The 72,089-nt window shown below is 41.6% G+C and overlaps 1 protein-coding gene across 1 annotated transcript; it reads left to right on the forward strand.

Moving 5' to 3' along the window:
- Positions 1 to 32,986: 32,986 nt before the first annotated feature.
- Positions 32,987 to 56,566, forward strand: Aadat (aminoadipate aminotransferase). The gene is made up of 13 exons (XM_075984558.1): positions 32,987 to 33,290; positions 34,202 to 34,370; positions 38,257 to 38,389; positions 41,403 to 41,477; positions 45,018 to 45,227; positions 46,904 to 46,969; positions 47,614 to 47,696; positions 48,148 to 48,244; positions 50,098 to 50,159; positions 51,386 to 51,450; positions 53,993 to 54,099; positions 55,313 to 55,414; positions 56,253 to 56,566. Exons 1-13 carry the CDS (start codon positions 33,224 to 33,226, stop codon positions 56,292 to 56,294), a joined length of 1,278 nt encoding a protein of 425 aa, XP_075840673.1. The 5' UTR covers positions 32,987 to 33,223; the 3' UTR covers positions 56,295 to 56,566.
- The last annotated feature ends 15,523 nt before the right edge of the window (positions 56,567 to 72,089 follow it).

Below are 72,089 nucleotides of genomic sequence, written 5' to 3' on the forward strand. Positions count from 1 at the left end.
GCATCTAATTGGTCTAAAAAAATACTGAATGGCCAATAGCTAGGCAGGAGAGCCATAGGCGGATCTGGTGGGGAGAAGGAATAAGTGGGGACAAGAAATCTAGACTTGAGAGAAGAAGAAGAAGAAGAAGAAGAAGAAGAAGAAGAAGAAGAAGAAGAAGAAGAAGAAGAAGAAGAAGAAGAAGAAGAAGAAGAAGAAGAAGAAGAAGAAGAAGAGAAGGAGGAGAGAATGAGGGAGAAAGGGAGGGGTCAGAAGTCAGGCGACCACCAGACAGACACAAGAAGCAGCAAAGGTAAGATAAACAGAAGGAAAGAAAGGTAAAAAATGTACATGAAGAGAAACAGGTTAATTTATAAGAGCTAGCAAAAACAAGCCTAAAGTAAGCTGAGTATTCATAACTAATAATAACTCTCCATGTCATAACTTGGGAGCTGGTTGGTGGACCAAAAGAAAGCCTATTATGGAGAATACCATTCCTGTTCATGTCAATGACTCTGAAACCTTGGGTCCCACTGGGAATCATATTGTTCCCCAAGCAAAGATGGTCACATAACAATTTAAGTAAGTATTGATATTCAAGCCTTGCATGATAAAATATTAACTACTTGGCATTCAAAGTTAGATAAGTTGCTCGGCTTCAAAACTCTTACTCCCACTCTGTGGGAACCCACATAAGTGGATCCATTCCACCTTGACCAAAGATCAGTGAATTCAAGCCTATTCCTGTTCCTTCAAGGATGTGACAGGAGGTTTGACCCAGGGAGTAGCTGCCTAAAGGATGCTTGGTTTAAGATGTAGTTTCTCCATGGCCTGCCTAAACAACAGAATGCTTAAGTCGGGATATAGTGGCTTGATGCTTCAGGCATTGATGCAGGTAATTGCTCTGTTTGTTCTTTTGCTTCCTCCCGCCCCCCTTTTGGATTGGGGTATATAAGCATATGGAAAATAAATGCAGACGAATTCATTATGCATTGGGTTGCCCTTCTCAGTTCTATTCTGTGTCTTTATTGCTTTTCTTTTGTATCTCTGTTCCTCCTGCCTAATATTTCTAATCTTCATGCCCCTACCCTGAAACGTGTGAACCATGTTAAGGCTAGACCATGACCGATGTCACCCCAACACTGCCCTACTGCAGACACTCACTGCTATGGGTATTCCTATGAAGCTAAAAACAGATAATGGTCCTGATATCACCAGCAAAATTTTCAAGAAATTCTGTTATGAATGACAAAGGGTCAAGCAGTTATAGAATGTATTTGTTCCACCCTAGAGGAAAATACTCCTGAGATAGTTTTGTTATTGCCTTATCTACTTTAAATTACAGGTATTAGATTCACAAAAATAACTCTTCGATGTGATTGGAACATTACTAGATATTGCATAGCTTCTGCTTTTACAATTGGACCATGATCAAATATCATGCACAAGATGCATAAGCAAGTCATCTCTCAATGTCACTGCCTTACAGGACAAAATTTTTCAGACATTTTTACTTAGTTGCCTAGACTCTCAGGACAAAAAATAACAGACAGGATCACTGAAGCCTCACAAGGTATAGCTTCTCATTCCTGGTGGCAAAGTTTCACACACGATGCTCTTGCATCTAGCATCACACAAATCATGTCTTTTCATGCTTCTCTTAGGATGTCGATGACTCCAAACAAGAACAAATGCACAAGAATGCTCAGGTCTATCTACTGTTTTCTTGCTTTAAACAATTTAAAAGGGAGCAATTTCAGAACACACCCAAAGGAATGACCCACGGTTAACGATTGTTTAGGGAACTATAGGAGAGCTTCCAGGAATAAAAGCAGAGGGCCTTTTACCTCAGGTACATTTTGTTCCCTCGATTGTTCCTGGACTTCCTGCCTCCTATGACAAACATTTGTATTCAATTATAAGATGTTTATTCTTGTTGAATGTCAGAATGTAGGTATAGAATCCATTCTAGTGAAAGGATATACTGAGTGTAGTCCCCAGTGTACCCTGAATTTGGATATGATCTTCCCAAAAAAATCTGTAGTACATGCCAGGAAATTGTGTTTAGACTGGTCAGTCCTGAGAATGTTCTGGAAAAGGAATTCTCTGTTAATATTTAGTGTGTGCTTACTAACGTTTATTTACATAGTTTTCTGATCATGTCCTTCTAATCATGTTATTCTGAACTTAAACAACTTTCCTGGGATCTTTCTTTGTCAAATGTGTGTAAAAAAAAGAAACATATATATATACTGAAACTGAAATAAAGTTGTCTACAACAGTAGATTGTCATCTGGCCCATTCTCTCAGGTCCTTGGATCCCAGGTCTTGAAGTCAGATCTACATAAGTCAACAAAAGTCAATACTTTTCTTTCCAAGATGTTCTGACTCTTATGACAACTTTCTCGCAAGCTTCTGGTTTTCTCTGTAATGAGAAAACTAAGTAACCCAAATGCCACAGTACAAACTACCTAAAGGATTCATTTACTAAGGAAAATGTTTATAAAATACATCAAGTATTCCAAGAATTAAGCAAAGCAGAAGAGTTCAGGAAAGGAATGAAAAGTGGCTGCCCTCAATGAGATTTCAGGATATGAGAGGAAACGGGCCTTAGATCAGGATGTCAGTCACTGTGGCAGACCTGCCCAGAGTAGTCAGACAAGGTGGTGCTCCTGGAATCCAAAGATTCGAGAGGTAGAGGCACAAGAATAAAACTTCAAGATCATCCTCAGTTGCATAGTTAGTTTCCAGTCCAGAATAGATTACATGAGACCCTCTCTCTAAAGAAAAGGGGAAAAGTTGTACACAAGATAAAAATTGGAAATGGTAGATTAAGACCAGAAAAGACATTCTTGAACAAGCTAAGTGAGGTAATTGAACTTTGGGATCAGTTACTATAAATTTTCCCTTTGTCTAATAAGTCACTTCACTGGGTTGCTTCCCTAAACATATTTCTTTTCCACCTCATATAATCATCTAAGCCTTCCTCTTACTCATTTCTACCATACCTACTCATGTGTAACAAACTGCCTCCATTCTACCGCAGGGTTTAGTAGCATTCCCTGCCAGCTCTGGTTTCAGGCTTGTCCCCATGCTATTGAGTGGCTGGCATCTGTAAATGCTGTAACACTATATAGGTTTCCCAATACCACAGCACAGAATCCAGCTGAGCCCAAACTGAAAGCCTCATCCATCTCCAGAGAAGCCCCACACAGAGCCATTCTTCAAGGCGTACTTTCCTGATGACATCACAAGCTATAAATGACAAGCGCTCCACCATCAGATCCGGTCACCCAGGCACAGGTATTATATGCACTTATGAACAAAATATGCACAGACAAGATCATAGTATAAAACTCTTGGAAATAAAAGAACTCCCATAACCTTCCAGTCAAACCTGGAAACCAACGTAGTATGTTGGTGAAGCTCTTTGTGACATTGACCACACACCCAACCGCTGTTGAGTCAGGCTCCTAATGTCCCATATGATTAAGACATTTTCTGATGGTTCAATCTGGTGCACTGCAATTTGGATTCAATCTATTCACATAGATTAATGTTTCATTCTCAATTACCATTTCTACTTTTGACTCCACACAAACTGACTGAGGAGGCATGAACAAAACACGAAGCACTCTTTTATTAATTTTCAGTAATATAATTCAAGGCACATACTTTTGCCTACAATGTTAAAAGCTTCTCTTTTTAATAACGTATTCCAGTGTTTAGTTCTTGTCTTATGCAACCAAGCAGTCTTCCCAGAGAAGGCTCAAATCCTCAGTCAAATACTGCCAGTCCACAAGACTTGGTCAGATCTTTTATAAAAATAAAGACACCTTAATTTATTCTTTCAAATGCATTGTAAAACTCTCCTAATCAGTACATTATGTTTTCTTCTGCTAAAGAAAATTAAATTGAGTTAACATATAAATACCTTCTGAGTAGTTTGGTTTATCATTATGGATAGAAGTCTCTTCTTGGCTTATTCCAGTTGACTATAATCATTGTTTTCAGTAATTTTCCCTGTCGTTGTTGACCACATCTAAATAGAAAGCCCTCTTCTAGTCTGAAGACCATGCTGCACCAATACTACTCCAGAGTTCTTTAAACCAGGCTTTGCTCCCTTACACCAGGCTACAGCAGTAACTCATCCAGGCCTACTTCTTTTTCTTTCTATGAACGTGCACTGGTCTAACTATCAGGCTCAGGGCTACACATATATTACAGTTGTTAGTAGAAAGTCAAGGGTAGCAAATGACCTGATATTTCAAAAACACAAGGGACTTTAAAAATTGTGTGTTCAGGGGGCTGGAGAGATGGCTCAGCGGTTAAGAGCACCGCCTGCTCTTCCAAAGGTCCGGAGTTCAATTCCCAGCAACCATATGGTGGCTCACAACCATCTGTAACAAGATCTGGCGCCCTCTTCTGGCTTGCGGGCATACATGGAAGCAGAATGTTGTATACATAATAAATAAATCTTTTAACAAAAAAAAAAATTGTGTGTTCAATACAATCTCAGTAGAGCCTCTCTTACTTCACTTGAAGATAACAGTCTTCTGTTTCTGTTTTCCCTTTCTGTCTTTCCACTAGATTTGATATAGGCATTGCTGTGTAGTCTGTTGTCTTTTTAACATATTGTTGTTTAACATTAACCCTATTAAGGTCTGTAATACTTTAGTAGGTGACTTATATTTTTAGATCTTTAATCCTTCTGCTTACTACCAGCAGGTTTTCCATCTGGTCCAGTTAGGCTGGCTTTGTAATGAGCTATCTTTATTCAAAAGTTACTCCTTGGGGTCCCAGTCCTCGGGGCGCCCGGGTGGGCTGCACTTCCTTTGTTCCTGTGGCCTGCCTGCACCAAGGAGGGTAGGCGCTTTGTTTGCGAGCTGCCCAACCAGCACGGAGGCCTGATCTCTCGGCCCCAGGAGAACCAGCATTGGGGTGAGTATCTGGCCTGCAGCGCCAGCCAGGGACGGGGATCTCGGGGGTCCCTTGGCCTCCTGTCTTTCTTGGGCTCTCTGCAGGACCTCTATTCCCTGGTTACTGCCTCTTTCTTCCTGGCCCACCCAGCTTCCGTCCAGAGCCCCCCCCCACTTCGCCCCCCCCCTCTTTTGCATCCAGGCGGGCTGCAGTTCCTTTGTTTCTGTGGCCTGCCTGCACCCAGCAGGGTAGGCGCTTTGTTGGCGAGCTGCCCAACCAGCACGGAGGCCTGATCTCTCGGCCCCAGGAGAACCAGCATTGGGGAGAACCAGCGTTGGGACGAGCCAGGGTTGGGCACGGAGACCTGATCCCTTGGTGCCAGGAGAGCCAACATTGGGGAGGCCGCGTTGGGTAGGCAAGGAGACCTGATCTGGTAAAAGAAGATCCATAAGGGAGTATTTGGAAGAAGAGATGGGCAGACGCCAAGGCAAGAATTCGCCCAACAAACTGAAAAGCAACATGAAGCCACCAGAAACCAGCGACCTCACAACGGAAGGACATGAACACCTTAATCAAGAAGGAGAAAAGATTGACTTCATGAAAGTGATTGACGCCCTTAAACAGCATGTAAAAAACGCCCTTATAGAAATGGATGAGAAATATAACAGAAAGTTTGAAGAATTGAATAAATCAGTGAATGATACCCCAGAAAACCAAGGAAAAACAATCAAACAGATAATGGAAACAGTTCAAGACTTGAAAACTGAAATAGAGGCAAAGAAGAAAACACAAACAGAGGGCCGGCTGGACATGGAAAATCTAGGTAAACGAATAGAGACTACAGAAACAAGCATAACCAGCAGAATACAAGAGATAGAAGAAAGACTCTCAGATTCTGAAGATACCATAGAGAAAATAAACACTATGATCAAAGAAAACAGCAAGTCCAACAAACTCTCATCACAAAACATTCAGGAAATATGGGACACAATAAAAAGACCAAACCTAAGAATAATAGGAGTAGAAGAAGGAGAAGAAGTGCAGCTCAATGGTCCAGAAAATATATTTAATAAAATTATAGAAGGAAACTTTCCCAACCTAAAGAAAGATATACCTATGAAGGTGCAAGAAGCATACAGAACAACGAATAGGCTGGATCAAAAAAAAACATCCCGTCGCCATATAATAATCAAAACACAAAGCATTCAGAATAAGGAAAAAATATTAAGAGCGGCAAAGGAAAAAGGCCAAATTACTTACAAAGGTAAACCTATCAGACTTACACCTGACTTTTCCATGGAAACCATGAAAGCCAGAAGGTCCTGGATAGATGTACTGCAGAAACTGAGAGACCATGGATGCAAGCCCAGATTACTATACCCAGCCAAGCTTTCGTTCACTATAAATGGAGAAAATAAGATTTTCCAGGATAAAAACAAATTCAAACAATATGCAGCCACAAATCCAGCCTTACAGAAAGTAATAGAAGGAAAATCACTAACCAAGGAGTCCAATAATGACCACAATAACTCAGGCATCTAGAGACCCTTCATCAACATAAACCAAAGAAGGGATACACACAAACTCTACGACTAAAAAAAAATGACCGGAGTTAACAACCACTGGTCATTAATATCACTTAATGTCAATGGTCTCAACTCACCTATAAAAAGGCACAGGCTAAGAGATTGGATAAGAAAACAGGATCCAACATTCTGCTGTTTACAAGAAACACACCTCAAACACAAAGAAAGGAACCTACTCAGAGTAAAGGGTTGGGAAAAGGCCTATCAAGCAAATGGACCTAAGAAACAAGCAGGTGTGGCCATACTAATCTCTAACAAAGTTGACTTCAAACTTAAATCAATCAGAAGAGATGGAGAGGGGCATTTTATATTCATAACAGGAACAGTTCATCAGGATGAAGTCTCAATCCTGAACATCTATGCCCCTAATATAAAAGCACCCACGTACATAAAAGAAACATTGCTAAAATTCAAGGCAGCCATCAAACCGCACACACTAATAGTAGGAGACTTCAACACTCCTCTCTCACCAATGGACAGGTCAATCAGACAGAAACCTAACAGAGAAATAAGACAATTAATGGAGGTAATGAAACAAATGGACTTAACAGACATCTATAGAACATTCCACCCAAATAGGAAAGAATACACCTTCTTCTCTGCAGCTCATGGAACCTTCTCGAAAATCGACCACATAGTCGGTAACAAAGCAAACATCCACAGTTACAAAAAAGTATTACTAACCACCTGTGTCTTATCAGATCACCATGGATTAAAGTTAGAATTCAACAACAAGGCTACCCCCGGAAAGCCCACAAAGTCATGGAAACTGAACAGCCAACTACTGAACCATACCTGGATTAAGGAAGAAATAAAGAAAGAAATTAAAGTCTTCCTGGAATTCAATGAAAATAAAGAAACAACATACTCAAACTTATGGGACACTATGAAAGCAGTCCTGAGAGGAAAGTTCATAGCACTAAGTGCCCACTTAAAGAAAACAGAGAAAGCTCACATTGGAGACTTAACAGCCCACCTGAAAGCTCTAGAAAAAAAAGAAGCAGACTCACCTAGGAGGAGTAGGAGACTGGAAATAATCAAACTGAGGGCTGAAATCAATAAAATAGAAACACAGAGAACAATCCAAAGAATCAATGAAACAAAAAGCTGGTTCCTGGAGAAAATCAACAAGATTGACAAACCCCTATCCAAACTAATCAAACGGCAGAGAGAGAATTTGCAAATTAATAAGATCAGAAATGAAAAAGGGGACATAACCACAGACACAGAGGAAATTCAGAGAATCATTAGATCTTACTACGAAAGCCTATATGCCACAAAACTGGAAAATGTAAAGGAAATGGATACTTTCTTAGATAAATATCATTTACCAAAGCTAAATCAGGACCAGGTGAACAATCTAAATAGACCTGTTAGTCGCGAAGAATTAGAAGAGGTTATCAAAAACCTCCCTACCAAAAAAAGCCCAGGACCAGATGGTTTCAATGCGGAATTCTACCAGAACTTCCAAGAAGACCTAATACCTATACTCCTTAATGTATTTCACAATATAGAAACAGAAGGGTCATTACCAAATTCCTTTTATGAAGCTACAGTTACTCTGATACCAAAACCACACAAAGACTCAACCAGGAAAGAGAATTACAGGCCAATCTCACTCATGAATATCGATGCAAAAATCCTCAACAAAATACTGGCAAACCGAATCCAAGAACACATCCGAAAAATTATCCACTATGATCAAGTAGGCTTCATTCCTGAGATGCAGGGCTGGTTCAACATACGAAAATCTATCAATGTAATCCAGCATATAAATAAACTGAAAGAAAAAAACCATATGATCATTTCATTAGATGCTGAAAAAGCATTCGACAAAATTCAACACCCATTTATGTTAAAAGTCTTGGAGAGATTAGGGATACAAGGGTCATACCTAAATATAATAAAAGCTATATACAGCAAGCCGACAGCTAACATCAAATTAAACGGAGAGAAACTCAAAGCCATCCTGCTTAACTCAGGAACACGACAAGGCTGTCCACTTTCGCCATACCTCTTCAATATAGTGCTGGAAGTTCTAGCAATAGCAATAAGACAGCATAATGGGATCAAGGGGATTCGAATTGGAAAGGAAGAAGTTAAACTTTCGTTATTCGCAGATGATATGATAGTGTACATAAGCGACCCCCAAAACTCCACCAAAGAACTTTTACAGCTGATAAACAGCTTTAGTAATGTGGCAGGATACAAGATCAACTCCAAAAAATCAGTCGCCCTCTTATACACAAAAGATATGGAAGCAGAGAGGGAAATCAGAGAAGCTTCTCCATTCACGATAGCCACAAACAGCATAAAATATCTTGGAGTAAATCTAACCAAGGAAGTGAAAGATCTATTTGACAAGAACTTTAAGGCATTGAAGAAAGAAATTGATGAGGATACCAAAAAATGGATGGACATCCCTTGCTCTTGGATTGGGAGGATCAACATAGTAAAAATGGCAATTCTACCAAAGGCAATTTATAGATTCAATGCAATCCCCATCAAGATCCCATCAAAATTCTTCACAGATCTGGAGAGGACAATAATCAACTTTATATGGAAAAACAAAAAACTCAGGATAGCCAAAACAATCCTATACAATAAAGGATCTTCTGGAGGCATTACCATCCCTGACTTCAAACTCTATTACAGAGCTACAGTAATGAAAACAGGGTGGTACTGGCATAAAAACAGAGAAGTCGACCAATGGAATCGAATAGAAGACCCGGATTTTACCCCACAAACCTATGAACACCTCATTTTCGATAAAGGAGCTAAAAGTATACAATGGAAGAAAGAAAGCATCTTCAACAAATGGTGCTGGCACAACTGGATGTCAACCTGTAGAAGAATGAAAATAGACCCATATCTATCACCGTGCACAAAACTCAAGTCCAAATGGATTAAAGACCTCATTATCAGCCCGAAAACACTGAACCTGATAGAAGAGAAAGTGGGAAATACCCTACAACAGATGGGCACAGGTGATCGCTTCTTAGGTATAACCCCAGAAGCACAGACATTAAGGGCAACATTGAATAAATGGGACCTACTAAAACTGAGAAGCTTCTGTAAAGCAAAGGACACTGTCACTAAGACACAAAGGCAACCTACTGACTGGGAGAAGATCTTCACCAACCCCGCAACAGACAAAGGTCTGATCTCCAAAATATATAGAGAACTCAAGAAACTAGACTTTAAAAAGCTAATTAACCCAATTAAAAAATGGGGCACTGAGCTGAACAGAGAATTCTCAACAGAAGAACTTCAAATGGCCAAAAGATACTTAAGGTCGTGCTCAATTTCCTTAGCAATCAGGGAAATGCAAATCAAAACAACTTTGAGATACCATCTTACACCTGTCAGAATGGCTAAAGTCAAAACACCAAGGATAGCCTTTGCTGGAGAGGCTGTGGAGGAAGGGGTACCCTCATCCATTGCTGGTGGGAATGCAATCTTGTGCAACCACTGTGGAAGTCAGTGTTTCGGTTTCTCAGGAAATTCGGGATCAACCTACCCCTGGACCCAGCAATACCACTCTTGGGAATTTACCCAAGAGATGCTCTATCACATGTCAAAAGCATTTGTTCAACTATGTTCATAGCAGTATTATTTGTAATAGCCAGAACCTGGAAACAACCTAGATGCCCTTCAATGGAAGAATGGATGAAGAAAGTATGGACTATATACACACTAGAGTACTACGCTGCGGTAAAAAACAATGACTTCTCGAATTTTGCATGCAAATGGATGGAAATAGAAAACACTATCCTGAGTGAGGTTTCCCAGACCCAAAAAGAAGAACATGGGATGTACTCACTCATAATTGGTTTCTAGCCATAAATAGGGGTCACAGAATCTACAATTGGCGAACCTAAAGAACCTAAGTAAGAAGGTGAACACAAGGAAAAACATATCGTTATCCTCTTGGATAAGGGAAGTAGACAAAATTGCCGGGGAGAAACGTGGGATCTTGGGGGTGGGGTGGGAAGGGGGTAAGGGGAGATGGGGAGAGAAAAGGTAGAAGGGAAGGAGGGGGGACTTGGGGAAATAGGAGGATCGGGATAAAGGAAGGTTGGATAGGGGAGCACGGAACCACAATTCTTAGTTAAGGGACCCACTTTAGGGTGGGCAGGAGAATTGACCCAAGAGGGGCTCCCAGGTGCCCAAGCTGAGGTCCCCAGTTAGTTCCTTGGGCAGCTGAGGATAGGGAACCTGAAATGACCCTATCCTATAGCAATACTGACGAATATCTTGCATATCATCCTAGAACTTTCATCTTGCGATGGATGGAGATAGAGACAGAGACCCACACTGGAGCACTGGACTGAGCTCCCAAGGTCCCAATGAGGAGCAGAAGGAGGGAGAACATGAGCAAAGAAGTCGGGACCACGAGGGGTGCACCCTCCCACTGAGACAGTGGAGCTGATCTACTGGGAGCTCACCAAGGCCAGCTGGACTATTACCAAAAAAAGCATGGGATAAAACTGAACTCTCTGATCATGACGAACAATGAGGGCTGATGAGACGCCAAGGACAATGGCATGCAGTTTTGATCCTACGCAATCTGCTGGCTTGGTGGGAGCCTAGCCAGTTTGGATGTTCACCTTCCTAGATATGGACGGAGGGGGGAGGACCTAGGACTTACCACAGGGCAGGGAACCCTGACTGCTCTTTTGACTGGAGAGAGAGGGGGAGAGGAGTGGGGGGAAGGGGAGAGGGGTGGGAGGAGGGGGAGAAGAGTGGGAGGAGGGGGAGAAGAGTGGGAGGAGGGGGAGGGAAAGGAGAGGCTGGGAGGAGGTGGAAATTTGTTTTTTTTTTCTTTATTCTTTTATCAATAAAAAAAAAATTGAAAAAAAAAAAGTTACTCCTTGGTAGACTCACAACGAGAGCCTGCCAAACAAGTGTTGCTTGCCACAGTCATCAGCTTATTTTTGCTGTGAATAATACTGAAAAGTGAATGCAGACTTGGTTGCTCAAGGTGCAGAGGATAAGCATTCAGCTCTAAGCAGGACATCTATATCTCCCCTTCAAGGCTCAGGAAAGTATAGAAGAGTGAATGAAAAGAACATAAAAGTCAGATGAGGGGGAGTAAAGTAAAATTCTATCTTCTGAGAAATCACAAATGCGTAGCTCTGTCCACTGGGATTGCACAAGACTGAGCATGTCAACATTTAGTTACAAACAGGTGAAGAGCTCACTAAGACTCTACCTTTCTCTGAGGAAATTTAGCTGCTGGTGGATGCTGGGTGGAGGGGAGTCACTGGTTTCAGGGATGTAGCCTCTGGTTAGTGTCCCATGCTCCAGGAGATAGCTCCACACACATGTGGTCTTCACTAAATTCAATGGGTCACAAAACAACAAAATTACAGGAAAGCAGAGTGAGATCTGTAAGGAGAGAGAGCTGAGTGACAGGAATGGGACGGAAATAAGTGAGGGTGAGGTAAGGCTAATCAGAAGGACTGTAGGAGGGGTGCACAGGCATTAATAGATAAAATTGTCGCAGGATACATCATACTTTTTTTAAAGGAGTATGCAATTCATTTCTATATTTGGGAAATTATCATCATATGTACAAAATTACCCACAAATCATTATATATTCATGCATATATATGGGTACTAAAAGCTTCTTTCTAGATTATAGAATTAATTTCATGCAAAAAACTTACCCATTATTTCTTCCATCTTCATTTCAAGAACAAGACTAAATATTTATAAGATATAAAAAAAGGCAAAGCTGAGTTCAAAAAAATAATAATTTTGGAATTTATGGAACCGGAATCTACAAGGCATGAAAACATACCTGTGGTTCTAAGCAGCAACCTCTGTCATTTCAACTCCTGTAAGACATAGGAAGAAGCCAAGACTCGAAATGACCATGGAAAAGGACTAGAAGTCTGCAACTGAGATTCTTTTCCTGTGAAGAAAGGTTTTGATAAGTGGCTAGGACCACCTCCCCAGGATAGAGGCCTCTTGCCAAAACTGGGTAAAAAATAAACCCAGTCTCAACAGATGCATCTGCAAAACAACTCCTGCACCTAAGGTTCAGGGAACATTGCAGAAAGATTGTAAGAGTCAGAAGACCGAGGAGTCTGCTGTGAGCTGTGTCTTCTGGAAGTGTCAGAAGCTACACCCACAAAGTCTCGCCAACAGGACTAACTAAATATAAGCTAAACAAGGATAATGTCAATAGACATGCCTAAATGGCCTGGAAAAGCATGTGGGGCCTCAACCCTACACAAAAGATCATTGGGCAACTGTGGAAAGCTAGGAGCAGAATAGGTGCTCTTCTCCAGAGAAGAGCACACCAATTGGTTATCTAATACTGTCTTAGTCAGTGTTTTATTGCTTGGAAGAGACACCATTGACCATGGCAACTCTTACAAAGGAAAGTAATCAATTGTGGTTAACTTACACCTTCAGAGGTTTAGTCCATTGTCATCATAGCAGAAGTACTGTGGCCTGCAGGCAGGCATGCACAGTGCTGAAGACGTAGCGTGAGAGTTCTCCATCCAGATCTGCAGTCAGCAGGAAGAGAGAGACACTGGGCTTGTCCTGAGCATTTGAAACCCCGGCCCTGCTTCGCTGACACACTCTACAAGGACACACCTACTCTAACAAGGTCACACCTTCTAATCCTTGTCAAACAGAACCTCTCTCTAATAACCAAGCACTCAAATACATGAACCTATAAGGGCCATCCATAGAAATAGCATTATACTACTGAGAATGTTACAGTTAGGAATATATATGCATACGTATATATGCATGCTATAGCAATTGATGATAAAGAGGGTCATGAATTGGATTTGAAGGAGCATAGAGAGACATGTATGGGAGGTTTTGGAGGGGAAAAAGGAAAAAAACAATTATTGTACATATAATAATCTCAAAAATAAAATACAAAGAATTAAGCGGACTGCATCACAGTGCAGGCTGGGCACTGGCAGTAGAAAGCACCTGTTGCATGCTGGGAGAAAAGGCTTACAGACACTTGACAGCATCTCTTATGTGTCCCTAGGAAGTCAGAAAGGAAGGAAGAGTGACAGGAGAAAAGACCCAAAGCTCCCCATCTAAAATGTCAAAGACACAGGGAAATCAACCGCCATGGAGTAGGAGGTAAAGAAATTCCACTGCGGTGCACACTAAGGAAAATAGAAATTATAAAGCAACAAGAGAAGGACTTTTAGAAGATTCTATTTAAAATATCAAAGAACTGTGAAGAAATATTTACTTTTAAACTTTTATTTTATGCATAGGAGCATTTCACTTGCAGGTTTGTTTGTGCGCCACTTGCATGCCTGGTGCCCACAGAGGTCAGGAGAGGGTGTTGGATCCCCTGGAATAGGAGTTACGGGTGGCTGGGAGCTACCACGTGGATTCTAGGAAATGAACCCAGGTCCTCTACAATAGAAACAAGAGCTCTTAGCCTCTGAGCCATCTCTCCAGCTGCAAGTATCTACTTTATAAAGTCAAATAATACAGCACAGATGTGAAAGAGTCATGAATATGGAAAAGACCCAGTAAGTCTCCAGAAATAAAAATAAAGCTGTCTCCAGAATTTTTAGCTCACGAAAAATGGAGTGAACAATTAGAAATGATTGAATACGAAATGAATAATGTAAAAATAGAGCCACAGAATCCACCAGACAGAGAGTAGTGCGATAAATAAAGAAAGCATGAGACTTGTTGAAAGAAATGAGTAGTAAATTGAGAAGCTTCAGAACACATAAAACATAAAAATATGCACCGTGTGTACCATTCGAATGCAGGATGGACCGCAACCTTTCCACCATGGACTGCCAGTCTGCCATGTCTGCGTGTGATAAGAGTCAGCGTTCCCTATGGTGAAAACCAGTTCATGCATGTCTGGTTGCTGAAGTCTGTCCAAAACCTAACCTCACTACCTGAGGCTTTATAACAAGGCCATTGTCTGTGTAGCCCACTGACCTCCCACCTCCATTACCAGTGTAGACCATGCATTATGAGCCAAATTAAACTTCTTTATTTTACCCACACCTGGGATAGTTTGGTCAGGGTAGTGAGAAATTAGTAATGGGGACGGTGAAGGGTTCCATTTTGATCTTTGTTTTTAAATTTATTGGTAATATCATGAAACCACTTCAACCAATTGCTCTCATGACTTGGGGGTGATTCTGCAGATTGAACCCAGAGCTTCAAGTCATGTATTATAAATTGATGCTCTATCATTGAACTGTAGCCCCAGCGTGCTTATGCTACGTGAGTGCTCTGTCTCTGAAGTACACCCCTAGTTCAGCTTATGCTAGGTAAGCACCCTGTCACTGAGCTACACCCCTAGTTCTAGCTATGCTGTGTGGGTGCTCTATCACAGAATTCTACCCCCAGCACTACCTATACAAGGTAAATGCTAAAACCTAAACTAGGCTATACCCCTAGCACCACCCTAACTTCTTAAAACTTCTTTGGGAGCGATCTACTTTTCAGAAGCACTGAACACAGGGGGAAAATGTCACTGATGCTGAAAACCACAAGGAAATAGTTCTCTCTCGTGATTCTCTGTTACAAGTCTTTATTTCTTTTCTTAGTCTGAGACAGAACTCACCCCATCAGTATCTCTCTGTGAAGGCAGATTTGGGGGAGGGGCCCACTTTGGGCTCCATTTGTGTTAACCAGACATTGGTTGATCCCCTAATTAAACTAAATCATTAGGTAGAACATCTCCTCCCTTGGAGGCAATGCATGTTAATTGCATGTTAATATAGTTCAGACGACACCTGTCCCCAGAACTCCATGTATCAGAACCAAGTTGGTGCTATTGGGAGGTAGCAAGGCCTTCAAGAGGTATAACTTCATCAGATGTCATTAAGTCTTTGGAGTCAGAACCTGAAGTGGGTAGCTGAGCCCTAACCCCATTCTCTCTGTTCTTCTCTCTGGATTGAGGTGAGTGGCTTTTCTCAGCTCCACACTCCTGCCATAGTGTCAGCATTACAGAAAGCAGAGGATGACTCTATCATGGACTAAAACCCACAGTGACCTGAAATAAACCTTGTCTATAAGGCTATTGTCTCAAGTGTTTATTAGGGTAACAAAAAGCAGATTAACACCGGTGTGAATCATACTTTGTGGTCAAAGTTGTTTGAGTTCAGTGCAATTCTGAAGCTTTGTGGGTTAATTATAATGATCCAAGAGCAAAGTCAGTTAGAGTGAAATGGTCCAGGGTCAATGCCTACTTAAGATTCTGGAATAGTTTTGTTCCTGGAGCTACCTGGCTCTTATCATTCAACAGAATTGCTTGTTCGTGATCCTCTATGTACTTCCTATGGGTCCCCTTTCTGTTCCTGGTAGAGATGTGTCTGAATGAAAGTAAAAACCCCCAATGATGCTCCACTTCAGTGGGATTCCCTACTTTTCATTTTAGGTGACAGAAATAGGAGAGGAATCCAGACATGACCTGGGGGTTTTCCATTTGCTATAGAGATCCATTCTTTCTTGTTTTCCCATTCCGTCCAAGGTCATGATCGTCATCACTTGGCCTTAACAGCCTCTCTTGCGCTGTGACTTCCAAGTGGACATAGTCAATAATTTGCCCCAGGAAAAAATGAAGGACAAGGAGTATGAGATTCAGTGTGTGGTCCTTGCATTTCCTCTCTGCTGGCAGCTCCAATTCTAGGTCACAGCCCCTGCCAAGCAGTTCTTGACACACACACACACACACACACACACACACACACACACCCTTCCCATTTCAGTAGACCTACTGGGGTGCAGTCTGGAGTACTGAGCCTTCTTAGTAATTCCTGTGCTCTCAAGCCAGGCTTTTATGGATATTGCTGCTATTTGAATGCTTCATCTTCTTCCCCCCAGAATCTCACCTGATAGAGCAAAGATCTCTCCATCTACTGTCTGTCAGAATGTACTTCTGTTACAATTACTGCACTGTTTCAACAACTGTGAGAAGGTTCAAAAGGGCATATGCAGATAAAGGTTATCCAAGGAGTGGTAAGACCCAGACAGCTTCTGCCATTTCCTTATTTGGGCCAGTTGTATAGTCTCTGCAGGGTAAAGGCCCACGCCAACCCCTGGTGTTGCTTAGCACTTATGCCAGTTTCGTGATGGAATTCTCTTCTCTTTACAAAGGATAGAGGGGTGGTGGTGAAGCCAGCATCTAACTAGACTTTAGCCTCTGAGAAGGCCCAGTGAGAGCTGTTGTTACACGCAACACCAATGCATAGTGCAGGCACAGGTGACAGGCAGGAATTGATGCTATCTATTAAAAAATGGTTTGAGACACACTTCATTCTTCTTTGTTTTGCTTTTTCTCTTTATAACACATTATTTAATATTACGAGCAATGATAGGGTATTGATACAAGCATTGCTAATGATAGCAATGTTAATGTCATAAACAGCAAAACAGTTTATGGCCCATTCCAGGTTTTATTTGTTTGGTTGGTTTGGGTTTTTTTGTTTGTTTGTTTTCTTCTTGTTGTTTTAATCTGATGCTCATATCTTTCCTGACACCGCAGGCCTTGCACCTGAGCCATTTCCCCAACTCCGTAGTCAGAAATGATGTGCCAATTTGTCAACAAGGGTAGCAGCCAAGTCATCAAGAGAGTGTCAGTGTGTGGACGTGTTCCAAGCCTTTGGACAGAGGCCATAATACATGGTAGCTTGCATTTAGTCAGTCCTATTCTCTCATATGGATGTGTCACCCTCTACGTGGTGATTCTTAGGAGTCGAAAGACATGAATTTCTATCCTACTGTGGGACTTTTCCAGAGGAGATGTGAAAAACACCTCTGTTAACATCAGACAGGTTAAAGAAACCATTCCATCCAAGTCTAGCTTGAAGAACCAATGGGCTTATGGGGATTGCTTGCAGGAAATCAGGTGAATGTTATTCTCAGAAGCATGGGTGGCTCGAGGGCAGCTGCATCACCAAATGGTTCATCCGAGCAGAAATAATGAATCACAAAAGCTGTATCCTTGGAAACCATCCATAGACAGCCCCATAAGACAGCTTCCTGTTCTCAACCATTGCTTACCTCCTGAATAATAACTCTGAGTCTTCTATTTTCAGACCTTCCTGGTCCTTGTATTTATCTTTATTTTCCAGAGTCCTAAGACCTTTTGTCCTCCCTTCAGGAAGGAATGTTGTCATGTCCAGGAAATAGAGGATACATCCCAAGTAAGAGAGACACAGTGTTCTTAGAGACTAAAGCAGTATGCACGGTTCCTTTAGCACAAAGGCAAAAGCCTATGGCATAGTGGTCCATGTTCACGTATAATAAAAGTGTGACCCTTTCAAGTCTGAGATCATCTGCAACAGCACTGAACTTCTCATGTTCAATACCGATGACTGAGTCCTCAGGGTCCCTCACTGTGTGTTATCTGCTATGAATATTTACATAGCACTTCATGTCACTGATAGAGATCATCTCCACTTTCCTTTCTTTTATGCTAGGTGAAGGCTAACATAGCCTTGCACCAAGAAAGTTGCCGTCCAGTTTTCAAATCAAGAGTCTGCTTTTGGCCGGACCTAACTCTGGAGTGGACCGAGCATGAAACTCTTTAGGCTCCCACATCCATCCAATTGGATGTTTAAACTCTATGGTTTATTAGATCTATGGCCTGTGTCAAGCTATTTCACTTTTCGGACTTCCACATGACACTAAAGTTCAAAACATCCTAGAACAGAGCTGAAAGAACAGGGGGAGTAGAGCTCAGGAAAACATGCTGGGCAGAGCCAAACAGTGCGACTCTCAGGAGTAATGGGTGTTGATGCAATCCCCATCAAAATCCCATCAAAATTCTTCACAGATCCGGAAAAGACAATAATCAACTTTATATGGAAAAACAAAAACCCAGGATAGCCAAAACAATCTTACACAATAAAGGATCGTCTGGAGGCATTACCATCCCTGACTTCAAACTCTATTACAGAGCTACAGTATTGAAAACAGCTTGGTATTGGCATAAAAACAGATAAATCGACCAATGGAATCGAATAGAAGACCCTGACTTTAACCCACAAACTTATGGACACCTGATTTTTGATAAAGAAGCTAAAAGTATACAATGGAAAAAAGAGAGCATCTTCAACAAATGGTGCTGCCAAACTAGATGTCAATCTGTAGAAGAATGAAAATAGACCCATATCTATCGCCATGCACAAAACTCAAGTCCAAATGGATTAAAGACCACAACAATATCAATCTGAATCTGAACACACTGATAGAAGAGAAAGTGGGAAGTACCCTACATCAGATGGGCACAGGAGATCGCTTCCTATGTGTAACCCCAACAGCTCAGGCATTAAGGGCAACATTGAATAAATGGGACCTACTAAAACTGAGAAGCTTCTGTAAAGCAAAGGACACTGTCACCAAGACAAAAAGGCAACCTACTGACTGGGAGAAGATCTTCACCAACCCCACAACAGACAAAGGTCTGATCTCCAAAATATATAGAGAACTCAGGAAACTAGACTTTAAAATGCTAATTAACCCAATTAAAAATGGGGCACTGAACTGAACAGAGAATTCTCAGCAGAGGAAGTTCAAATGGCCAAAAGACACTTAAGGTCATGCTCAACCTCCTTAGCGATCAGGGAAATGCAAATCAAAACAACTTTGAGATATCATCTTACACCTGTCAGAATGGCTAAAATCAAAAACACCAATGATAGCCTTTGCTGGAGAGGTTGTGGAGAAAGGGGTACCCTCATCCATTGCTGGTGGGAATGCAAACTTGTGCAACCACTTTGGAAAGCAGCGTGGCGGTTTCTCAGGAAATTCGGGATCAACCTACCCCTGGACCCAGCAATACCACTCTTGGGAATATACCCAAGAGATGTCCTATCATACAACAAAAGTATATGCTCAACTATGGTCATAGCAGCATTGTTTGTAATAGCCAGAACCTGGAAACAACCTAGATGCCCTTCAATGGAAAAATGGATAAAGAAAGTATGGAATATATACATATTAGAGTACTACTCAGCAGTAAAAAACAATGACTTCTTGAATTTTGCATGCAAATGAATGGAAATAGAAAACACTATCCTGAGTGAGGTAAGCCAGACCCAAAAAGAAGAACATGGGATGTACTCACTCATATTTGTTTTCTAGCCATAAATAAAGGACATTGAGCCTATAATTCGTGATCCTAGAGAAGCTAAATAAGAAGGTGAACCCAAAGAAAAACATATAGGCATCCTCCTGAATATTAACCTTCATCAGACGATGAAAGGAAACAGAGACAGAGACCCACATTGAAGCACCAGACTGAAATCTCAAGGTCCAAATCAGGAGCAGAAGGAGAGAGAGCACGAGCAAGGAACTCAGGACCGTGAGGGGTGCACCCACACACTGAGACAATGGGGATGTTCTACTGGGAACTCACCAAGGCCAGCTGGCCTGGGTCTGAAAAAGCCTGGGATAAAACCGGACTCGCTGAACATAGCGGACAATGAGGACTATTGAGAACTCAAGAACAATTGCAATGGGTTTTTGATCCTACTGCACGTACTGGCTTTGTGGGAGCCTAGGCAGTTTGGATTTTCACCTTACTAGACCTGGATGGAGGTGGGTAGTCCTTGAACTTCCCACAGGGCAGGGAACCCTGATTGCTCTTCGAGCTGACGAGGGAGGGGGACTTGATTGGGGGAGGGGGAGGGAAATGGAAGGTGGTGGCGGGGAGAAGGCAGAAATCTTTAATAAATAAATAAATAAATTTTCCAACATTGATGGATTGGACTAATAATAGTAGCTGAACAAATACATAATTCCTTCCCATATCAATACAAGTAAAAAGCCAATTAAAAAGTGAATCAGATCTCTCATATTATTATTGCTAGACTTAAAAATATACAATTAAAGAAAAAGAGGCCATAAGTTTGGGAGAGAACTGGGATGGGGGCATGAGTGGAGCTAGGGGGAGAAAAGAAATTAAGAAATAATAAAAATGTTTGTAAACTATTCATAATAATAACACAAAGGCAAAAAATAAAAATTATAAGTAACAAAAAAGACCTTATCATAGCTTATCTTATTTATCAACTTGGCTGATTTAGTATCCCCGAGAAAATGTAGCTTGGAGTGTTTCTATGATGATGCTTTCAGAAAGGTTTAACTAAGCATTGAAGATCCACTGGTCACTGAAGATCCACCATGGATAGAGGTGACATCATCCAATGTCCTGAGTACAAGATTAGCTAAAAATAAAAAGACAAGCTGACTTTGGATGCGAATTGACCAGTCATCTTATGCTCTTGCTGCCATGAGTCTTCCCCCATGATAGACTCAAGTGTAGTCAACCTTGTGACACTTTGATATGATACGGTCATCTACAAAATTGACTCTCAAGAACAGCAGTAGAAAGCATGGTCCTTATGATGGGATTAGTGCCAACATTTCACTTAGGGGTACAAAATAAAAATCATCTACCCATAATTCGATTTCCCCATATGAATGCAATGAGACATCTAAGAACCAAGAGAAGTGAGAGTATTAGAAAGAAGAGCTGATACTGCACCTGAGAATGAGAAAACTGGTTAAATGCAGCATCTGGTAGATGAAGTATAGGGTCCCATGGCCTAGATGTGCCTGGAAGTTGGAGAACCCATGTGGTTAAGAGTTAAAAGTGAGAGAGCTGGAGGGATGGAAACTGTGAGCAGAAACTAAATGTTTATGCTAGGATGTTAGAAATAGCGGGCTTCTACATGGCACTAAAGTTCAAAATATCCTAGAATAGAGCTGAAGGAACGGGGGAGTAGAGCTCAGGAAAACATGCTGGGCAGAGCCAAACAGCATGGATCTCAGGAGTAACGGGTGTTGAGAGGAAGCGTAGGAGAAATGAGATGAGGGTAGTGTGCGGAATGAGCCCAGCCTCACATTCCAATAGTACGGTAATGTGGGGCAGGGTAGGAAAGACGAGAAACCAGAAAGGAAGCTCGTCTGTTGTAGGCAGCCAGACTTCAGTAAAGCCAAGGTTTGGAAGAGAAGCATAAAGATCTGAAAGAGTTGATGATGACATGAGGTGACTTCAGAAGCTGGAGAGACAGAAAGGAGAGTACTTCATCAAAAGAGACCTGCTATCAAGTAGAAACCTCTTTTACAATGTAAAGTCTCAGATTTTCTGTTACAGCAATAGAAAACAGACTAAAACAATACACCTTCACAATGAAACAATCCCAGTACACTATAGGGACTCTTTTATCTTTTTTCATGGAAACAGCCCAGGTACCAAGTGAGAGGTGTGGAGCTAAGTGAGAGGTGAGGACTGCCTAGGAGTGCCTGTCACAACACAAAGCATTCTGACCTCTATCTAAGGCTATCTTCCCTGACCACCTGCCTTTCCTTTAAGCTTTGCAAACAGACCTCATTTCCACTCATGTTCAGCCCACTGTAATTCTCCTTCTGGACCAGGCCCTCCATGAAAGCATCAGACATCTAGGTCAAGTTTAGCAGTAACTTTACATCTCTAGATTCGAGTTTCTCTATTGTATCTGGGTTGAACACTATATAAACTTCACATCTAGACTGATCTTCCCTTATCTATGTTCTTTCTCTTTTTTATCTGTCCTATCACTTACACTAATCTCCTTCCATCTTACTACCAGTGCCTCCATTTCATTTGCTAGCCTTCTTCTTCTTCTTCTTCTTCTTCTTCTTCTTCTTCTTCTTCTTCTTCTTCTTCTTCTTCTTCTTCTTCTTCTTCTTCTTCATCTCCTCCTCCTCCTCCTTCTCTCTTCTCTCTCTCTCTCTCTCTCTCTCTCTCTCTCTCTCTCTCTCTCTCTCAGCTAATTCTATCACTTCTACTAAATTCAGGTATTCTAAAACATTTAATGTGAGGCTGGACTCATTCCACACACTGCCCCCATCTCATTTCTCCTACACTTCCTCTCAACACCCATTACTCCTGAGAGTCGCACTGTTTGGCTCTGCCCAGCATGTTTTCCTGAGCTCTACTCCCTCTGTTCCTTCAGCTCTGTTCTAGGATATTTTGAACTTTAGTGTCATGTAGAAGCCCGCTATTTCTAACATCCTAGCATAGGCATTTAGTCTGGGTCAGACTCTGCATGCCTTCAGAATTCAATGGTAGGAATACACTGCTTCATGCTTTCAAAGGACATCTTTCTCCATATTCAACCCAATGTTCAACTATTAGCAAGAAAAAAATGTGATCTCTAATGACATGGGCTTTGCTATTTTTGCAGAAGGATTGAGCAAGGTACTCGTCTAAGGGTACAACAGAGTGTCATTAACAGTCATTTTATTGATATGTTGTTCCTTTAGCAAAATAGCAGTAGGTTTTCCTCTAGCCCATGACCTAACTAGTCTCAGGTTATTCACTGTCTACTTTAGCCATCATGTATGGGTGACATGTCATGGAAAGAACCTTAAATCCAATCAGAAGTGATTGCTTATGTCCATAACGTTGGTGACACTGCTGCATCGGTATATCTTGATATATTGATCACTATATCAAGATATGTTGATCAATATATCTGTTGTAGGTTGCTGTGTTTGTAACTAGATGATATTGAAGATTAATTTTCTCTTCCTATAGTAGGCAGGATACTTTCTAGCATCAAAATGCTATTCAGTAGGAGTGAAGATTCTTGTTGGTCACCAGCTTGGCTACCCCATTTTTGATGATGTGAGAAAGTCTTGTCTTCAGTTTGGGGCCATACCAGCAGGATGTGCAGGGTATTGTCAATAGCCTTGACAATAATAGCCTGTGATGTTTGGGGGTTAGGAACTCAACAAGATGGAACCCATTACTAATATTATAGGTTTTATTTCATGGCATATAAGGTCTAGTTTGGGCATTGTCTTCCACAGTATAGCGGGCTCCATCTATATTACACACGCACACATGCACACTTGGAAACTTCTATAGCATTAGGTTTCCATGTAGTTATACTAAAACAAACCCATTCAAGTCTTCTATTTTTTTATTGCATTTATGTATTTATTTTGTAGATGTGGGATGGGAGATATGCTTGGCACCCAGGTGGAAGTCAGAAGTCAACTTGTGGGAATTTGTTTTGTCGCTCCACCATGTACATCCTAGGATGGAGCTCAGACTGGCAGGCTTGGCAGCAAGACCTTTTAACCCACTGAGCCATTACCATCCCCTCAGAGCTATGCTTTATATTTAAGTTTCAATTGAGAGTATCCATTTTCACAGAAATAAAATATGGAAAATTCAACCACCAGTTGTAACTCTGCTCCTATGAGGATAAAAGATTAAGTTTATACAATGTATTAAAAATGAAGCTCTCACTCATGGCCTGATGTTCTTTCTACTCACAATACAATGTCTTCATTCACCACTAACACCTCCTTGTATTAGCCAAGCCAGTCCTTCAAGGTAAGCATTAACATGCGGTTTTATAGATTACATATTGCAAATTACAAATTGCATAAGCTTTTACACATGTGTTCTGGCCATGCCCCATTGAGCTGCAGTGTTCACTTCTGGAAATGGGGAGCAGCAAGGATTCAAAGGCGGTAAGACAAGCAAGGAAAATGGTGTCACCACGCCTCAGTCTATGTGAAGCCCCAAGGCACCATTTCCTTTTGTTCTCCTTCAATCTAGATTTTTGATCACAAATGCTTGCTGGTGGCTGGGAAGAGATGTTCATCTTTAGGGATACCCATGGCCATGTTTCTTCTCTCCTCCTTTCTGCCACTCTACTGTTACTTTCCAAAACTGTCAAGAAGGTTAAGTGTTGCTAGACCCTAATGTCTTCCTCAAAGGAAGGGTGTGAACATCAATGAACACAGATGCCAGGAGTCAGGTAGAAGGTGAAGAGCAGACTTGTTTATTTAACAAGGGGAAAAATTTATATACTCTCCTAGCTCCCAGGCATTCTAATCCATTGGCAGTTAACATCATGTGGTTGCCCCTCATTGGCTAGACACAGTCAGGAGCTCTCATAGTGCCTGTTGCTTAGTCATTATTCATTGGCTAGGCATAATCAGGACTTGACAGACTCCATGTTTGCTACTTTTCACCTGGAAGGCCTTAGCTTCCTATATATCCACCTTTTTATGTATTACATAGGGTGCTCAGCAGGAGCCAGAGTTCTTTGCTCAGGCCTGTTGTCCCTGCCTCAGGAGGACTCAGAAACTGGACTGTGCCTGTCTTAGGTTGGTCTGCCAAAAAGATCTTACCCATCATTGACTATCAGCCCTCAAAGAGCTTTCATTCCTAGAGATCTGCCAGGTAGGGGAACTAGGGAGTATTCTTTTTAACTACAAATAGCCAGGTATACATAACCTCCCATGGAGGACTGTGAGAAGGATAATAGAACTTCAGGTCTTAAGGGAGGTGTGGAGAGTGCAAAAAGAATCTGCCCATGAGGATTACTAGTGGCAGGAGGTTTGGCTTTTGAGATGAATAGTACTGGGGTTTCATTTGATTTCTAGAGACAAACTGCAGGGTATCTCTCAGCCCTGAATTCTCCATTTGCATGTGATCTAAAACTTGCTCTCTGCTATCCTTGATGTCATGAATAGTGATAAGGCAGACCAAGTGATTGTCTTTTTCCTCTCTTCTGAGGCACTATTATTGTTTGGCTCAAACTTTGTACCATTTGAAAAAATACAAGATTGATGATGAAATTCCTCAGTGGAAGCTTTGTGCCGCCATTTGGTTGGTCAACTTGGTGATTAATCTGATGCTTCACTGCTCTGAGGAAATTTGTAATGCTTTGGGGTTGAAGTTAGGCAATATGAACATTGTCATTGTCCCATTTATGAAAACCCTTGCTTTGGGCCTTGGGATACATGTGAGATTTGGCTGGTTTTAAAGCATCAGAGGAGCCAAACCAAAATTACACTGGAGCTGGGCTATCAGCAGTCAGTGCTGTCGCACTGTTATTTATCAGAAGTGAAATACAAAATCACTCTCATTGGGTGAACAGAACATGTACCACCACAGATGCAGATCATTGTACTGGTTTTCCCCAGGTGGGAAGATTTTCTGCCTCACAGCTCTGCACACCAAAGTCTGGAAGCAACATCTGAAGAACTCAGTGGAACTAGGACTATGCAGAGCTTTTATATCAAGGGTCACAGCAAAAGAAATGATAGCATATGAGCAGGAACAAGTCAGTGAGGCTAGGTTGTTTTTATACACTTTGTTGTTTTCTTTCTTGTAAGTAAAGTCTACTTTCTGGTCTCTTGTAGAACTGTGAGAAACAGCAGCAGGATGTGTCCTGAGATGCTCTTCTCCATGGTCCTGTTAGGGTGTTTGCAATGTGTTGCTGGCTCAAAGGTAGTCACTGCAAGTGCCATGCTTACTTTTTCCCTGAGCTGCTGCTGTACCATGCTTTGTACTTACATTTTAAGGAAATTGAAGAACCTTGGAATGATGCTTGTATTTTGTATTTTCTGGACTGGAACATCATCATGGTCCAGAGCTTTCCCTGAAATCTAACAGCTCATTGGAAGGCCAGCAGGTGAAAAAAAAATTGAAAGTCAGCTAAGGAGAGGATTTTGTTGTTGTTATTGTTGTTTTGTTTTGTTTTAATACTGAGTGGATTTCAATAAGTCTTGGAATAAAGAACTATACATGACTGGTTTCTATGTAGACATGAGAAGGAAACTGGGCTTCAATTAAATATGAGTGTTCTGATACCCTATTCATAGGGACAAATCTTTAGTGAGTAAATAAAATACACATCTATATTCTTATAGCATTATATCAGGGGATGATGACAGTATTTACATAGTGGTATATAATGTGAGAAACAATATGGAGTTCATATGCAAAGAAACCCCCATGAAATTTCTAACTTATAATTTTTATCACTTATTATTAAATTATACTAGGCTGGAAAAATGATTTTTCAGAGTAAAGATGCCTGCTACCAAACCTGATGAGCAGAATTATTCCATTTCTGGGACACATATGGTAGAAGGTGAGAACTAACTCCCAAGAGTCGCCCTCTTACCTCCACATGCATACTGTGGCACTCGTGTGCATCCTCTCTCACTCTTTCTCCTTCTCTCTCCCTCTGTCTCTATCTCTCTCACACACACTATGTAGGAAGGGGGAGAAGAAGGACAGTGACTTACCTTATGGATTATCAAAAATTTAAAAGATGTCTGCTTCTTTGGCTAGACAAAGCCAGTGTCAGGGTTGATACTGAATGATTAGAAGGACATTTTATTATTTGTAACCAAAACTTATTCACATTGTTACTGTTCAGCTCTTACATCACCAACCCTTCTTAGCTCAATATGCTCCTATTATCTCCACATAAAATCTTTGTCAGGGCTGGTGAGGTGGCTCAGCAGGTAACGAGATCTGCTAGCAAGTCCAGAAACCTGAGTTCAGTCCCCTGGACACACATGGTGGAAGAGAGAACAAATGTAGACAAGTTGTCTTCTGACCTCCAGCTACTTTGTGGCAGATATGTGCATGCACACACACACACACACACACACACACACACACACACCATGAGAGAGGCAGACAGACAGACAGACAGACTGAAGGTAAACAAAACCCTTAGTGTTTTTTGAAGGACTAAAAGAAATTTGTGGTTGTAATGCTACAATAAACTTGAAATTGCTCAGAATATGAAGGAACATAAAATATATGGCATAGTTTCATGATATAAACAAAGACTGTAAATACTGTGATTAGGTGAGCCAGACATTTAAATTAGCTCACAAGGATTTTAAAATACCTAACTTAAACACACTGTTGCGACACACCGGGAAAACAAGTGAACGAGAGGATGGTCCCAATGGGAAAATGGAGACTTTTGTAAAGGAACAGGAAGGTACAGAAGCAAAAATATATTATATGAAATTTAAAAGACAGGCTTGCTGCTGAAACTTTCTTTCTGAGAAGTCCTATTCTGTTTTCTCTTTGATCTCACTGGAAACTCATTTTAGCTATATACATACTCAATCCTGGAGAGCTCTGAGGCCTGAATCTACCACTAATGTCAAGTACAATCTCTGTGACTTGATCCATACCTGACCCTCATTCCACTGTTCTGCCCAATGTTCTTGCCTGCTATCATCTACCCCTTATTCCCTTCCATGATGGTTATCAACTAAATGTATTCTCTGCTTCCGAATCTTACTGCCATTCATGTGGACTGGACTTAATAACCCATTTCCAGTGGACAAAATGCAGCAGAAGTGAGGACATGTAGCTGCTGAAAGTTGCCATATTGAGGCCTCCTCTTTAAAGGAAAATAGGACATTTGTGCCCTGGAGACATTCATACAGCCCTGCAGAAAGACATACAGGAAAAGCATCAAGGCTCCCTATCTACACCAACAAGAGGTCCTGGGCCAATAACCATGTGTTATCGGTAAAACTAGCAAACCAAAATGTAGATATGCTATAATCTTAACTCCTATTACCTCCAAATGCACTCTTACCTGAAGATAGGCTTTCATGCTTGGGTGACAAGGAAAGCAACATTAAGGTAAGCCATATCCCAATACAATTAGTGTCCAGGTAAGGACAAGAAGTTCTGGTACACACACCAGAGTTGTAGTCAATCATTAGTCAACAAAAACAAAAGTTCAAAAGCCAGCCACCAGAACATAGAAGACAGATAATCTTCATAATCTTTTTTTTTCAGAGAGAGCAACTTTAATTTGTACCTTCATCTTGTACTTTTAACTTTCCCAAACTGTGAAACAATAAGTATATGCTATCCTGTTCAGCCTAATTTGTTACAATTATGATGGGGCGTGGTCGATTGATAAATAACCAGACCCACTCAATTTAAAAGATTTTAATAATTGAGGGAAAACTTACACGACCAAAGATCCTGCGAATGCCAGAAGCGCAGGAAACCAAAGAGGAAGCGGAGAACGCACTGGCAAGATTTATCTGTATTTATTGGCTGAGCCTCCCCATCACAATTGCTGTAAACTAATACATCACTTAAACAAGCCTCTTTGGAAGCAGCTCTTCCAGGCCCACTCAGTCTTTCCTGGGAGCCAGCACACACCATTATCTTGACTGCCACTTCGTGGGATGAACTACAGCAGGAGCCGCCAGCTGAAATGTTCCTGAATTCTGGCCCCAAGGTAATCGTGAGAGAAATATTTGGTGTTTGGACCAAAACTGAAGAGACATTAAGGGGACGTTTATTCATAGTTAGAGTACTGTTTGTGAGCCCCATTTGCACCAAAAGAAGGAAGACAAAGATTTTTTTGTTCATGTAGGGAGAAGAAATTTCTTACAAACTGCTAAGACACAAAAAGTCAATGATCTTGGAGACTTGAGATAAATATGCTGGGACCAGCCTGTTGGTGGAGACACCATTGCGGGATAAAGTTTCATCTGTCCTGACCGTTTTTTTTTCCTATATTAATACAGTCTTAAACCACCAGTGTGCAAAGCCTGTACATAATGGGATTCACCTTCTTGTGCAATTGTAGAAACTCCTGGAGACAGTACTTAGAATACACAAGCAAATGCGAGTTCCCCTTTATAACATCCTGACCCTGACAAACACAGTTCCATATTAGTATCAACAGTTCTGAAGCTCTGGCCCCACTCTAACTATGTTTGGAATCAGGATTTTAAAGAGGTCAACTAAGGTCCTGAGGTTAGGCCTGATCCCAAGTAACTAGTATCCTTAAAGAGGAGAAAGAGACACCAGGCCATATGAATACACAGAGAAATGAAAGACAACCACACACTGTAGAGAATTCCCTCTAAAGAAACCAGGCCAGCTGCACCTTGCCCTTGGCCTGACAGCCTCCCTACTGTGAGAAAATTACTTTACACTGTGTGAGCTGCTCCAGAGTATTTGATCACGGACTTCCTAGCAGACTCATTCAATTGTTATATTTGGAAATGACTTGTCAAAAATAGGTAATATAATTTTGAGATATTGGATTATCCTCTGTATGCTGTGACTATGTTTTATTAGCATTGGTTAATAAAGAAGATGTCTTGACCTGTGGCAGGGCAGAATGGAGCTAAGCGGAAAAACTAAACTGAATGCAGGGGGAAGGAAGGTAGAGCCCAAGAGACACAATGCCAGAACCTTGCTGGTAGGCCACAGCCTCATGATGATGCTGATTAATAGAAATGGGTTAATTTAAAAGATAAGAAGATAAGATCTAGCTAGAAAGACATCTAAGCTGTTGACCAAACAGCGTTGTAATTAGTATAGTTTCTGTGTGATTATTCAGGTCTGAGCAGTAGTGAAGCAAACAAGCAGTCTCTGATTCCAAAATGGAGCCCAATGTTTGGCAATGTATATCTACATAAAGCCTAAGAAAGCTTTAAGAAAGGGGGTGGTGTCTAGACCCACAACAAGAGAAGTCAATTGAAATTTTTTGGTAATCATATTTTTTTTCAGATTGGCGGTTTGCTGGTGGTGAGCAGAGGCTCAGCTCTTTTAAGATATGGCTTCCTAATTCATTATTAGCAGCAAAAACTGTACAGTTTCTTTTTAAAAACGGCTTCCTGGTTCATGTTGGTGGCATGAATGTTTCTGGTTCTTTCAGGAAGTCCTGTAAGAGCACTTGAATGGGGTTTGTATGCAGCATGTTGCTTGGTGGCAGCATGGGACAACTGCTTCTGAGAGCTGGAATGGTAAAAGTGGCTCCCAGAAAGGGCAGTAAACTGACCTCTGCCATATTAGAAAGCTGAGCAGAGCAGAACTAACGCCCAGAGTGGCTGCTCTGGTCCTAGCCCAGCCTGCTTAACAGTTTACAACAGTGATCAAAAAAGGATTATAGATACACAATAAAGACATATTCTCAGGCAGAAATAAGCCTCTGAACAGGTCATAGTGTGTTTTAAAAATGTACGCACGCTTAAGAAAAAAAGAAAATGGGTATAGTCAGTTTTAGAAAGAGTTTTAAAAAATAAAACAAAGTCTTTACAGTCATAGATTAAAGGAGTTAAGATAATAAAATAAACATTAAGAAGTAGTAGAGTAAGAAAAAAATAAGCCACGTAAAGATGGACTATACACAGAGAGTCTGGATTATGCATATTATTGTGTTTTCTTTGAATTTTTGACTGCAGAGAGACATTTGATTCGGGGGACTGCTAAACTAAACCAACATATATCTTTTAAAGGTATCTTGACTTCAAAATTTGCATCTAAAGATATATTACTTTGGAAAAGAGGTTCTGCTTTTGTTTCCAAAGAAGATGAGAACCTATGGATTACCTCCAGGATAATGTGGTTTGAATGAACAATGCCCCACACACACCAGAAAGGTCTCCATGAACCCTAAAAATACCATGCCCAACAAATAGCAGGAAGCAGTTTGGAGAAAACAACACCCAAATTCCCAAAATGATTGTCTATAAATGTTTGTTTTCATTGAAAAGAGACATAAGTGTTTAATGGTCATAGTCATTTTCTAAAAAATAACTAAGTAAATAAATGAATAAATAAACAAATAAATAAATAAGAGGGATATGAAATACAGATAAATACTTTGCATTGGTATGAATTTTGGTTTATTGATACAAATGTAAGGTCAATTTTGTTGTACATATGTTTCTACTCTTGTCTAAGGTATTATGTTTACACAGCTCATTTAAAAATGTAATACATAATTGAAAATTACAGATTATAGTCATTTCTAATAGTCAAGCTTATAGTCATGCTAAGTTTTCTAGATATACGGAGATATATTTCAGTTAGATAGATAATCTTCAACACTTCAAAAATCTACAGAATACGGCATTTAAAAACTTTTCTTGACAATGAGACATGTCTGCTTTTTGCTTCAAGAGGATGATGGACCTCAAAGAGGCTCCTTATGGAGTTTGCTAGCCATTTGAGCAAGAAACTGCTCTTGCCTGTATTGCCTGATTGTATGCTGCATGAACTGAACATGCAGGACCAAAAGAAAAGTGACTGCTGAACTTTCCAAAAGATGGGATGGTCCATTAGGGTTCCTGTTTCATGAATAAAGTCTGCCAGATATTCTGCAGGACACAGAAGAAAGTGACTGACATACTGCCAATATAGGCAGAACAGCCTATCAAGTTTCCTGCTTCATAGCAAAGTCTACTGGATACTATAGCCCTGTAGGCTGAATATGGATGCCCCAACAGTACAGAAGAACTTTGGGTGACTGTCCAGGCAGTGAGATGTCTCCGTCAATTCTAAAGTTTTGGAAGTTGCTTATAATGCACTTCCTGTCAACTTAGGTAATATGTATTTCTGGGGGTCATTGTTGGAACTGAAGGCAGATAGTTATAGTTTTCCTAAGTTATATAGAAAAAGATGAACTAAATATGAAACTTTAGACTCATAAATACTATAACTGCAATTCTTATTTGATACCTGTTTTGTTATATGTAATTTTATTATGGTAACGTTAAAACTTTCTTTTTTATTCAAACAGAAAAAGGGGGAAATGATGTCTGATTCCCCTCTATATGCTGTGAATATGTTTTATTACCGTTGGTTAATGAAGAATCTGCTTTGGACTATGGCAAGGCAGAATAGACTAGGTAGGAAAACAAAACTGATTGCAGGGTGAAAGAAAGCAGAGTCAGAGAGATGCCATGTAGCTGATGGAGAAAGACACTGGAATCTTACTGGTAGGCCACAGCCTCATGGTGATACATAGACTAATAGAAATGGGTTAATTTAAGATATAAGAGCTAGCTAGAAAGCTGCCTAAGCCCTTGGCCAAATAGTGTTGTAATTAATATAGTTTCTGTGCGATTATTTGGGTCTGAGTAGTCTCTGATTACACCTTTGTTTATTATCCTTTGTTCATAAATAGACCCATTTTTCATCTCACCAGCCAAAACTATCTCAACAACTTAGCCTCAAAGTATGCAAATTAGATAAATGAGAAACAAGTATCCAAACACAGTTGTGTTTCTTGATTTTGTTTTGCTGTGCTTTATGGTGCTGAGGACTGAACCCAGAATTTTGCACATGCTTGGCAGGTTCTCTACCACTGTTCTGTATCTCCAGTCTCAAATGTGGTTCTTAAACACTGAGACTTCAGAATGCATCTTCGAATTTGTGGTCCAACTCTCCCCGCTCATTCTACGGGATTCATACATTGGAGAAAATAGTGGAATTAATCTGAGTACCCTTGAAGTCCTGTCAGAGAATGCCAAGAGTTTTATTAAAGAAATAAGAATTTCGCTCACCCTTGGTACTGAACTACCAGGCTGAGCGCCTCTTACAGCACCGGCTGCAGTGGCACAAAGCCACCACCAGAGGGCACGGAAAGACCAGGATCCTGAGATCAGGTCCGGTTCCAGGGGCTCATTTCAAAGATCAGGCAGGACAAAACCTTACTCAAAGGCGATTTTGTGTTACAAGACTCTGAGCTGCAAGATCAAAAGTCAATGCTGCCTTTGTATGGATCCGGGCACTAATCCCGGTTGCGATCGTGCATCACTGCGGTGTCTGGCCTTTCTCGCCCCTACACGCCCATTTTGGCCGGTGGACTGCTTTAGGGCCACGCCCTGCGGTTGGCTGCCATAGGCCAGTACGAGGGGCGGGAGAGGGCATGGCCTACTGCAATCTTCCGGCGTCGGTCGCGGTGCCTATCCCCTCTGCAGACGGACTTTGTCCCTGCTGTCTCCTGGCCCGGGCCTATTTAAAGAGCGGACACCGAAGACAGCCGGCAGCCGGGCAGATTGGGTAGCGTTCTGCAGCATTCCGCAGGGCCAGCTAACTGTACTTCCCCGGTGAGCTGGGAGGTCATTCTAAGCAATCGTTTTTCCGAATCCTGCGCCACGCGACCAACAGACATGAATTACTCACGGTTCCTCACGGCAACCAGCATTGCCAGAAAGCCTTCTCCCATCAGAGCCACAGGTGAAAAACATAGGCAGCGCCTCCCCTTGTCTCCAAGAGTGTTTTCTTTTGCACGGTGCACTGTTGTGGTGGTCACCGCTAGGTTGCACTCATTCATTCAAGGATGAAGACAATCTGTGATCTTGAAGGAGGAATAGATACGATGTTCACTAAGAACTTGGGCTGAGGCTAAGTAAGGCAGTGAGTACTTTCGCTGGGGTGTTGGAGACGCTGAACCAAAAGAACAAGCTCAGCTGTTTGCCCTGGGGCACATCTCTGCAGGGAAGACAGAGGTGCACGGGTGTGGAGTGAGGGGCCTGGGAAGTGGAAGCCAGAGGTGGAGCTGGGAAGCACACAGCTGGGTATTGGGATAAGCAGAGAAAGGCCTTCTGCTGCTGTGTCCCTTTGCTTGATTCCAGAACTCTCTCCTGTTTTCCTGACCATCCCCATTCTTCTATCCCTCCACAAGTGAGGAAGCCGAGAAAAAGTAATTTTGTGTTTATTTTAGACTAACATTCGGTCTCTGCACAGTGGCCATTATGTCAGAGTAGCAGAGTAGCTCTTCTCTCAGTCCTGGAGGTTGGGAAGTCCCCAACATCAGGTACCCAAAGAGTGAAATACCAAATGATTGATGAGGCTTCTTGCTGCAGCTCAGCCTCTTTCATAAGAACACCAATTCCGTTTCTGAGGTCAGAGCTACCGTGATCTAAACCCATCTTTAACATGTCACATCGAGTACTAGATTCAAATTCAGAAACTGGTCAGAGACATCCACATTCAGGCCATGGCATGATTATATTATAATATAATATAACGGCACATTATATCACGAGATGTTGTAAAGCATGATCGTTGACTATAACGCATACGGAATTGTCTGTTTATACATGCTTCAGTAGACATATTTTCTTCTCTTTTTGTGTTTATCATAGTTGATATAATGAGCAAGGCACCGAAAACCTTGATCTCTCTGGCTCCTGGATCTCCGAACCCCAAAATGTTCCCCTTTAAGGAGGCTAGTTTCACTGTGGAAAGCGGAAACACCATCCGATTTGAAGAAGAGACAATCAGAAGAGCCCTTCAGTACTCTCCAAGCTACGGGTAAGCTATCAATAATAGATGATACATTCTACTGGCTCCTTTCCATATCCCCCTGGTAAAGTGACCTAGTCCTTTTGTTAATGAGGAGTACAATGACTTGGACAATTTGGAGAAGAAATTTTCAAATGGTAAAAGCAAAATCAGTACTAAATGCTTCACACTTCCCAGTGACTGGTTTTCAACTTTAAATGACTGGGAAAGCCAGAGAAAGAAAAATCTAGAAAAATGTACTATTTGATCTGAGTATGATACTAAAAAGAATGCTAGATGAAGTCATGGAGTGGGAAAAGAGAGAAAATGGATAAAACAGTCCTTGGTCAATAATGATGTTTTTTTTAAAGAATCAAATGAGAATTTTATTTTTTTGTATTAAAATAGATTACTTTCTCAAATAACATATCCTGCTTATAGTTTCCCCTCCAGCCACTCCTCCCAGTTCCTCACCACATCCCCTCCCTTCCTGTCCATTTCTGTCTCATTGGAAAACAAAAGGATTCTAAGCAATAATAACCAAACACAACAAAATAAAATGTATAAGATGAGTCAAAAATTTTCATATCTATGTTTGGACACAGCAATGTAACAGGGAGTGTCCCAAGAGCAGGCACAAGAGTCAGAGACCAGTTTGTTCTCATAATCAGAAGTCCCATAAAAAAAATTGTAAGCTAATGGCTGTAATGTGTAGGCAGAGGACCTGGTGCAGACCCATGCAGGTCCTGCTTGCTGCTTCAGTCTCTGTGAGCTCATATGCGCCTTGTTTGGTTGATTCTGAGGGCCCTGTTCTCTTGATGTCCTCCCTCTCCTCTGACTCTTCCGATCTTTCCACCTCCTCTTCCGCAGGATTTCCTGAGCTCTTGTGGGAGGGATTTGATGAAGACCTCATTTTTAATTGTATTATTTGGGGTTTTGATATCTAGTTTCTTCAGTTACTTATATATTTTGGATATTAGTCCTGTATTGGATGTGGAGTTGGTAAAATCTTTTCCCATTCTGTCGGCTGCCACTTTAGCCAATTGACGGTATCCTTTGCCTTACCTAAGCTTTTCAGTTTCTTGAGGTCCCATTTATTCATTGTTGATCTTAGTGCCTGTTCAGAAAGTTTTCAAATCCATGCTGTTAGTCTGTGTCTTTTTATTGGGCAGTTGAGACCACTGATATTGAGAGATAGCAAAGGCCAATTATTGTTGATTTCTGTGGGGTTGTTTTTCTTGATGCTTTTATTGATGGTGGTGGTGGAGGAGAAGGAGGAGGAGATGGTGTGTGTATCTGTGTGTGTTTCCCTTCTTTTGGTTTTGCTGGTGTGAGAGTATTTGTTTCCTGTGTCTTCATGGGTATAGTTAACCTCCTTAGGATGAAGTTTTCCTTCTAGAACTTTCTATAATGGCTGGATTTGTAGATAGATATTGTTTAAATTTGACTTTATCATGGAATATCTTACTTTTCCTTTCTTTGGTTATTGAAAGTTTTGCTAAGTATATTAGTCTGGCTGGCCTCTGTGGTCTCTTAGGGTCTGTTGCACATCTGTCCAGACCTTTCTGACTTTTAGTCTCCATTGAGAAGTTGGGTGTAATTCTAAAAAATGTGTTTTGTGCATTTCTTGGTCTTTTTCCCTTGCAGCTTTAAATATTGTTTCTTTGTTCTTTATCTTTATTGTTTTGATTACTATATGGCAAGGGGATTTTCTATTCCGGTCCAATCTATTTGGTGTTTTGAACCTTTATAGGCATCACTTTCATTAGGTTAAATTTTTTTTTCTAGGATTTTGTGAAAAAGTATTTTCTGGGCCTTTGAGCTGGGTTTTTTCTCCTTACTTTATTCGTGTTATTCCTAGTTTTGGTTCTCTCTCTCTCTCTTCCTCTCTTTCTTCCATTCTTCTTTGGGGGAGTGATTTTTCTAGAAAAGGTGTCTTTGTGTAGTTCTGGCTGTCCTGGATCTAGCTCTGTGGACCAGACTGGCCTATAACTCAGAGACCCACCTGCCTGTGCCTCCCAGGTATTTGGATTAAAAGGGTACACCACCAACATCCAACCAGGTTTGGTTTTTGCATAGTATCTCTGATTTTCTGGATGCTTTATGTTGGGATTTTTTTTCAGATTTAACATTTTTGACCAATGTGTACATTTTTTTCAATCATATCTTCAATGCCTGAGATTCTCTCTCCCATCTTTTGCATTCTGTTAGTGAAGCTTGCCTCTGAAGTTCATGTTCTAATTCTTCAATTTTTCATTCTGGATTTCCCTCAGTTTGTGCTAGGTTTTTATAGTTTTTCTGGTTTGGTTTTTTTGTTTGTTTTTTTGTTGTTTCTATTTCGTTTTCTGGTCTTAAACAGTTTTATTCCTTTTCCTCATAGTGTTTGTTTGTTTTTTCTTGAAATGCTTTAAGGGATTTGTTAATTTCCTCCTTCAGGAACCCTAGCATCTTCATATAAGTCTTAAGGCCTTTTTCTTGTGCTTTGGCTGTGATGAACATTGCTTGCTGTGGTAGGATAGCTGGTGGAGACATATTGCCCGAGTTATTGATTGTGTTCTTATGCTAATGTCTAGGTGTTGTAGGAGGAGAGCCGGGCCACCTGGCTAGCTTAGCCCCAAAATAACCACACAGAAATTCTATTAATAAAAACCACTGCTTGGCCCATTAGCTCTAACTTTTTATTGGCTAATTCTTACATCTTAATTTAACCCATTTCTATTAATCTGTGTATCACCACGTGGCAATGGCTTATCAGGTAAAAATTCCCAGCGTCTGACTCTAGTGGATCCATGGCATCTCTCCGACCCTGTTTTCTTCCTCCCAGAATTCAGTTGTGTCTTCTCTGCCTACCTAAGTTCTGCCCTATCAGACCAAAGCAGTTTTCTTTATTCATTAACCAGTACAAGCAACACACAGAAAGAAGGACCTCCTACACAATCTAGGCTTCTGGGTTTGGGATGCTTATAGGCCTACGTGCAGATTTCTGGGTTTGTCTTTGTTGGGTGGGTGTTTCGTTTCTTGGTTTCTTCTTCCTCTATGGATTTTCAAAAACTGTGATGGCTGCCGGTGCTGCAGGCTGGAATGCAGTGATGAGTGCGGAAAGGGTGGTCAATAAATAGTCTGTGAGGCCCACAGGAGACGTAGGCCGAGGGGAAGGGAGGCTGCAGCTGGTGATCTGCTGCAGAACTAGGGAAGAGACTCAAGCATTGAGTCTGGGGGAAGGGAACAGATAGAGCAGAAGAGGTCTGTGGACAGCCTACCTGGTTTTCTGGCAGGCATTATGATGTCTCCTTTTAAACACAAATGCATGGCTTCCAAAAGTTCAAATGTCTAAGTGCCAGAAAGCAAACTGAACCCTATGCCTTAAGACTTCTTTTAGCTGGTCTTCTTCCAATGATAAAGGTTAATTTATTAATTCTTTATGTAATATTTTATTAAATGTAGAGTGGAATATGCATCAATCTCAAAGCCAGCCTGGGTTATATACACAATCAGAGCAAACAAAGAATCCTGTGTTTGAAGAGTTTGTTGAAATCGTGCAATTAATGTGAACATGAATTGGGCAAACATCTAGATAGCATACAGTAATCTTCCTAGCGTCACAAAGACTCTACTCTGTAATGAATGTCCTGGGGGAACAGGCTTCGATATAAGTAGAATGTAGAATCAAGCTTGATTCATGGAGTAAACGGCTGGCTTTATGTGAATTTCTGGCTGATTGAATTTATGTGAATCACTTAATGTCTCGTGCTATTGTACCATTTTTTAAGTGAGAATATTGAAACTGCTGAAAGGCGTTTGAGGGATTTTTAAATTGAATGTATAATGAGTTTGATATTAAGTCACTATTTCTTCTCTGCCTACTAGTTGTACGATTATTATGACCATAAATTTTAAAATGCATTGTATGCCTTAGAATTCCAGAACTTCTGTCCTGGCTAAAGGAGTTGCAAATAAAATTGCATAATCCTCCCACTGTCCACTACCCATCCAATCAAGGACAGATGGATCTCTGCATCACCTCCGGCTGCCAGGACGGCCTCTGTAAGGTAAGAATGGAAGGAGAAGGAAGGTTTTGTGAAGAATCAAGCACACTCCTAAATGTGGTCATCTCCCACACATTTTAAGTGGATCATATTTTGTGGGCTAAGTGTAAGCCTTTTTCTCTGGGATAATATGCAGAAAATTCAAAGTTAAAGACAGGATGAGGATCGGAGGGGGTGAAGGCAAGGGGGACATTCCACAAAAGTCAGGTACAAATGGTTTTTGGTTAATTAATAGATATGAGAAATCAAGCAACCAGTTCTTTTTGTGTTTAGAAAAAGAAACAGAATTAGCTACTGTGTAGATGTTTGCCAGAGGAGAAACATCTGTGATTCTATGGACTGAGAGTTAGGAGTTGTCTCAAAGAAATGACCTCCTTCACAAAGCACATTGTGACCTTCCCTGGGGAAAGAGACAGAAAATCATTTCTTCATTGTCTGTTACAACTCCAGTCATATCAAAAAAGGAATTTAGTATAAGTGACTTTATTATGGAGATCACAGCAAGAATCTGGTTTAATTTTTGTTCCATGTGTTCCATAGTAGCTGATCTATGCTTATATTTAAATCCGTCATATGTTTTTAAACAAATTAACCTCATTCTATCAGGCTAGGTTAAGAATAGATTTTTTTATTTCTCTTAAAGCTATTTTATTTTTTAATTTATTCTTTGAGAATTTTCTAAATGACCGCAATGAAAAACGGTCATATTCACCCCATATTTCCTTCCTCGAATTCTCTTAAACCCACAAACACATCTTCCTTCCAAATTCACATTCTCCTCTTTTCTTAATAACTGGCTAAGTCCAATTAATGCTCTCATCACGCATGGGTGCAGAGCCATCCACTGGTGTGCGGGCAACCAACCAACAGCCGAATACACCAGAAGGACAATCTTCTTTCCCAGCAGCCATCAACCTCCTCTAGCTCCTCAGCTGGGGTGAGCCCTTGAGAGTCCCCCACTTCTAATCTCCATCCTGTAATCAGTGCCAAAGGGGAGCAGCTGCCTTTCAGCAGATCCATTTGGGGGTTGTAGGCCTCCTCCTTCCTTGTGTGGTCAAGACACCTGTCAGTCACTCGGCTGGTCTGCTTGGTGATAGGATGGATGCCTTGTGAAGGCCAGGTCCATTAGGAGGAGAATGTTTTCTATCAGATGTCAAAAGTTCAGAACGGTAAAAACAAATGAAGCATCAAGTCAGATTGGAGAACGAAAGTTAAGTCCTCTGGCCCAGTTGAAAATGGCCCTCTGGTTTATTGTGATATATTTATTGGCTTTTAAACTGCCAGGAGGAAAGACTTGAGGCAGAGACTGGGGTAGAGCAGAAGGTAGGTAGGGGGTTGTTGTTCTGTGTCTCATGCACAGTCGAGTTGTGTTAGACCCGACACAAACTGTGGTCTGCAGTGAATGACATCAGGAGTCTTCACACAATCCACATCGCCAAACCTTGTCACACCTAACTGCTAAGCACTGCTTGGCAGCACTGCCCGCTCCGTCCTTTGGGGACGCTCCAGCTCTCTCCGCCTACACTCTCCTCGGTCAGACTTATGTAGCCTCCTTTCCGCTGCCCTCCTTGCCTTAGCTCTGATTCCCCGGAGTCACACCTCAGTCCTTGAGTGTATCTGCGTACCGCGTCTGGGTGCCTTTGTTCACACACGTGTGATGGAGCGCATGCCCACCACTTCCACGCACTTTCCAAATGCATTTGTCCATTGTCTGCCTAACACTGTAGCAGAATGTTTAAGGCGGGAAAAACAAAACTAAACTCAACAACTCCTCTTGACCAGGTACAGGCACCTCTTTGGTCCTGTGTTTAAGTGATTGGCACTAAAAATCTCAAAGTCTTCCTCTTTAGTCCCTCACGGCCCACAAGCATGCCCCATTGGTTTTTATTCCTTAAAGACCTCTCAGGCCTTCCCTGCCTTGCCACCTCTCTAGCTGAGACTACCTGCCTACCCCTAGGGTCATATCAATAATTCCCAACAGCCCTCCAAACTTCCCAGCTGTTTGCCCATCTTCTCGTACTATTTTAGACTGTAGTCAGAACAATCTTGCGAAACTGCATTTCTGAAAAATGTGGCTCATCCTAGTCTCTTCTCCCTTCTAAAGTCCTTAATCACCTTCTACGGCCTGAATGATTAAGTGGTGTAGTCGCTGTTTGCCCATCTCTCTCTCTCTCTCTCTCTCTCTCTCTCTCTCTCTCTCTCTCTCTCTCTCCCCCTCCCTTCCTCCCTCTCTCTCCCCCTCCCTCCCTCCCTCTCTCTCCCCCTCCCTCCCTCCCTCCCCCCCCTCTCTCCCCTCTCCTCTTTATATTTCACTTTAAGTCCCAGAAGTCTCCTGGTTTTTGGTTTATTAAAAGATATCAGTTGTCACTTATCCCTATATATACTAGGACATCACTTCACCGAAGTCTTACCAAAGTTCTCTGAATGCCAAAGTCCTGCAATGAGATGTCCATGATGTTGGGCACCTGATCCTAAAGGCACTTGCCATGGATTTGGCCCCTCTATTGAGATGATTATCTGATTAGTGTCTATGTCTAGCTCTCCTAGAGGATCAGGATCCATGAGAGTAGAAACCTGGCCATTTTGCCAAGGATTTTATCTCCAGTACTCTTCTCTGGTCTGATTCATAATCAACATCTAACGTGTTTTCCAAAAAGCAATAAAAGAAGGAGATGAATTTTAGGAGCCAGACAAGTTGTGTTCTTTTTCATTTTGTCCTACAACAGAATGCAACAAGCTGCTGGACAGCAAAACCCAGACCGTTAGCTACGTTGACAAATAAAGTTTTATTGGCACTCAGATACTCTCACTTACTTACACACTGTCTGCGGGTGCTCTCTCCCTATGGAGGACAGATGAGCAGCTGCGACAGAAACACTATGGCTCACACAATGGTTATCGCCTAACCCTTAAGGAAAAATTTCCAACTCCCCTCTAGATCCTGGGAGCACAAAAGAAAAGATGTTCTAAGAACAGGAGCTGTTCTATCCGAGCTAACCCCTGCTTCTTTTGTCAGGCATTTGAAATGCTCATCAACCCCGGAGACACTATCCTCGTAAACGAACCTTTGTTTCCTGGAACCCTTTATGCTGTGAGTACATATTTTACAAAACAGCAAGTCTCTTCAGCCCTTTGGAACGCCTGTCATTTCAAAGACCTTCTTAAGAGACAAGTTCTTCTATTAAGCTTTGCAGCAAGGCTCAGTAGTGTCGTGTGTTTAAAACTGGTGTGGTTTATTAGCTTCTGCAGTCATTTGGTCCCTAATCTGTTTCTCACAGTAAAGTTCACTTTCATTACAATTTAACAGGATGCTTGATTTTGTGTGACAGCCGAATTCTGAGTGCGTGATATGCTATTAATCACATTAACATCAAAACACTAAGATCAAAGCTGCTGTTTTAAAAAGAAAAAGAAAATTGCGTCTTTTAAAAAGGCAGTTTAGAGGGCTGGGGAGATGTTTCATAGATTAGAATATTGGCTCACGTAAGGAGAGGACAAGAGTTCAGTTGCCCAGAATCCAAGTCAGTTCTGGTGGGAGCGAAGTCTATCTGTAATTCCAGACTCAGAAGGCAGAGCCTGCGAATCCCCAGAGCAAACTGGCCTATCTAGACTAGCTATGGATTCTGATTTGATTGAGAAACCCTGGAGTAATGAATAAGGTTGAACACTGATAGAGGGTGATTCGCCTAACATCAACCTTGGGTCTATACATGCACAGAACCACGCACACACACGCACAACACAGGAAGGTAGATCAATTTTTAAAAGGGGCACTCTGTACTAAATTGATTTTAAAGAGTCTTTGGTTTCAGTGAAGTTGTCTGGAATCCCGTGAACATTTTTAGTGATTCACTCTCAGTAGCAATGAACTACAAAGGAGTGGAGGAAGAGTGTGTTCCAGTTCCTGACACCAAGCAGAAATGATCGATTTATGTTACAGGAAACAAGTTATATCTATAGCTCCTGGATATGTTTTGAAACATTCAGGAGAGGAGTTATGGGGAAGACAAAGTGGGATTGAGAGGTAGGTCTAGAAAGAAAGTTTAAGTAAACGGAATTATTTTGACTAACTTTATTTAATTTGATCTGGGCATTTGGGGTTGTATTATTAAGTTAACTTGAGCTGTGGCTGAGTTTCAGGCAAAGGTGGTGTGATTATATGTGAGTGTGCTCTGAAGCCATTTGTACTTCCTGGAACTTAATGACTTCAGATACTGTGTTGCACGAGGAGAGATGCTACCTTCCTATTTGTAGACTTACCATATACTTTGGTGTTTGAAATATTTCTGTAAAGTGTACTTTCCTTTCCAAACCAGATTGAATTATGTGCTGTTTTTTTTTTCTTTGAATCCACAGCAGCATGAGGTTATAAACAGACAAAATATCTGTCCACTATAAATTATAGTTAACATTTTCATCTGTGACCCAGAGGCTCCTAAAAGGTGCATGCAACACATTGAGCATGCCCTATTTCTTCTTTAGAGAACTAAGGAGTATGTACTAAAATTATACTGTATAAAAACTGTGTCCAATTCTCAATATTTTATATCAAATGTGACTTAATTTACAAAAACTTGCTTTTCCATCGCCAAGAGTTTGAGTTCAACCATGTTACATGTCAGCTTACTACAAGTCTACACCAGTATGGTCTAGTTGGGAGTTTCTTCTCCAGTGTTAAGACAGTAGGACTGCAGCATGCAGGAATAGGTATATTATATGTCTCACCGCTGACTGTTAGGTTGGTTGGGGAAATCCCACTCTAGGATGGCTGTGTTCACAAAGTGGATCAGAGGAAGTACAGCTGGAACCAGGAGAGAATTCAGAATTGTCCCGTGATAAGACAGATGGTTCTAGGAACTGTGGCAGTTTTCCCTGTCGTAGAAGCATGGGAATTCTCTTCATCATATAAAATAATTAGATCTACTTGTCCACACTGTTAGGGTGGTAAAACTGAACATTGAAAATAGATTCTTTTCTCATACAATATATCTTGATTATGGTTTCTCCCCTCCTCCTCCTCCCAGCTTCTCCCCCATCTCCCCTCCCAATCCACTCCCTTTCTGTCTCCCATTAGAAAAGAAAAGAATTCTAAGAGGTAATTAACCAAACATGACAAAATAATACATAATAAGATGATGCAAAAACTTTGATATCAAAGTTGGACACAGCAACTTAACAGACAAGTACCAAGAGCACGCACAAGAGTCAGAGACCCACTCATTCCCAGTCAGGAATCCCATAAAAATACTGACCTAATAGCTATACTATACACTCAGAGGAACTGGTGTAGACCCATGGAACTCCTGTGCTTGCTGCTTCAGTCTCTGGAAGCTCATATGTGCCTTGCTTAGTTGATTCATAGGCCTGTGTTCTGCTGTCCACTCCCACTGGCTCTTACTGTCTTTCCACCTCATCTTTCACAGGATTCTCTGAACTCTGAGTGGAGGGATTTGATGGAGACCTCCAATGTAGACTCTCTCTCTCTCTACACATAATGCCTGGCTGTGGGTCTCACATCTGTGAAGGACACTATTTCCACTCATAGTAAGAACCTCCTAACCATTAATCTTACCAATCTGCCCAGAGGAATGTAATGGCTAGTGTTGGTTGTCAGCCAGATTGGCCTGAGAACTAACTTTCTCTCCCCCCCCCCTCTCTCTCTGCCTCCCATAGGTCTTCCCCTCTCTCCCCATACTCCCTACCCCTGCCCCTACCTCTACCCCTTTTCCTCAACCTCTCTCTCTTTTCGGAACCACCACCATGTGAGGCTGTTCTGCTCCTCTATGCTCTCCCTGCCACAATGGACGGAAATCCCTGAAACCATGAGCCCATATAAACTTGCCCTTCAGGACTGGAGAGATGGCTCAGTGGTTAAGAGCTTTGCCTGCTCTTCCAAAGGTCCTGAGTTCAATTCCCAGCAACCACATGGTGGCTCACAGCCATCTGTAATGAGACTTGGTGCCCTCTTCTGGCCTGCACTGTATACATAATAAATAAATCCTTTTAAAAAATAAAAATAACCTGTCCTTCCTTAGATATTTCTGCTCATACACTTGGTCACAGCACCGCGGCACGCATGTGGTGTCCCCCATAATTGCCCATGGGTAGCGGTAAACCAGTCCTCTCTCTTATAAGATGATTCAGCCAGAAGAGGCAAGTCGAGCACTGCCAGCTTCCGAGCTGTATTTCTCTCCCACCACACACCCCCTCAAGGCTATGCAGCTTGCTCCCTGGCATCTTTCCTTCCAAGATCCAACCTCACAGAAGCACCTTCTGTTTGGCACGTTGCCAGTCATGGAGCAAATGGGAAAACACATAGACGAGCAAGAGCTGGTGTTTTACAGTGGCGGCTCACCTTCTGTGAACCAGAGGAAGACACACATGACCAAGCTTAACACAGGCAAGGCTAAGAAGTGCGAGCCTTCCCGTGGGAATGAATAGGCAGCAGCTGTTGCTGACCTCAGAGGCACAATAGGATTACAATATACAGCTCAAACCTCTGGAGCTCGGAGCTAAGTACAGTTCACATGCTTATGGGCATGAACGGCACAGTTCTTGATGCGTTTACAAAATGGTGCTTGCGTTTTTTGTAATCTTGCTGCATTCTTGGGTTTTCTTTTGTCCTCCGCAGATGAAACCATTGGGTGGCAACATTATTAACGTCCCCAGTGATGAGCATGGGATTATTCCAGAGGGTCTCAGAAAAATACTTTCCCGATGGAAACCAGAAGATGCCAAGGACCCCATGAAAAAGACTCCAAAATTTCTTTATACTGTCCCAAATGGCAACAACCCTACAGGCTACTCGTTGACGAGTGCCCGCAAGAAGGAAATCTATGAGGTATTTCCGAGAGGGTGGCAAGTGTGTGGTCAGGCTTCTTCTTTGTCTTTGGGGGGGTGCTGATTTTTCTATTGCCCTCTTGTTTCCAAGATACCTTCTAATAAAAGGGACTCCTCCATCTATGCCAAGGTTCGGACCAAATTAACACACAATAGATGGCCACAGCTCTTGTCTCTGAATTTCCTTTCATTTAGTTTGGATTTTAATACGAGAAAAGTGGCCTTCTTGACCACCTGTGATGAGGACACATTTGGTTTATATTACTGGATGCTTGTGTTTCCCCTCTATTTTAGACTTGTTCTGTCTCCTTGCTACTCATCATCACTTTGGGCAAAAAAAAAAAAAAAATTAAAAAACCAATAGGGGACTCTTCTTTCTAAAATCTCTGTAGGTGCCTATGCTTCCCTGTACTTTTGCCATTTTTTTAAATATCAAGCATGAAAAGAGCTGTACATAAATCTGAAAAAATAAGATAAGCCTTTTGTAAGGCTTCTGCTGTTCCTGAGTCCCTAACCTTCCCTACAACTTTCTCCACCACTTCTCCTAGCTCCACTTCCTAAGCCACCGTCCCTCCTCACTGTGACAGCATGATATCATCACTCACGCTGTTGCATTTGATTCCTCCTGTTTACCTGGTCTCTGTTTGCAGGGCAACCAGTCCTAGGCCCTGAGTTATAGTAAACAAAGAGCCAGCCTTGTGACTTTCGAAATTCTAAAAGTTAAAAAATTCCATTATAAGTTTGTAAAGCTGTGTGATGCCATTACTCCGTTCTCTCTTTTTCCCTCCCTCTCCTTCCCTCTCTTTCTCTCTTAGCTTCTCCCCAAATGCCAAAGCCATATTCTCCTTTTCTGTTATTAATTCCCCCGTTTTGTTCACCCCATGATCCCTCCTTTCACTCATCCCTCAGTCTAGAATCCTTCTTCCCCAATATTTTCATAACTAATTGATCATCTTGATCATCTTGAGTTTTGTGACCTTGTCCGGAAGAGCTCCCCAGAAGTTTGACCCCAGAAATCTTCTGTCTTGGGGTGAATATGGCTATGATGAACACCATGACCAAAACAACTTGGGGAGGGAGGGGTTTGTTTGGCTTACACCTCCATATCACAGCTCTTCATCAAAGGGAGTCAGGACAGGAACTCAAACAGGGCAGGAGCCCAGAGGCAGGATCTGACACAGAGGCCATGAACGGGTGCTGCTTCCTGACTTGCTCCTCATGACTTGCTCAGCCTGCTTTCTTATGAAATAAAGAACCACCATTCTAGGGATGAAACCCTCCACAGTGAGCTGGGTCCTCCCTCATCAATCACTAACTAAGAAAATGCCTTGCAGCTGTATCTTATGAAGGCGTTTTCTCACTTGAAGTTCCCTCCTTTAGGATAGCTCTATCTTGTGTGAAGTTGACCTGAGACCAGCCAGCATGCTGTCCTATCACTCTGCCTCAGATGTGACCTCCTTTAATCCTTATTCATTATCCAACTGGCTTATGCACATCTTGCCTTGCATGAGAAAAAGTGCCTTTAGCAGCTCACTTATCCCCAGCCTCAATGTCTGGGATAACAGGAACTGAATAGATGAAATCATGAACGGATGAGTAAGAACAAAGAATGGTGATTCCAGTAATTTTCATTTTAGACAGTTCTTAAAAAATAAATATATTGTTTTAACCTTTTAGCTTGCAAGACAATATGATTTTCTCATAATAGAAGATGATCCATACTACTTTCTCCAGTTCAACAAGGTATGTAGACTTACGAAAGATCATTGTGGTAAGTTATTAGCTGCATTGGACGTGAACCTGACTTGAGTCAATGAACATGAATAGTTAGTGCGCTTTCTATGGTTTTGCAATCTTCCAGTTTTGTCAGTTTTCTTTTTTGTATCAATGCTTATTCTAGAAATTAGCTGCCTTTGGAATAGTAGCTAGTTCTCTGAGAGATCCATTTAAACAAGCAGAGCCAAGTAGGCTAGTGGTGCCGAACTCCAGATCCTATTTCATATTAACCTCTGACATAGCATAGGTTTCATCTTGTATTTCACCTTCAGTCTGGTAATGGTGGCTGATTAGAATGATAGCTAAGGGAGAATGAGGTGGTATTCAAGCTGAAGGGGGAGACAGAGGACCTTTTGGACGTTCCTCCAAATCCATAGTAATGACATCTTGAGCCAATAAGGAAACCTTTGTGAGTGTACTTCACAGAGGAACCCTGAGATCAGACAGACACCAGTATAAGAACACATACATTGCAGATCTTAGGGCCTAGAGCAAGGTAAGACATGGCTGCTGTATGTGTCCAGGCTATTGCTGTTTGCCTGCTCCATTACAAAGCAACCTTGCAGTGATCAGAGCTTGCATGCCAACAGTGGTTTTCTTCCTATTTTCAGCCCTGGGTACCAACCTTTCTCTCCATGGATGTGGATGGGCGTGTGATCAGAGCAGACAGCTTCTCAAAGATCATCTCCTCTGGGTAAGGCTTGCATCTCTAACATGAAGTTCACCTCAAATCTTTTAGTTCAAGAACCTCTTATTTAGAAGGCTTGTATTCCACTAGACTGAAACTCATTAATAGGCATGTGATTATTTTACTTGAGTATTATTTTTACAATGAGTATTATAATTTCCAGTATTCAGAGATGCTTGGCTAGTAGTATAAGCTGTAGGAAGGTGATCGAGCACTGTTTGGAAACTGGCATTAAAATATCATGTTTAGAAATTCTTAATGATACTCACATTGTTTTATAATATGTACTTAAATTTAAGTGTTTTGGAAGTAAGAAGTAAGTACTTTGACTAGAATAGTTAAGTCCTCAAGATCTATTTGTCCCAGGTCATCACTCTTTTCCTAGTGAGATCACCGAAATGATTCTCATTGCTTGCTGATGTGGGATTGGTATAAAGCCTTCTCTCTTTCTGTACAGGCTGAGAGTAGGGTTTATGACTGGCCCCAAGACCTTGATAGAGAGGATTGTTTTGCACACACAAGTCTCATCACTGCATCCCTGTACCCTCTCACAGGTAAGCGCAACTTAAGGCGGTGGTGGTGGTTGTTATTGTTATGGTTAATCAGAATCAGATGTAGACAAATAAGATGAATTTAAGCCGATAGGGAAGAAAAATAAAATGCTGAATCTCCATCTTTAAGACGGAGTGAGCAGACCAGCACCTAGAGGGGTTTAATCTAAGCAGCAAATGAGAAATCCTTTAAGCCAGACGCTGTCTTCCCAGAGTCCTTATGAACCAGGGCAGACTCATCTGTCTGTGGAGAACACTAAAAGTCAGTCAATACGTGTGGGGGAAAAAACCCTATGGAACTAAATTTGATGAAGTAATTCAAACTTTGGCTTTCTTGTGTTGGGATTTATAATGATGTGAAGAAATAAGCCTGTTTAGCGTGTCTTCTGCGTAGTCCTCAACTGCTTCCAAAGTTGTTCATCAGAAAGCATTTTAATTAAAATAAAGTTAAGTAGTGAGATCATATAAGAATTTCCTCTCTAGCTTCAAAAATGTAGTGGATTTGGGAATTATTAGTCTTGAGAACGAGATCTTTTCTTTTGTGCACCCTTGCATTTGTTCGTGTGAATGCTCACTTGTGGATTGCGTGAGCATACATGTGTGTGCACCGTGTGTGCAGATGATAGGTCGGCACTAGATGTCTTCCTTCATTGCTCTCCACATTATTCTTTGAGACAGAGTCTTTCACTGAACCTGGAGCTCAGCTGGAGCTCACCTTTCTGCTAGACTGGCTGGCCAGTAAGCCCCAGGGATCCACCAGTGTCCACCTGCCCAGTGCTGGGATTGCAGGTTCCAGCTGCTGTGCCCGGCTTTTTACTGGGAGAATCTGGACTCGGCTCCTTATAGTTGCATGGCAAGCACTCTACTCACTGTACCATATCTTTGGCCCTCAAAACGAGAAGTTTATATCTCACAGGACACTTGTTTTATATTGTACATCCTATAAACATCCTGACATTTCACCAAAGAGCTTTTCTCATATTTTTATTTTTTATCAACAAAAAATTATTATAACTTTCAGAGCTCCTCTACTTTAAGTAGAAAATCTCTCAATATATAATAGAATATACCTGCTGTATATGTGTGGAGGACTCAGAATATAACTTGTTTTAGTATACACTTAACAGTGATTTGGTCTTGGGTTCGATCATTACACAACCCAAGAGGAAAGAAAGAGAGTATTATATATGTTTTCAAATTTGCAGAGGTGTGGTAGTCCAGCAATCAACAGCATGGATCCGGAGCTGAAATCTGTCTTGGAAGCCAAACTATGATCAGTTGTTTGACATGAAGAAAATTCAGTTTTGTGCTTCAGTTTTCTCATCAGCAAAACAGAACTAACCTTCCTTAATCCTTATGAAGTTTCAAATATACAGATCTATTAATAAGTTACAGTAGAGCCTAGCATACAATGAAGTTCTGGATTTGATGAGGTTTTGCTTTCTTTTTTGTTTTTGCTTTGTGTGTGTATATGGCAATTTGTGTGTGAACGGGCAGGTCCAAGCCAGGGGTCAGCATCAGGTGTCCTTTGAGACAAGATCTCTCACTGCAGCTAACAGACCTCAGCAATCACCCTGCCCAAACCCCAGCAAGGGGGTCGTAAGTGCACACCATTGTGCTCAGCTCTGTGCAAAGGTGCTAGGGCCTGAACTCAGACCCTCGTGCTTATGCAGTGAGCATTTTATAGCTGAGCCTGAGTACTGCTGTCCTGGTTTAATGAAGTTTATTGAAATCACAGATTTGACCCAGGCTTTCTGTGTGTTTACATGTAACAGGTTGTCTTCTGTGTTTAGAAAATACAACCTCGGTTCATTTGAGAATGAATGATGACATCACGGTCGTTCTCTCTCTTTCAGCTCATGATATCACAGCTTCTATACCAATGGGGAGAAGAGGGCTTCCTGGCTCATATTGACAGGTATTGGGTCAGTTGTTAAAATATCTGGGAGCAAAATAAGAGCACGGAATACAAAGTGCAAATAATGCCACGTACTGGTTTATTATTTTTCCTTCTCTTTTAAAGATTTATTTAACTGTGGTTTGTGTGTATGAACGTTTGTTTGTATATATGTTACGTACCACATGCCCAGTGCTTGGGAGGCCAGAAGAGGGCACTGGATCCCCTGGAACCAGAGTTACACACTGTTGTGAACTAGTTATGACATGGCTTTAAGCTGTTACATATTGCTGGAAATCCTACCCAGATCCTCTGCAAGAATAGCAAATATCCTTAGTCATGGAGCCATCTCTCTATACAATTCATTTTTTTTCTTCAGTGTCCAAAATCACACACAGAGAGTTGTCTTTTTTGTTTTAGTTGCTTTTCACATAGAAGGTCTGCTCAGTGGCGTTCAAGGTCTGGCCTGAACTATTGCCCAAACACACCACACCAGAGTGGTCCAGGTTAGGGGTCACTGTTTTAGCTGAAAGACTTCTTCTAGCTAGCTCCTTACATCTTGACCCCCTTCTATTATATTTTACCACAAGGCTCGTGGTTTGTTACCTTGTTTCTTGGGCAGCTACATGGCCTCCCTCTGACTTCACCTTCTTTCCTCCTCTTATCTCTGCTTGGATTTCCCACCTTTCTATATTCTGCCCTGCCATAGGCCAAAGCAGCTTCTTTATTAACCAGTGGTAATAAAATATATTTTCAGCATACAGAGGGGAATCCCACATCAACCCACACATATAAACATTTTATTTGATGATCAGCTAAGGGCACAGGGCATGGGAACTGGTCGTGAATTGCTTTTGTGATGTAAGTGTGGTGCTTCCTGAGCCACTTAGACTAGCAGAAACTGGGTCCCTTCCCTGACCAGTGACTCAGCATTGCAGTACAGGTCCTTCCATCTCAAGAGTTCTCCTTCGCCAAAGACGACATAACTTCAGCCAGCTGAACACAGAGGTCTGTCCTGCTATTTCTGCTGCATCTATATTCCATATTTTATAGAGAAATGGATTTTGCTCTATTCATTTTTATAATTTAACTTTTCGATAACAAAAGGGGAAGGAAGTTTTTTAAGTTTTTCAGGACACATACATGTCAAAGCACTACAGTGCTCTCCTAAAGCAGTCAACATTTCGATGAGAACAGAAAAGCTCTGTGTCTGGTTCTGAACTCACTGTCTTGTCTTTGTCTTCTAGAACTATTGATTTCTACAGGGACCAGAGGAGTGCCATATTGGCAGCTGCAGACAGGTGGTTAAGTGGTGAGTGGTGAATTTGGCATTAATATAAATACAAGCAGTCGCACCTCTGGGGTGGATGACAGACACGGCCTGTGGTCAGTTCTGGTGTGTGTTAATGCCCAAATCCGTGAAGTCCACCAAAAGCCAACAAGGAGACCAAGTCCCATATGTAAAAGCAAAAAGTCTTTATTTTTATACAAGTTTGCAAACTTGGAATAAACGGAAAGCCCCGAGCTCAGTTAGAGTTGGGTTTTTATAGTAATAAAGGTGGAGGTGAGGGGTTTCTGAGGTTCAGAACTGATTGGCTGACATTTGTCTAGGTGTCCTGGTGAGGTGCGCTGGCAGGTGATCTTATCTATAGCGGTTGGAATGTTAGGCATTTCCTTTGGATGGTCTGTTCTTGGGTGGTTCCCCGGGTAATCTCAGTTTGTGGTTCTTCCTGCAACCAGGTATTGCTTCAGGGTAAACTACTGCAACTCAGGCCTCCATTAAATTTATCCACGGCTGAGTCCTACTGTGGCAGGTGATAATGGTTGGAAGTTAAGAACTTCCTTTGGGTGATCTGTTCATATTTAGCTTATGGTGGCTGGCTCCCACAGTGTGGACTGTAGTGTAGACACATTTCTTGCAGAGGAAAGGCTGCCCTAAAGAGAATGGTACAAGTGTCAGGTTGTCAACCCTTGACTTCTACCATCTCTACCATCTGCCACCACGATATATTTGTTAAAGATAAGCTCTGATGTGGGAGTGTCATATATCAATCTGTTGATTTCATTGGCTAAGCAATAAAGAAACTGCTAGGCCCATTTGATAGGCCCACCCTTAGGTGGGTGGAGTAAACAGAACAGAACGCTGGGAGGAAGAGGAAGTGAGCTCAGACTCGACAGCTCTCCTCTCGGGAGCAGACGCCTTCAGAGAGACACCATCCTCCCAGCTCCCAGGCAGACACAAGCAATGAAGCTCCGACCCAGGATGGACTTAGGCTAGAATCTTCCCGGTAAGACCGGTGCTATATAGATGATAAGAAATGGGCTAGTCCAGGTGCAAGAGTTAGCCTAGAAGAGGCTGGGTAGAAATGAGCCAAGCGGTGTTTAAATGAATACAGTGTCTGTGTAATTATTTCGGGTAAAGCTAGCCGGGCAGGTGGCTGGGGTGTTGGGGACGCAGCCCCGCCGCCCTTATTACTACAAAGCTCGGAAGCCCAGGCTGGCCTTGAACTTCTGGTTCCCCTGCCGCAGCAAGTGCTGAAATTGCTGGTGTGTACTAGCACCCCCAGTTTAGGAGGTGCTGGCAATAGAACCTGGGTCTCCTGCACTCAAGGCAAGCACTCTACCAGCTGGTCTGCAGTGTTGACCCCAGATTCTGTGGTTCTAAGAAGATTAACCAAAACAAACAGACAAAAAAGCTCAGTCAAAAAGTTAACCAGCAATATTTCCTGCCACAGAATAAAACTCGTCTTCCACAAAAACTTTCAGAAATTTTTAGTTGTTCCAAAATTTTGTTCCTGAAATACTTTGTTTCTAACTAAGCTCAAAGACAAGTGGTATAGTATAATTTTAAAATCTTAAAATCATTAAAATCCTTTGCCTTCTATTCATTAGCCACACATATTTGTTTAATATCTTTATTGTTGCTTTGAATTTAGGATGGCTTTTTTATTATGGAAAGAAGATGGATAAATTACCTGACTTTAATTATACCATTAAAAGTGCAAATGAGAGCCACGTGGTGGTGACACATGCCCTTAACCCCAGCACTTGGGAGGCAGAGGCAGGCAGATCTCTGAGTTCAAGGCCAGCCTGCTCTACACAGTGAGTTCTAGGACAGCCAGAGCTGTTACAGAGAAACCCTGTCTTAAAAAAAAAAACAAATAAAAAAATTAAAAAATGGGGGGAGAGAAAATGATGTAAAGATTAATAAGTCAAAAATATCAACACCGCCTTATGTCTGTCATATATCATTCTCTGTAAAGTCTTCATTGAAAGCAGAATTATATCTGCATGATTAGAGCACTGTCCTACCACGTTGTGTAGGAGTGGCGACAAAATATTAATGTCAAGATTGTTTAAGTAATTAAAATCAGAATACTTGTCCTCTCTCCTTAGTTTTTCTATCATAACACATATAAAGCTTGTAAACACATCTGGAATTCTTTAATTTAAGTACCCTTATCTTAACTAATTACAGTTCTGCAGAAAATTAATCCATCTGAGCATCCATAAATAACAGAATTTATGAAATCCAAGGTGACTCCAGAAAGAATAAGGATCGACTTTAAAATTGAAACAGTCCTTTGTCTTAGGTGTGAGTGTCAGTCTGAGTGACAGAGAGACACCCTCAATCCCATGCTCTCTCTGAAGGCTGACTGCACTCAGGAGCTGCCGTCTCCCTTCAGTCAGCCCCTTACAGTTTGGGGGAATCTCATCAAATCATATGTTTGAGAAGCTTTCGCATAACACGTTGTCCAGAAGTCCTTGTTTACAGTCACCGCCCCCGTGCTGTGGGGACTGTCAGTTTGATGTCATCAGAAATGTCTAGAGCCACTGTCTTCTTTTGTTCATAGGTCTGGCAGAATGGCATGCTCCCAATGCCGGGATGTTTCTGTGGATTAAAGTGAAGGGGATCTCTGATACAAAAGAACTGATTGAAAAAAAGGCTATCAAAAAAGAGGTAAAAGCAGGAGATGGCCAACAGAATATTTACACTATTTCTCTGAACTCATTTCTTTGAATACAGTGAAAAGACATCTTGTGGCCCAGGCACACGTGATGTTGGGGTATTAGGAATATTGTCTCATTGTTAAATTTTGATAAATACTGAAGTTACAATTGGCTAAACTGATGGAAATACAGTCATTCTCATCAGCGACCAATTTCAGACATCCCCCTTCGCTTTGAGTTCAGAGTCACTCCTTACCACACGTGTAGCTTTGGGTGTCTTACACGCCCAGTGATTTATTAATAAAAACAGCCAGAACCCTTTCCTGGGCCAGCGAGAGAGCCAAGCAGCGTAATCCAGGTGTCTTGGTTAGTGTTTCTCTTGCTGTGAAAAGGCACCATGACCAAACAACTATAAAGGAAAATATTGACTGGAGTAGCTAGGGGTACCGGGAAGGCGAAGTGCACTCTTAGAATGTGTGTGGTCCTGGGTTCAACCCCCAGCATGAAAATGAGGATGAGGGAGGGAAGGAAAGGGAGAAAAATAGAGGGTAGAGAGGGAGGGAAGGAAGAAAGAACGGACATGGTCAGGAAGGGGAATAAAGTGTGCGTATGTCTAGGATGAAGAGGGACTGAGCATCCTGCCGTCGTGGTCACGAGAAGAGCAGTTTGCTGTTCTCGGCACCCATTTGAACACACGTACTAACATTTTTATCTTCTTCCTGCTTCAGCATTTGCATCCTTTCAGTTTCCCTAAACATTCCATTTTCCTCCTCTCCTGGGGCCTTTACGTTTCCAGGTTTCTCCCTAAAATGCTGTCCCCGCTCTTTGCCAGACCAATTCCTAGTTGTCTTTTGGCTCCCAGTTAGAAATCTCAAGGATTGCGTTCATGTTACTTTTGTAGATAGGTTAGCCACTTATCTTTATTTTATCATTTCTTTTTAACCTGTCCGATGAACATTTAAATTAGGTGTTTTCTTCTCATTTACTATAAATATTTTTTATGTGGAGAAGAAATAGCATTGGTCCTATCAATGGTGAGTACTTTTCCTGATTCTATGCACAGGCTTTTGTATGTATATTTTTGTTCTCTATTGTGATTTATTATTTCAATAATGGCTTTTAAGCTTAAAATATTCCTCCCCACAATAATACTACATTTCTATAAGTTTTCTTTTAGTTTTCCTTCAGCGGTAAGCTCACTTATTTTCCTCTCCCTTGCACAGGTCTTATTTGTTCCTGGCAATGGCTTCTTCATCGACAGCTCAGCCCCCACTTCCTTCTTCAGAGCCTCCTTCTCTGTGGTTACTCCAGAGCAGATGGACATCGTGAGTATTCTCTTCAGCCACAGCCTCCTGCCTCTGATCTTGGACGTGTGTGTGCCCCTTGGCAGTCAGAAATGATGTAATGTCTGGCTTCTTACAATGCAAAAAGCCGGATTTTAGTGAAACGGTCATGAACTATTGCCAGGCATCTGTAAGCAAAGGAGACTGAAATAGAGTTAAAGTTTGTTGTTTTGTGAGTAACTAGCCCGGACTTCCTGAACTGTACTAGGGGAGGGGGTTTCCATCAGGTTCTGGGTTCTGGGGCAGTACCTTTTTGCTTCTTCTTGGGATCACATAAATGACAGTAAAATCACAAGCCATTGGCCTATTTCTATGAAGACAAACAGATTTAAAAGATCTAGACTGTGTGCAGAGAAACACAAAAGGAAGAGCTATTAACCAAGCATTGCCTTTGACCTTCAGAAGTGTGTGTGTGTGTGTGTGTGTGTGCGCGCGCGCGTGCACACGCGTGTGCATGCTTGCTCTTTTTACTTGCTTCTCATGTTACTAATATGCTGTTTATAAGCTTGCTCGACTTTATATATGAACAAATTTGAGCATTCCGAATTCTAGGTAATGTTTGCAGATGAGAGAATATATGAAAATACAAAATATTTATACTACACAAAATAGAAAATGATGCGTGCACGCTGTAATTTTAAAAGCTCTGGAAATGTGCACAAGCCTGGTGTATGCTTATCCACGTCCCAGGCTCCTGGGGGCATTCCGCCTGGACAACACTGTTGTCACCCTTGCTTTCCACAGTCATCTCCAGAGTTACCAATTGGCTTCCCAGAGTAACATCCTAATGTCTTCAATTCTTATATCTGTCCTACCTTAGGCTTTCCAGAGATTGGCCCAACTCATAAAAGAGTCTTTATGAAGAAATCGGACTAGGAATGATCCACAATTTTTAAATATATTATTTCCATACTTTGTTGAAGAATGAGTGTCCCTGTTTGACTGACAGAATGGATCCAGATCATGAAACATGGTGCATCTGTGCATCTCTAGCAATATAACTGAACAACTTTAAAGTGCAAGAATATTTTTCTGATCTACTTTTGCCTTCTAATTAATTTTCACCTCACAAAAGATTAAATTATGTTGTAAAGAACACTATAGCTGTTTCATAATGTCCAATAAATTTTTCTTAAAATTAACACAATATGCTGAATTATTTTCAAATTGCAAGAAAGTTAGTTAAAATGGTACACAGTATTCAGTTTTTACTACTATGAGGAAATTTCATGGACACTTATTGCAAAAATTGTTACAATTTAACAATTATAAATTACTTTGTAGCCTTTCATAGTCCCAAAGAAATCCCTTTAAAATTAAAATTCTGAAGGTAAACATGCCAAAATGAATCCTACATGTTAATTCCAAGTAAAAAAGGAAGAAACTGTCGCCTTAGAAAGATTTCTTTATATTTTCATGGTGTTACATAATTTACAAACATTATATAGCTAATGTCTCCTTCAGCCGCTGAGGTATTATGTTGATTACTGCTCTAGCTGGTGGTGGGACCTAGGAGAATGGAGCATCAGGATAAACGAGGCAGACTAAAGTCTCATGCAATAGCCAACTTTATTTAGAGCATCAGACAATTTATACTCTGAGAGGCTTAAGAGGAGACACACAAGTAAAGTGGACAATCACAAGGGGAAGCCGCATTTGGCAAAAAAAAATGTGTTTTTCCATAGAGACATATAAACAAATTACAACAATGGTCAGTTGTAATGAACAATCTGAAATAAGTTCACTCCTATCTGCTACACTTGAGAGGAGCCACAAAAGCAATCCCAGAGTCGGCGCTGTTGACTTCCTGTCTTCTCACTCTTGCCCCCCGGAAAACAGGGACTGCACACAGGCAGCAGTAACAAACCCACAAAAAGTACAACACACCAAACTGTAACTGTCTTCCCTGGATTCGTTGATATACCCAATGTCAGTTCATTGGAGGAAATTGATTTCCCCTCTCCCAGAAGGTATAAATGACAGTTCAGTTGTTACCCTTTACCCTAGTGGCTAGGTTTTTATTTATTCTTTCTTTTTTAAAATAAAATATAAGATAAAACAAACACTATTGCATCAAAGTTGAACAACACAAACCAACAGAAGAAAAAAAGCCCTAATGGGAGGTATTTGGTGAGACATTCCATTTAGGGCTGAGTGTTCTTAGGTCTCTTGCTCTCTGTGGCTGTACTCTCTGTGTTTGTTCCTATCTGCTGCAGGAGGAAGCTTCTCTAATGGTGGCTGAGCAAGGCACTCACTGATCCACGGATTGGGGAGTATCAGAAAGTTATTAGGAGCCATTTTATTACTACATCGTTTTCTTTATTAGACCAGTGGTCCTTGGTTTTCCCCTATGTCCCTGGGATAGCTAGTTTCAGGTTCTTGTTCTCCCAAGCAGTGTTGGATATAAATAATTTCTATCTCATGGAGTGGACCATAAGTCAAGTTAGTTATTGGCTGGTTACTCCCACAAGATTTGTGCCACCATTACCCTAGCATATCTTGCAGGCAGCACACCACGTAGATCAAAGGATTTGTGGCCGGCTTGGTGTTTACACTTCCTTTTCAGAAGCATGAAGAATATCTTCTTGTACCAGAGATGCTGGAACAAAAGGGTGAAGGTTCACTATAGGCACCAGCTTGGTATTTCTATGTTCAATTGTCTAGACGTTGTTTTCAGAAATGGGGCCTTCCTTTCAGTTTGAGAGCAACCTATGGTCTTAGCAGTAGCCTGGGTTCAGGGGAATTCACACAGGGCCTCTACAGCCTTCAGTTAGATATAACCCAATCCTAGTACTAGAAGCTTCATTTGATGACGAAAAAATATATTCAGTTGGGTTGTGCCTTAAATATTTGAGGATTTAATTTAGATCGCCTCATATGTGAATAAATTTTAGAAGACTTTTCTGTATTAGGTTTCCAAACTACCCCTCAAATGGCCCCTAATTTTAGATATCTCTCCCTATATTCTCCCCATTACCCCACTCTCCCCTCCCTATTTGATCTTGTTACAACTCCACCCCATCCATTCATAACTATCTATTCTATTTTCGTTTCCTAACAAGACCTGTTTGTTCCCTCCAGTACCTTACTCTAAAGCCAGTCTCTGTGGTTCTATGGATTGTAGCTCTTCTATCGTTGACTTAATAGCTAATATCCACATATAAGCAGGTACATACCATGTTTGTCTTTCTGGGTCTGGGATACCTCATTCAGGATGATATTTTTCTAGTTCCATCAATTTGCCTGCGAATTTCATGATGTCATTGTTCTTAACATCTGAGTAATATTTCATTGTGTAAATGTACCACATGTTCTTTATCCATTCTTCTGCTGAGGGACATCTACGTTGTTTTCGATTTTTGGCTATTATGAATAGAGCAGCAATGAATATGGCTGAGCAAGTGTCTTTGTGGTAGGATGGAACATCCTTTGTGTATATGCATAAGAGTGGTATAGCTGGATCTTGAGGTAAATTGATTCTCATCGTCCTGAAAAAACATCACACAGATTTCCAAATCTGAGTTTGCACTTCCAGGAGCACTGCCTGAGTGTTTTTCTTACTATCCTATCCACCAGAAGCAGTCACTTGTTGATCTTAGCCATTCTGATATGTATAAACGCAATCTCAAAGTAGCTTTGATTTGCATTCCTGATGCCTAAGGGTGCTGAACATTCCTTTAAGTATTCCTCAGCCATTTGAGTTTCCTCTACTGAGAATTCTCTGTTTAAAAGTGCCCCATTGACCATGGAAGAGGACTGAAGGGGAGGGGAGAGAAAAGAAGGGGAGCAGAGAAAAATGTAGAGCTCAATAAAAAATCAATTAAAAAAAGAAGCTTTCTGTGAAAAAAAAAGAATACTACTATTGAACAAGAGGAAAAGGGGGAAAAAAAAAACAAGTGCCCCATTGACCATGGGAGAAGATTGAAAAGGAGGGGAGAGGAAACAAGGGGAGCAGAGAAAAATATATAGCTCAATAAAATCAATAAAAAACATGCCCCCTTTTTAAATAATTTGTTTTCTTGGTATCTAATTTCTTGAGTTCTTTATATATTTTGGGTATTAATCCTCTATTAAATGTGAAATTTGGAAAAATCATTTTCCCATTCTGTGGCTACATATGAAGCTGATAGTTGTCCCCGTAAGATATGAGAATAATTGTGTTGGAATTTTGATGGGGATTGCATTGAATTTGTGAATTGCTTTTGGCGTGATGGCCATTTTTACTATGTTAATCCTACTAATTCATGAGCATGTACAACATGGAATCATGGTCTGTATGATGGTGGCCCTTTGCCTTGCAGAATCTTTTGGTTTCATGAGGTCCAATTTTTAAATGTGGATTTTACTTCCTGTGCTGATGGTGTTCTGTTCAGAAAGTCTTTTCCTGTGTCAGTGAGTTCAAGGTCATTCTCCACTTTTTCTTCTACTGTATTTGGTGTATTTGACTTTATATTGAGATCTTGGATTCATTTGGAGTTGAGTTTTGTGCAAGGTGATAAGTATCTATTGAATTCTTTTACATGCAGCCATACAATTTGACCAGTATAATTTGCTAAAAGTGCTGTCATTTTTTCCAGTGTGAATTTTTGACCTCCTTATCAAAAATCAAGTGTCCATATGTGTATAAATTTATGTCTGGTTTTTCAATTTAATTCCATTGATCAACATGTCTGTTTTTATGCCAACACCACGCTGTTTTTAGTATATAACTTTACAGTACAACATGGAATTAGGGGCAGTGATACCTCCCTGATAGGATTATTTTATCTATCCTTGTTTTTTTGTGGTTCCATATGAAGCTGATAGTTGTCCTCATAAGATATGAGAATAATTGTGTTGGAATTTTGATGGGGATTGCATTGAATTTGTGAATTGCTTTTGGCATGATGGCCATTTTTACTATGTTAATCCTACTAATTCATGAGCATGTTTCTGATATCTTCTTCAACTTCCTTCTTCAATAATTTGAAGTTTTAATCAGATGTCTCATTCACTTTCTTGATTAGAGATACCATAAAATATTTTATATTATTTGAGGCTATTATGAAAAATGTTCTTTCCCTGATTTTTTCCCCAGTCCATTTGTTATTTGTATATAGGAGGTTAGTGATTTTTTGAGTTACTTTTGTATACAGCTATTTTGCTGAAAGTGTTTATCAACTGTAGGAGTTTCCTGGTACAATTTTGCGGGTCATTTATGCCTATCACATCATGTTTAAATAAAGACACTTGAGCCTCTCCCTTTACAATTAGTATTCCCTTGATCTCCTTCAGTTTTCACATTGCTCTAGCTAAGTCTTCAAGTACTGAATAGATCAAGAGTGGACAACCTTGCCTTATTCCTGATTTTAGTGGAATTACTTTGAGTTTCTCTCCATTTAAGTTGATGTTGACTATGTGCTTGCTGTTAACTGTAATGAATTGGGCAGTGTTTCTTCCATCCTTATTTGTGGAATAATTCAAGAGGTATTGGCACTAACTCTTTTTTGAAAGTCTGGAAGAATTCTGCATTAAAACCATCTGTCCCTGGGCTGTTTTTTTGGTTGGCAGATTTTTAATGACTGTTTCTCTTTCACTAAGGGTTATAGGTCTGTTTAAATTGCTCATTTTATCTTGATTTAACTTTGGTAAGCTGCACATAATGAGAAAATTATCCACTTATTTTAGACATTCCAATTTGTTGGGGCATAGGTTATTTAAGTGTGTCATTATTATTCTCTGGAGTTCTTCAGTGTCTGTTGTCATGACTCCCTTTTCAATCTTGATTTTGTTCATTTGGATATGCTCTCTCTGCCTTTTAGTTAATTGAATAAGGGTTCGTCAATCTTATAGATTTTTTTTCAAAGAACCAATTCTTTCTTTCATTGATTCTTTATATTTTGTTGTTATTGCTGTTGTTCATTTCTACTTTATTTCAGACCTGAATTCGATTATTTCTTGCTGCCTACTCCTTTGGGGTGTGACTTGTTCTTTTTGTTCTAGAGATTTCAGGTGTGCTGTTAAGTTGCTAATGTGAGATCTCTCCAATTTTTTTTTTATTTAGGTACTTAGTACTATGAACTTGCCTCTGAGAACAACCTTCATTGTGTCGCTTAAGTTGTGGTATGTCGTGAATCATTTTCATTGAATTCTAGAAAGTCTCTAATTTCTGTTTTGGTCCATTTTTCATTCAGTAGAGAGCTGTTCAGTTGCCATGAATTTGTAAGCTTTCTGTTTTTCTGTTGTTGTTGATATCCAGCCTTCCTCTCTAGTGATTTGATAGGATAAAAGATGTTATTTCAATTTTCTTGTATCTGTTGAATCTTTGTGTCTGAGTATGTAGTCAGTCTTGGAGAAAGTTTCATGAGGTGCTGAGAAGAAGATATATTCTTTTGTGTTTGGGTGAAATGTCCTGTAAATATCTGTTAGGTCAGTTAGCTCCAAGATTCTCTGTTTAGTTTTTGTCTGGATGAGAGTAGGGTATTAAAGTCTTCCACTATAAGTGTGCAAGAGTCAATATGTGATTTAAGCTGTAGCGGTGTTTCTTTTACAAACATGTGTGCCCTTGTGTTTGAGGCAGAGATGTTAAGAATTGCAGTGTCCTCTTGTTGGATTTTTCCTTTGAGTATGTAGTATCCTTCCTTATCTCTTCTGATTAGTTTCAATTTGAAGTCTATTTTGTTAGATGTTAAATGGCTACACCAGCTTCTTTCTTAGGTTCATCTGCTTGGAATATCTTTTTCCAACCCTTTACCCTGAGATGATGTCTATCTTTGATGTTAAGATGTTAAGATCTTGTATGCAGCAGAAGGATGGACCCCGTTTTCTTATCTATTCTGTTAGTCTGTATCTTTTTCTTGTGGAATTGATACCATTGATGTTAAAAGATATCAAAGACCAATAATTGTTGATTTCTCTTATTATCTTGTTATTAGTGTTGGTGGTGGTGGTGGTAGTGGTGGATGGTGGTGATGGTGTTGGTGGTGGTGACGGTAGTATTGGTGGTGGTGGTGGTGGTGGTGGTGATGGTGGTGGTGGTGGTGGTGGTGGTGGTGTGTATGTGTATTTTCCTTCTTTTGACTTTGTTGGTCTGAGATTATTTTCTTTGACTGAGGTACCCATCTCTTCTATTGTGTGTTCAATGCCTGAGATTCTTTCTTCTATCTTTTTGTATTTGGTTGATGAAGCTTTCTATCTGTGTTCAAGTTCATAAATTTTCCAAATTTCCCCTGGTTTGGGTTTTATTGATTTTATTTTTACTTTCGGGTCTTGACCTGTTTTTTTCATTTCCTTCCACTGCTTGTGTTTTCGTTGATTTAAATTATTTATTCAGTTCCCCTTTAAAGGTCTCCATCATATTCATAAAGGCTATTTTAAGGTCTTTTTTTAAGGCTCCAGCTATGTTGGAATATTCATGGCCTGATGTGGTAGAGTTGCTGGATTCTAATGGAGACATATTACTGGGCTGTAATTGATGGTGTTTTCATGCTGGCATCTAGGCATCTGGGATAGGGAAGATCATAATTCTAGGTGCTGATATCTGATCTTCATTAGATAAAAGTTTTGTTCCTTGATTTCTATTTCCCTCTGTTTCTTAGGGGAATATGGTGGCTCTGTGTTGCTTGGTAGGAAAATCTACAGTCCTGATATGTGTGCCTACTGGGAGTCCCAAATAAGATGTGTTCTGGGTATTAGGTCCTGAGACTTAGGAGTAAGGATGGGCTGGGGGCAGCAGGAGGGCCTCACAAGAGGGAGGAAAGCCAGTTATTCAGACAGCCAGAATCTGCTTAGTTAATCCCCTGGGAATGGAGGCAGAGAGTGCAGAGAGGTCACAGCAGAAGGCCTGCTACAGAACTGGGGATGAGACTGGGGACTGGATTTGGAGAGATGGAAGGAGAGGTGAAGATCTGCAGTTAGTCTTCTTGCTTCCCTTGACAGAGTGGCCTGTGGGTTTCTAGGGAATGCCTGCTGGATTGGGGGGGCTAGGACAAAAGCAGTGGGTAGAGGAAAGTAAGTTTGGAAGGTCAGAGCTATGTAATCCACTGGCAATGGGTGCGTGAGGGGAAGGGAGGCTGCAGCCCGTGCTCTGCTACAATCCCACGAATGAGACTGGAGCATTGGATTTGGAGGGGCAGAGGGAGACCTGGAGATCCGCAGTTAACCTATTGTTTCTTCTGCCTTCCCTTCCCCATGTGGCCAGTGGATTCCCAGGGAATGCTGCTGGAGTCGGAGGCAGGGGTTATACAGTGAGTGGGGATGGGAGGTTAGGAGGGGAAGATCTGTGGAATCCACTAGAGATGAGATGAGAGAGAAGCTACCAGCAGTGTTCTGCTGCACAGCTTAGGATGAGACCGGAAGATTTGATTTTGAGATGCAGGAGGAACGGTGAAGGCATGCAGCTAGCCTACCCGCTTCCTGGGTCAGGGTCAAAGCCTTCACTTCCTAAGAGAAAAAATTACATTACTACATTACCAATTACATTACTACACCATTTAAGTTTTCATAATCGAATCCCACATTGTGATCTAGATACTGGTATCCAGATAAAGCTAGTTTATAAAACAGGCATTCAAGGCTCTGTCTCTCATGTGTAAGGACCAATTCAGAGTCCCAGAATCCATGCAAAAGCCACGTGGGCCTGGCAGCCTGCCTATAATCCCAGTACACAGAGGCCAAGACACTGAATTCCCAGAGCAAAGCAAGCCAGCTAGCTAGACTAGGAGGAAAGGAAGCCCTGGGCTCAGCAGGAGACCTTGCCTTGCTCTAAGGTGGACAGTGATCCAGGAGGACCTCTAACAGCAATGGTGGGCTTCCCCATAGAGCTGCATGCTCACAGGTACACACATGCATGCATGCACGCACATATGCGTGCATCAGGCACACACACAAATGAAAACAGGAATTAATTTAATCATATTAAATAGACATTTGGCTTTGTCACAATCTGACATCTCATCACAGCTTCCAAATCCTTTGGTAGCTGTTTCCACCTTTCTGTTGAATACCTCTGGGTATAGCCTGCAACCTATATACCTTTTATAAGCTCTTTCCATTATTGCTGCCACTATTTCGTGATCCATATTTGATGCTGAGCATTGAAGAGGGATCTTAGAGGTTTCAGTTCTCGTGAAATTAAAAAAAAATGCTACATATTTTTGCAGTCATTGACCTACTTCTCAACTAAAAAAAAAAACAAAGAACTCTTTGTTCTGACAAGGGCTATCATTCTGCTTTCAGACACAGTGCAGGAACTGTTCTGTAGGAGTGCTGACTGGAGGGTTTTCTTTGAGGTCATGCCACTAGCAACAGGGACATTGCAGGGCTTCTTGGCTTACCTCCAACACTGCTCCGCATTTGCTTTCTGCATGTATCTATCTCTGCACATGCATATACACATTCTGTATATGAATTGCATTTCTTTGCTTCATTTGCCTTCCTCCTGGATAGTTGCGGGCAGAGAACGAAGCAGTGCCAGAGTGCAGCCAGGCAGCAGGATTAAGAGACGGGCTGCTTTCCCAAGTTCCGGGCTACCACCTGCTCTGGTTGCTGCCGTCAGTGAACCCTGTTGGTTTTCTGCTGGGGGCAAGGACGCAACAGGAGTTGACCAACATCAGCCCATTCTATTTGGGGTGTCTGATGATCAGACATCCACAATTTTGTGTCTCCTTTCTCCCGGAAAGCTTTGATTTGAGTAATAGTTGTGTTTGTGGCCATTGCACAGACTGTGGGCACCACAAAGTGACTGATTATCTAGTTACTTTCAGGAACATTGCGGTTTCCGTTTTGAATCTGTAGACCTATAGGACAGCAAGGTACTAGGATCTGGAGCTACAGGAAACAGCCTTATCAGGCTTATCCATTGCTCTGACTCTTGAACAAACCCACAGGCTCATCTGTTTGGCTCTCAGGCTAGCATGAGCCAAGTGTGATAAACACTGGCACGCAGGGTGATCATCTGTTTAATTGTATCCTCCACACTGAGAAGAGTCTACTGGGGTCACTCGAACAAAATTTTAGAATGGCCTGTTTGAGACTTTATAGGTCTCACACTTTTAACCCTTCCCATACAAAGAAGCACACTAGCTGCAACATCACCCTGACTCGGGGCAACAGCAGGATATCGGAGGCAATGGTCCAGGATGCATGGTGCTTCAGAAACCAGAAACCTTGGACAAAACCAATGACTGGTTGCAAAGAAAATTTACATATAAAGCTGTTTGGGGGGGGGAATACATACTGTGTGACACACTGCAGTTTCCAACGCCACAGCTATGAACGAATATGCCATGGAGAGGTGGGAAAGATGGAGGAACAGCACGGTGAGTGCTCTGTGGAGAACGGAGGAACTAGAGATGTAACCATGGGGACAAGTGTGAGAGAAGGCTGCAGCGGATGGGGGACCATGCAGTGGCCATGTAGGGCCAACAGGGTGGTGTGCAAGAGCCTGGAGCTTGCACTCTTAGCTCCCACACACGCTACTCTGCTGCATGATCACCCTGGTTCTGAGCAACAACAGGATGTCCGAGATGAAGAGTGTTTCATTCTCTGGATTGGGCCACCCCAAAAGTCCTCTGTGCTTTGCGCTGCCCCTGGAGGCCATGTTGATGTCTGTGGGCCATGATGCCCAACGCTGTGTTGAAGCCTGATGTCCATGGTCCTGCTGTGGCCAGAGAGTGTTGACACCCATGGCCCATGTTGCCACAAAAGATGATGCAGATGTCCCTGGTCTGAGCCTAAAGCCATGTTGATGTCTGTAAGCCATGCTGCCACCAAAAGTCGTATTTATATGAGTGGCTTATGTGGCCTCCTGAGGCTGCATTGAGGTCCATGATCCATGCTGCCATAGATAGAGCCCATGATAAGGTCCGTGGTCCTGCTGTGGCCAGGGATAATGTTCATGTCAGTAGGTCATATCACCACCAAAAGTCAAGTGGGTATCTGTGGTCTGTGCTGCCGCCTGAAGCCATGTTGATGTCAGTGGGCTGGGCTACCAATGGAACACCATATTGGTGTTCATGGCCCATGTTGCTCTGGAGGCCATGTTGCCATCCTTCTCTTGGGTGTTGCCTCCCAGGCTATGATGGTGGTAACCTGTGCTGTACCAGAGGGCCGTGTTAATGTCTGTGGTCTGCACTGCCACCAGCGACCATGCTGAGGTCCATGGCACATGTTACCACCATGGAATGACCATGGTCTGTGCTGTCTCCAGAAACCATGTGGAAGTCTATTATCCATACTCCTGCTGACTGTAAAGGGCTAGGATGATGCTCTTGCAGTGGTATTGATGACTGTGACTCACCATTGAGAATGAGAGATACGGACGGCTTCTGTGACAACCTCCTTTCCCATTCCACCCCACACTCCCCCCCCCAATAATAACAGTCTAGGGAGAAAGCCACTGAAGAGAACTCTCAAAAATTATGATAAGGATGCTAACGGGTAGCTCTCCACAGTTGATGGCTTCTGGTGGGGGTGCAGGTGCGGAAGAACTGTTTTCTTTAATGGGTTGGCCACTGGGATCTTGACCATGCTTCAGTGAGTACCTAAGCAACACAAATTGGGCTTTTTTTTTCCTTCTTTTTTTTTTGGGGGGGGGGAGTCACCAGAGTAGAGGGGCAGACCTGGGAGGACCAGGAGGTAGAATGATGGGGGCATGATGTGAAATTCCTGAACAATCAATAAAAATATTAATTGGGTGAAGAAATAAATTCTCAGTGGGGGCTGACAAGTCCTGTTGCAGACCCTGCCCAGCTTCTGCTCTCTAACTAGGCTAATAAAGTCAGTCCATTTTCAATACGACAGGAAACGCTCCCCAGCTTCTACAAAAAATACTCCCCTTGTATACGAAATACAGATTGCTTTACAAATTTTGTTCTAGGGTTGGAGAAGCCTCAATGGTTCAAAGAACTACATGATCTACTAGAGGGTTGGGGTTCAATTCTTGGTACCTGTATGGGGGCTCCACAGCCATCCACACCTCCAGTGTCTGAAGATCTGGCACCCTCTGCTGGCCAGACATGTACCAAGCATGCACAGACATACATGCAGACTAAATATGCAACTATGTAAAATAAATACAAAATTTTTTAAAAAACAGCAACAAAATAAATAAATATTTCTCTCAAGCTCTGTAATCTGCCAGCCCCTACAAATCTTGCAGCCAAGAATTCTGCAAGTTCTGGAAGGACAGCTTGTCTGCCCTGGGATATTTTTCTTTTAAACCAATAAAATTGTCCTACTCAAAATCCAGTTGAAGAGTAGGAGGAGTAAGAATATGAGCAAAGAGGTCAAGACGATGGTGGGGACATCCATTTATACAGCTTACCTGAGCTAATGGGAGTTCACCAACTCCAGCCAGACAGGAAAGGAATCAGCATAGGAACAAACTGGGTGACAGTTGTGTGGCTAGGGCAGACTACAGGGCCACTGGCAGTGGCATCAGGATTTATCCCTGATGCTTGTACTGGCTTTTTGAAACTCATTCTCTTTGGATGGATACCTTGCTCAACCTAGACATAGTAGGGGTGACCTTGGTCCTTCCTCAAAGTAAAGTGCCTTTCCCTCTCTGAAAAATAGATGGGGGCTGGGGTGCAGGGGAGGTTGAGGGAATGGGAGGAGAGGTGGGAGTGGAACTGGGATTGGTATGTAAAATGAAAATGTATAGTTTGTTTTCTTTTTAAAAAGTAAAATAGAAAGTGAAAAAAGAAATAAAAAAAAATCTCTAGACTCTGAAAGTAGTTGATCTGGAGGTTCGGTTGCTATTGGTGGTGGTGGTTTTGTCTGTCAAATTCTATAATTAGTGAATCATTTTTAATGTATACCTTTGTAGGAATACCTTGAGGATTCAATGTAACTTTTCAACAATTCTTTAGGCTGGTTCAACAAGGGCCTTGAGGTTAAGGTGAGTTTCAAATCCTCCTAGATGTCTCTCTCTTCCAAGGTTGCCATCCAGGCCCCAATATCCTGCCAATAAGTACCTAAACATTGCTAAGTCTTCCATTATAACCCCTCATGATGGTTCCAGAGTCTTCCATAAACTTTTGAGGGTTTTTCACTGGGTTTGGAAGAGATCTTTGCTTTTTTTTTTTTTATCTTTTTAGACAATGATTGAAAAAAAACTCAGTGGTAGCTGGTAAATGCACCTGGTCACACTCATTTTATAAGGTGTTTGTCTCCATCCTGGCTTCTGATTAACAGCCTGAGAATCAGTTGAGCAGAAAGGTCAATGGACTCCATATTCAAGAGAAAGAGCAAAGAGTTAGGGTCACGTTAGCCAACTGGGTCTTCAGCTTTTCATTCGTCTTCTATGGAAGCTCTTAAGCGAAGTTAACCCATTCACTTTTACACATTTCCACATACCAATTACAAATTCATCCCATAACTTTAGTTACGGCGAGTCCTTCAAATCTCTTTTCTAGTTTATTCTGCAAGTAAATAATTCCATGTCATTTCAAAACTTCCCCATGTTAGACATTTCATTCTAACCTCTAGTAAAAGTAATCCATTTGACTAAAAATATAGATATTCTAATTCCTAAACTCTTACATAAAATTAGCTGGGGACCCAGACAGTGGATCCCAGAGTTCCGGGGTTAGAACAAGCCTGGTCTCAGAAAGGTACCTATTTGAAGCTGATTGGGCCCGGTCAGTTACTAGATTCAATCCAACCCTGACCTCAGTTCAGTTTAAGGACCGTTCATACAAACTTAAGAATTCAAAATACTAAATCCTGTAACTCAAATTTGATAGAACTTATACACACTGCAAGGATCAGTGGGCAAAACTGGCCTTGGCAGGGGCCTCAGAACAACTCTGTACTCCCAGGTATCACCGGAACTGCATTGTGTATACCAATCTTAGGAAAAAAATCATCAGACAAGTTATATTTAATAGAGATTAATGGGGAGCACCTATTTGGAGAGCTCTGTTCGCCACCATGGCCAAGAAATACTTAGAGCCAGGCAGTGGAAGTGTCACCCAGGAAGAGCACAATTGGTGTCCACCCCTTTCTTATTTAAACATGTTTGGCAGTTTGCAGCTTGTGCTTAGTCAAAAGCTTAGCTTTTCTGAGTGAGCAAGACTCAAGTATTGCTTATGAGAACATACTCTTTATAGAGGGGTATGGGTCATATGGGTGCGTGTGTTTGCACACAGATGCATTTGCACATGTGTGCATACATGAAGAGGCTGGAGGTCAACCTCAGATACCACCTTTGGGGAGCCAACTACCGTGTGTTCAGAGATCATGTCTCTCCTTGGCCTAGAACTTGAGTTGGCTATGATGACTAGCCCTTGTGCTCCACGGATCTACCATGTGCTGGGGTTATAGGTGTGTGCTGCCTGGGCCAGCTTTTTAAAAGTAAACACAGGTATGCAGCAAGCAAGCTACTGGCTTAGATATCTCTCTAATTCAGTGATAATTCACCGAAAGGTCTCACGGGGCCCAAAAGTCCTGCACACACTTGCAGCTGGTGATAGAAACGGACAGAGTAACTCCAGGAGAACTCAAAGAGAAAAGGTCAGATAGTCTGGGAGGAACCAGATGCCATCAGTTCTTATTCTCTGTATCTTTTTACCAATTAGCTGAAATGAACACATAGTCCTTCTACGGCAAATCCATCTCAAAGTTATCATAAACATTCCTTCCTAAGTACGTCATCCCTCCCCTGCCCTCACCCGAGGTGGATGATGGAGTGCTAAGGGTAGAGGGCTCCGGAACAGGCAGAGCATTGGGAGTTCTAGAGGGCCAGCCCCCATTTCAAGACAACATTCTGCCTTCTCTGTATTCCCAGAGTGCTACGTCGTGTGTGTGTGTGTGCGTGTGTGTGTGTGTGTGTGTGTGTGTGTGTGTGTGTGTGTGTGTGTAACCTGTCCACATGCTTCCAAATCTAAACCCTGCGGGTGCTGAAATTAAATGTCACCCTGACTACATAAAAATCCTTGCCAATGACTGAAACACGTGCTTACGGGACACTTTCCAAGAAGCAAGGACTTGCTAAACACTGCGTTTCAAAAAGATGAAAGTTCATCCAGAGCACTTAGTTCACAGCGCGGGCACTGCTTGTTCTGTGTAGCCAGGAAACCCACCTAGCAGCTCTATCCATCCAGGCAAATAAGAAACTTCAGGCCCTGGAAGCTGAGAGCCATAATGGAAAACCAAACCAAACCAAAATCTGGAAAATCCAGATGTGACATGATATAGCACCTAAAAAGTTACCTCATTTGGGGGTATTAGGGGAAAAAAGACTTTTGTCTTCCTAGGAGAATGTTCTTTTCCCGTTCGTGTGTTCCCAGCACCTCTCAGGGAAGCTGGGGAGAGTCAGCACTGAGATCACATCATCGAGCTAACTGCCTCACTTGCTCTTGTTCACTGGAATGGTTCTCATCATTGTCATCTCTTTCTGAAAATACGTGGTTAGTTTTAATGACTGAGAATAAGAAACACACAAGCAAACCGAAAGGGGATTTAAGCTTACAGAGGACCCTGGGAGGCATCTCTCCAGGCACCTGTCACGATCCTAGTGATGTACAGGTTCTAGAAACTGAAAATTCTCTCTACCAATGAAGAGATACTTTCAAGTAAGGGAGGGGGAAGAATACACAGAGAAGAACATGGATTTGTCACTGTAGGTAAGAGGGAAGGTCATGGTCAAATCTTAGTCATTCTTCTAACTATGGTGATAGAGTTGTGGGTACCATATATGGATCAGATAGCAAAAACAAAGTTAAGACTTTTCACACATGCCCTAATTGAAATGTCAAGGCAACTGGAAATGGATTTATTAGCCCGGTTTCAGACAAGGATATAGGGAATTGCTGTAGAGCAGACTTTCAAACTTACACATAAACAATCGCTGTAGTCACAGTGCAAAAGTGTGGCATTTTAGGAAGTTCCTGAAGAAAACCTCAGTCAGGGATAATCCCAAGGCTGCCACAGGAGTGAGCCGCAGCCTCTGCTGGCGGCCCTGGCACAGCACAAAGCTGCCTTCCCAGTATAGTAGTAAAACTGTGCTTAGAATAGCCCCAAAGATGCAGAACGGTCAGCAGCGCTTAGAGATCTCTCCCCTGCAGACATATATTTGTCTCACAATCGTTCAAGAGAAATGAGCCGAGTCACAACTGGCCTGTCAGACTCGAAAGTGTGTGGTCATGGTTTGTTGCTAACAGCCAACGGGAAAGAAGAGACAAGAAGCCTTGCAGAAATGATGACTGTTGGAATGTCTAAGCTTCAGTCATTTCTATCATCCCCGAAAGCCTCGCAGCCTATGTGTACGATTACTTCAGATTGTGAGACACCTGTGCACATTGAGAAACGCTTCCAATGTAAAGGGTAGTAGCAAATCTTTACCAGCAGGTGGCAGTCTTGCAGAAAAGATTTGGGATTCTGAGATTCTAAAAATCCAAGGATAACTTCATTTTAGAAAGAATTACGCATCCAGGATTATTGAGTTATACTATAACCTGCAGTTTTATGATCAATGCCAACCAAACCTGTTCATTCAATTTATTACAAAAATACAAAATACTCTATGCAGGCATTAAGTGATTTCATCAAAAGGGTGTATAGTTACATACTAGATAAAGGTACAACATTGAGACCATTCTAAGAAATTATGGGAAACCAAATAAGTTTAAATATTGATTTTACAATTAGGACATTTAATATAATCTGTCTTCCT

Source organism: Microtus pennsylvanicus, chromosome 9 (assembly GCF_037038515.1).
Source record: "Microtus pennsylvanicus isolate mMicPen1 chromosome 9, mMicPen1.hap1, whole genome shotgun sequence".
Classification (NCBI taxonomy): Eukaryota; Metazoa; Chordata; class Mammalia; order Rodentia; family Cricetidae; genus Microtus; species Microtus pennsylvanicus.

What these genes read in the sequence shown, in the direction of transcription:
- Aadat (XM_075984558.1), top strand. Translation starts at nt 33,224, where the DNA reads ATGAATTACTCACGGTTCCTCACGGCAACCAGCATTGCCAGAAAGCCT. An exon ending in GCAAGAAGGAAATCTATGAG is followed by an intron (nt 45,228 to 46,903) that starts GTATTTCCGAGA and finishes TTAACCTTTTAG; the next exon opens with CTTGCAAGACAATATGATTT. An exon ending in TGCAGACAGGTGGTTAAGTG is followed by an intron (nt 51,451 to 53,992) that starts GTGAGTGGTGAA and finishes TTTTGTTCATAG; the next exon opens with GTCTGGCAGAATGGCATGCT.